General features: G+C 46.1%; 2 protein-coding genes across 3 annotated transcripts; one reads left to right on the top strand and one right to left on the bottom strand.

Moving 5' to 3' along the window:
• Positions 1-49137: 49137 nt before the first annotated feature.
• Positions 49138-57708, bottom strand: NPC2 (NPC intracellular cholesterol transporter 2). Its single transcript, XM_057733707.1, has 4 exons — positions 57364-57708; positions 53868-53975; positions 51933-52105; positions 49138-49983 (listed from the first exon to the last, which is right to left on the bottom strand). Exons 1-4 carry the CDS (start codon positions 57536-57538, stop codon positions 49897-49899), a joined length of 543 nt encoding a protein of 180 aa, XP_057589690.1. The 5' UTR covers positions 57539-57708; the 3' UTR covers positions 49138-49896.
• Positions 57709-57881: 173 nt separating this feature from the next.
• Positions 57882-59498, top strand: ISCA2 (iron-sulfur cluster assembly 2). Of its 2 annotated transcripts, none has more exons than XM_057733158.1 (4): positions 57882-57963; positions 58157-58262; positions 58403-58518; positions 58962-59498. In XM_057733158.1, exons 1-4 carry the CDS (start codon positions 57893-57895, stop codon positions 59134-59136), a joined length of 468 nt encoding a protein of 155 aa, XP_057589141.1. In that variant the 5' UTR covers positions 57882-57892; the 3' UTR covers positions 59137-59498. The 2 variants fall into 2 exon arrangements, with proteins under 2 accessions (XP_057589141.1, XP_057589142.1); XM_057733159.1 differs by having other exon boundaries at positions 57884-57963; positions 58160-58262.
• Positions 59499-60948: the final 1450 nt, after the last annotated feature.

Below are 60948 nucleotides of genomic sequence, written 5' to 3' on the forward strand. Positions count from 1 at the left end.
TGTTTTTAATGCATATCCTCAGAGAGATGTAAGAGGAGGTTTCATCCATAAAACAAGAACAGGCTGCTGTGAAAAAGGAGCAGTCAAAGAACAAAAAAGTATTTTGGAAATTGAAAATAATTGTCTAATTTTTCAAAAATTCGGTGGAGAAACTGGATAACAGAATGGACACAAAGACTAAATTTTTAATGTAAAAGAAAAAGGTAATGAAATTTCTCAAGACATAGAGCAAAAAGACAAAAAGATGGAAGATATGCAAGTTAAGAGACATGGAGGAGAGTCCCAGATCAAACATCCATCTAACAGGAGTGTCAGAAAGACAGAACAGAGAGACTGGAGGAGAAAAATAATAATTAAAGAAGCAAAAGCAGAACATGTTTCCTGAGCTGAAAAAAAAAAAAGACTATTTAGATTGAAATGGGTCACCAAGTACCAAGCTGGAAAAGCAAAACACACACACACACACACACACACACAAGAGCAAAATGAGAATGAGAAGCGGAAGAATTTGGTTTTAAAGTGTCTTTGGGATGCAAGGGTAGAAAGCCCACCTGGCAACTGATGTATTGAGTTGAAGCCCTGAGTGCTGATCAGGGCTGGAGAGAGATTTGAGAATGACTGAAGCACCTATGGAGAGTGAGGGGAAGACGGCTGAGGGGGAAACGCAGGAAAGAGAGATAAACAGCTGGAACACTTCTCAGCTCCCATGGGAGGCTCCTCAGTTGCTCCTTTCCCGGGAATATCAGTCCAGCCTCTTTTTTATCCATTGCCACCATGGGCTCCCATAGGCTGGACTGGCCTCTCTTTCAGAGCAAAATCCACTTGCCTGGGGGGCTGGGTTTGTGGCTGACAAAGGTGAAAATTGCTGGGAGGAATGGGATAGTGACACCACTACTCAAATGAGTCCATTTTCAGGTGGAAATCAAATCTTTATTCTCGCTGAAACAACCTGTCTCCCCACTGAAGCAGCTCATTCCCAACCACTTAGAAGCAAATAGTGCATCTAATGGTGGAAGATAACACATCTAATGGAGAGGGAGAGCATCAGGACTTCACTCCCTGCTTGGTTTGCTTGGGGCAGGGGGTGGGGGTGAGGTTGCAAGCGGCCAGGGTGGTAGAGAAGCTGTAGGGAGGAGGAAGAGAGAACAAAAGAGGAGGCAAGAGAAGAAAGGACTTGGATACAAAGAGCAGGGATGAGATCAGTCTTTAGTGTCCCCTGGCTTGTGGGGGGGCGTTGCTCCAAGCAGGCTGTCCGCCGAGCCCCTAAGAAGGGAAGGGGGTTTGTAAAGTGCCAAAGGTTTAGAGACCTAGGATGTTTCTTCTTCCCAAAGTGAGGCCTGTTCCTTCTGCTTTTTTGTCCCTGGAGTGGTGTACTTTAGGGCTGGAAGTCCCTCTAGGATGCACAGATGAATTGGCCTTTAGAACTTGGAAGTAATTAATAATGTACAGATTTCTCCAGATATTCTCTGCCTCTGTCATTTTCTATGTGCCACCAGGGAAAGGGGCCTGCATGTGAGTATTATGTGAGTATTTCAGTTTCAGTCTCTTTCTTCACACACACACACACACACACACACACACACACACACAGAGCCATTTCTTAGTGACCATGTCACATTGATCTTTTCCTCTCCCTCAGATCTCCCCACCCCCACCCCCTCTCCACACCCAGCCCCAGATAACTGAGATCAACCAGTCATGTGCCAGGGTTGACTCTTCTTCCCTTTGAGGCTTTGTGAAGGGGGTCAGAACGGGAGCCTCAGTAGGGAGGGGGCTGGAGGGGAAGATAAGAAGTAGCTGATGGGTAGTTTTCCCTGACTGGGAGAGGAGCCAGATGTGTCTGCCTGGGTGGCCAGGCGTGCCCTGCACCCTGACAGCTCTGGGGGTGGGAAGTCTACCCAGACAGCAGCAGAAGAGGGGTGGTGCATTGTTCTAGCCCCAGCAGCAGGCCAGCACCCCCACAGACCAGTCTTGCAGAAAATAAAGCCCCTTTCTATGCTTTCTGCTGCCACTGTTGCCGTCACTTTGTTATGAGGGTTAGTGACTGTCCATTAACTCCTGAGAGCTGATTCTTGCCAGTGCTGCACCAACAGCTGGGAGCCAGAAAGTGCTGACATGGGGGAGGGGCTGACTCCCCCACCCTGGCTGGGTGCTCACAGGGTAAGTCGGGGAGGTCACTGGCATGGCTTATTCAGCTCTACCCAAGTGCCAATTAGCTAAGGTTTTTCTGAACATCGCTGGGCCTGCCACAGTTGAGGAAAATTATTGTCAGAGAAGCTCATTTTGTTTTTAAATTAAAAAACTCTCCCCAGGGATAGATTTTTCCTGACTGTCCCCTCCTCTAGTCTTTTTAGGAGGGGGACGCCAGCCAGGAAGTGTCCCTGGGAGGAAATGGCCTAGGACTGGGTCCCTGGCCCTTGGCTACTCACAGGGGTGTTTTGGGGGGAGTGCTTTTTTGGCCTCTTGGCTTGGAAGCAGGGACCCTCCAAGCTCAGCAAACTCTGTACACCCGCATGGCCTTCTCAGGGAAATAAGAAAGAGAGGGAAATCTTAAGAAAACACCAACAATATAAATGGCCTTTTCTGGTTCCTTTGCTCCTTTCTACTCCATTAATAAAATCCAATTCTTTACTGAGAGGACATAACTTACTCTCCAAACCAGGTTAATGAAGCTGGTATTCTGTGTTCAAGGAGAACTGAGGGATTTGTGGGCTCAGGACAGCCCTCAGAGGGCCCCACAGAACATCAGGACTCAGAAGCTTAAAATTCATCTAGCTCAACCCTTTTCTTTTACAGATGAGAAAATTGAAGCCCACAGAAGGAAAGGGAGCTGCTTGAGACAATCAGTGGCAGATCTGGGACCAGAACACAGGGCTCCTGACTTCCAGTCAAATGCTTTTATTCTGAGATATTTTAAAACTTCATTCTCTTATTTTACACCCAATTACTGAGTCCTTACTATCTTCCAGGTGCTATGGGGGAGGGGAGGTGTGGAGGAAAGCAAAGAGATTAAAACAACACAATCCTTGCCTTCAAGGAGCTGTTTCCCTAGATCTGTGATTCTTGGGAAAAAAAACAAAACAAAACTGTGAGTCAGACTCTCACCCTATATTGTCTTCTATAGGTGATGATGAAAGAGAAGAAGGGGAGGGAACTCTTTGGGCTCCTCAAGATTTATAAGTTGAGATTCATTGACTCTGGGGCCCCAGGAATGCCAAGGACAAAGAGAACCGTGGCTGGGCTGGGAGAAAATGGGTGACAATGATCAGGTCGCTGCCAGCAGGCCTGACTGGTGGATGGGCACAGTGACAGCAGCTCACACTTGTATGGTGGCATACAGTTGACAAGCCTTCAATCACGGGTGTTGTTTCATTGATTCCTAAGGCAGTTCCCTGAGTGAATGGAGCAGCTACCTTATCTCCACTTTAGGTATGAGGAAACTGAGGTTCAGAGAGCTCAGGTAACTGGCCTAAAGCTGGTAAATGCCAGAGCCCAGCTAGAAACTCCTAGCCAAATGCTCTTTCTACAACTGGCAATGGAGAAGTTGTGCTGGGTTGAGAAGATGGGGAGAAAGCAGTGGTCAGCCACAGTGATAGGCCAGTCTTCCTCTACGCAGTTTTATTTTGATCACTACATCCTGCCACTCAGAGAACTCTGTCCTGAAGAACTGGAAGCACTTTGCAGGCCTGAATGAGCTCATTCAGCATGCTCTTGCCAGAAAGAGGGAGAACTCCAAATGGAGGCTCTGTCTAGGGTCACCAGTGTTCAGTCATGTAATAGAAAATAGGACTCAGGTACCCCTGCTCTGCCCTCATGCACCAAGCAGTGTGTTGCAAAACCAGCCTCCTTCCATGAGAGTCAAGAGGGCCATGGGAAAAAAAATTGAGGTATCTTCTGGTACCTTCCTCCTTCTCTGGGGAAATGGGCCTGGCCCATCCTTTGGCCCAGGGACCATTTCCAGGGCAAAGAAGTCTTAAGGCAGGGGGACCACAGCCACTGCAGTCACCCCGATGAGCAGGCTTGGAGGAGGAGAGGGGAGCTTAGTGAAGCTGGCTCAGATTACCCTAGTGTCGCAGAGCCCTGGTGGGGACTGGGGTACCTGGAGTCCCAGAGACTCTCATCAGTTCCTTGTGAGCCGGGTGTCTCAGAGCTGCCTGAGGTCGGGGTCAGGGCCTGGTGGTGTAGGGTCAGGGTACCCAGGTGCCTGTCTGGGCCCCAGTCCCTCAGGCACCTCCCAGCATCTCCAGTCTGTAGGCGGAGGGGGAGGGATGGACTTGGCGCGATCTCGGGCTGCCAGCAGGAAGTCAGAGCTCCCATCCCTGAGAGGGGTCCCACGGCCCTCGGCTCAGTCCCGGCTAGGCGCCTAGCTCTGCGCTCCTGCTGCGCCCCCAGACGGCTCCTTACCTGTCCCGCCGAGGACAGTCCCACCTCCTCCGCGGGGCTTGGGGGGCTCGGCATGAGCCGGTGAGCGACGGCGCCCCCGCCTCGAGGCTTCGGTGAAGCTCCCAGAAGGGCGCCTCTCTCCTGGCCCCGGGTCCCTGCCGCCGCCGCCGCCGCTTCAGCACCGCGGACAGCTCCCGTCTGCCACCCGCCGCCGCCGCCGCCGCCCGCCCAGCCCGGCGCGGTCCCCGGAGCCCCGCATCCTGACCCGGCCCCGCTGCCGCCGCCGCCGCCGCCGCCGCCGCGCAGCCCTCAGCCCGGCCCGAGGCGGCTCCGCGCCGACTTGGGAGAGCAGCGAGGAGGGTCCCCCGCCTCCCCGCCTCCCGCTGCCGCCGCCGCCGCCTCCCTCTTGCCTCTGTGCTCCGTGCTCCCTTCTACGCTCCGGAATCAGCCCACCAGGCACTCCGGACCCGCTCCGGGGCGGGGCGGGGCGGGGCGGGAAGTCGGGGGAGCCCAGAGGAGGCGGCGGAGCGAGGGGCGCGCAGCTGGAATCGGCTTCTCTGGTTCCTGGAGCCGAGCCCCCCTTCCCAGCCCTTTTCCTCACCCTGCTCCCGCATTTCCCCAGGAGCGATGGGCGGTGCTCGCATTTTGGAGCCCCTAGGCTTCCAAGCCCTGAGTTTTAATATTGATCTGCTCTGGAAAGAAAAACAAGCCATCAGAAACCACTTATTGAGCATCTACTATATACCAGACACCATGCCGGGTTTTAATGTTTTTAACTAATATTATCTCATTTAATGTTCTTAACAACTCTACGAGGCAATATAATTTTTTTTTCTTTCTGTTTTACACATGAAGATGCCTGGCTCATAGAGATTAAATCTCTTGATTTAGAGTTAACAGTGCTGTGCTGGGAGTGCACAGGCTTTTGAAGACTGTGGGCCTGAGATTTGGTCCCATTGTCTCTCTGATAAACTATGGAACTTTGAGTAAGTTACCCTCTCAAAGCCTTGAGTTTCTCCTTAGCAAAATGGGGGAGCTGAATAACCTCCTAGGGGTCATACGAGGACAAAGTGAGATGGCATGTGTGACACACTGGCCCCAAATAGGCCCTCTGTGGGTGAGTGTTCCCCTCAGTTCTCACTGGGGGGACCTGATATCCTCAGCTATCAGCCAGGGTTTCCTGCTGCTTTGTCTCCGACTGTGAGGCTCTTCATGGCCCCACCCCCACCCAGTATCCTTTTTTGAAGCATGGGGGGTATCCTCATCTTGAGTATTATGAGTGGATGAAGCTATTTTTTTTACAAGGTCTTGAGTCTTACCATAGTACCAGGAGTTTGGGAGAAGAGAGGATTCTCTCTTTTTTTTTTCTTAATTAAAAAAAAATTTTTATGTTTTGGCTGCGTTGGGTCTTCGTTGCTGCGTGAGGGCTTTTCTGTAGTTGTGACAAGCGGGGGCTACTCTTTGTTGCAGTACGCAGTCTTCTCATGGCAGTGGTTTCTCTTGTGCAGCACATGTTCTAAGCGGGAGGGCTTCAGTATTTGCAGCACGCTGGCTGTTGTGGCTCGTGGGCCTAGTTGCTCCGTGACATGTGGGATTTTCCCAGACCAGGGATCAAACTCATGTCCCCTGCGTTGGCAGGTGAATTTTTAACCACTGCTCCACCAGGGAAGTCCCGGATTCTCATTTTCTGAAGGTAAATAGGCACCTGCACAGTAAACCCCAGAGCAAGCTGAAGCTGGGGCTGGGGATGGAAGGAGGCATTGAGAATCAGGATCTGGCAGCGGGAGTCCTCCCGCCTGCATCCAAGGATACCACAGCACGCTGAATGGTGGTCTCCGGGATGCCCGCACATGACATGGAGTATCTGGACCAGTTCCATTTAGCTCCTGGCATGCACTGTAGGAGCCAAGAACACTGTCGTGGAGCTTGGGTCTCTTTTTCTTCAGGGCTGGGCAGAGAACTCCCTAAGGTTTGTGGGCGGTCTCAGAGCTGGTACTGGTGTTTAACCTGTTGGATGTTAAGTACATTCTTGCTCTTCTTGCCCCTGCCCCATCAGAGTGGAAGCCTCAAGACTAGGAAGGCTCTTAGACCACTCAACCTGAGGCCCATATAGCATCTGTGTTGACATCCCTCACCTCCCACCCCCACAGAAGATACTCTCCCTTGTGTCTATTTGCCCTCTTGCAACTTTTCTCCCCTCCGGCCTCCCTGCCACAGGGGATCATGGTCCCCTACTTGGCCTTGGCCTCCCCCTGCTTCTCCCCTCCCTACCCTGGCTCTGCTCCACGTCTGGGCTGCATGCAGAATTACTAATCAAAAGGATAATAAAAAAGCCAGTGAAGCAAAAGCCGCATATAAATTCGAAATACTAATGTTGATAATTATATGCTGCCGCCTGGTGGGAAAACCAGAAGTGAGGCCATTGGTGTTGTGTCAAAGGCCCTGGTCCCTAGCCCACCAAGAGCCCTGAGTTCTAGTCTGCTCTTTGTCATGAATTGGCTGTGGGACCTTAGGCAATTGCCTAATCTTGTGGGCCTTTACTTCTTTAGGATTGCAAGCCTCTTCAGCAGCTTTGAGGAGACTGTAAGGGCAATGAGCGCCATGTGAAACTTGTGACAGAGAATGGTGGGCCAATGCAGCAGTACGAGTTTATTTTAGGGAAATTACCTTTTATCCTTCACAAGATATAAGAGGCAGCTCAGGAATGGAAGAATCTACAATGGTGCAATATTTCCATTCCATTTGCCATTCCCTTCCTTTCTTTCTCCCTTCTTTCTCCATTGAGCATTTCCTGCTATGAAATGAAAGTCAGCTCCCCCTCTAGACCCTGAAAATATAAAGTAAAAGCTAAAGTCTGGGTCCTTGGAGGAGCTTCCCTGAAGGGTGGTGGGGTAGCTAGACATGTTAACCAGCAATTCCAACACATCGAGATAAATGCTATCATAGGGTAAGTGAAAAGTACACAGAGAAGGAAATGATTAACTCTACTGGGGGAAGTCCCAGGAGGCTTCCTGGAGGAGGTGACATTTGAGCTGAGTTTTATTAAAGGATGAGACATTCATTAGGCAGGCTAGACAAAGAGGAAATTCTTGGTAGAAAGCCTGGATTGAAGAGATGAGGATGGAGGACCAGTGGGGAAGCTAGAGCAAAGTCCAGAAAAGAAATGGTGAAAACATGAATAAGGCAGAGTCAACAGGATGGGGAGCAGGGGATGGGTTTGAGACACTTCTGGGGGAGAACAGAGTGGAGAGATTGGTTGTGGGAAAGAGGGTAGGGCATCAAGGGTAATGTTGAGGCCTCCTGCTTCTGGGAAGCTGATGCTACCTGCAAGAGGGCACTGGAAGGGAAGAAAGCAAACTCTGCTTACCTTGGGTAATGCTACTGAATGTCATAAATCCCTCAGTTTCTAGGCTTTTACACTGCCTGTTTCAATTTTATTCTTTTTTTAACTCCTAGGAAATTTTCTTAACTTCCTTCTCTCCTCCCCCACCCACCCCCCCATCCCGTCTTATCTTGATTGTCTTAGTGGAAAACGGAAAGGTCCAGGCTTGAAACAGGAGAGTTCAGTGGGGCAGAGCAGCCCTGGGACCCTTCCTGGAGGAAGCAACAGATAACCTAGCTGGGACCAAAGCAAGATACACAGATAAGGGATAGAGTAGGCACTGGGTGAAAACCTTGGAAGAGATGTCTTCATGTCCTGTTCTGCTCCCACCTCTCTGATGTTCCCCAGACAGAATAACATGATGGGATCCATTTCTGTTGGAATTAGCTTTGGTTGCTAATCTCTTTCTACCTGGGAACTTTTCCTTCATAAGCTCTTTCATGCACAAACTCTTAGCTCTTTCTACAAGGAGTTGATTTGCTCACAGCATTCCCTAAGGAATGTAAATCAGCACTAAGTGTGGGGAGGTCTGTTTTGCTCGTTACATCAATAGGCCTCATATTGGAAGAGATGCTCCCCATAAGAAAGAAGGCAAACCCCACCCCCATCCCAGTGGGCTCAATCCAAGTCAAGCTCATGTTCAAGGCCACATGGCTGAGACCCACAAAGCCCTGGGTCAGGGTGGGGTGGTGGTGGGGGGACAAGCTGGCAGAGTACAGGGACAAGTAGGTCTTTGGGCTGCTCATCAGCCAAATCCTGTTCCCATGGGCATGGCTCCAAGGAACGGTTCATTTCTGGGTATAAGCATAACTCTGAACTCAGGAGAGAACATTGGAGATCTTCACTGCTTCTGAGTCAGACCCTCTGGTTAGAGGCAGACCTTCTTCCTCCTCCCTTACCAGCAACAGGGTCTGTAGTCTGTTTCTTAAATTTTTTCTTTTTTTGGGGGGGTAGTGCTTTGGAAGTTCCTTACCATGGCTGCCCACTTCTCTCCCTAGGAGATTACAAAACTGAATTGCAAAGGCTTTTTTCTTTTCTTTTTTTTTTTTTAGCAACACAGCAATTCACGCCAAAGAAAGAAGATGAGGCGAGTTCTCAGCGCTACTCCTGTGGAACTCCCTGCTCTCCTGCCAGGCACAGGCTCACTCAAGTCTGGGAAGGAGAATGGGTGAGTTACTGCACCTTTGAGAGGCAGAACCAGAGCATAACCGGGAGGCACACAGCAACTGCAGACTGCACAGCTCAGAACTGCTTCGGCATCGACTCTGGCATCTGCCTGCTGCCTCAGGGGCACGTGAGCATTGGCACATTGGCAGAGGAACCTGCACCGTTGGCACTTCCGCACTTTTCTGGAGCAGGGATGTGAGAGTGTTTATGTGTGAGGGTCTGGGGGGGTACGTGGGGGGGTGGAATTATCAGCAACAGCAGCAAGTAGACTGACTGGGTTTTTCACCTGATGCAATAATGACAATGAAAATGTGTGGAAGAATAAGCATGCTTGATATTTGTCTTGCACGCTATAGTTTCTGAAGCTCAGAAATCTGCTCACCCAATCCTCCTGCCGATACAGGGAACATGGGTTCGATCCCTGGTCCGGAAAGATCCCGCACGCCGCAGAGTACCTAAGCCCATGTGCCACAACTGCTGAGCCTGAGCGCTGCAAATACTGAAGCCCTGGAGCCTAGAGCCCGTGCTCTAGGAGAAGCCACCACAATGAGAAGCCAGCACACCGCAACAAAGAGTAGCCCCCGCTCGCCGCAAGTAGAGAAAGCCTGCGCCCAGCAGTGAAGACCCAGCACAGCCAAAACCAACCAACCAAACAAATAAATAAATAATAAATAAATCTTAAAAAAAAAAAAAATCTGCTCAGCCATTATGTCACGTGTTCCTCATAAATGTGTATCCTTCCCAGGTTACAGATGGGAAAAACGAGTTCTAGAGAAGTTAAGCAACTTCCAAATTGGAAAAAGGTGTCAGAGTTCAATAGCAGGGCAAAGGAAAGTTGTGTTGCCAATGCTCCTTCTCCCCACTCCCACCCATTCCCTCTTGGGTCCCCTTACCCAGCTGAGTCAGGCCGGGATCTTCAAAAGGAACATCAGAAAAATTAAGGAAAAACAAAAGGGAAATAACCTCCCCCCACCAGAAAAAAAAAAAATCACATGAAAATCCTTAGCCTTTAAGTTTGGCAAGTACAGGTTCCTGTCCCAGCAGAAAATGTGGGGCCTTGTGCCATTCTAATTCCACCTGAGAGGGAACTATTACCTTTTTTGCGGAGATAAACCAATTTTGTGGTCTTTCATTACGTTATACAGAAGATCTAGAAATAACAGATTTGTATAAAAGAAATAAATGAATGGTAAATAGGAGGCAACAGAAATAAGTTAAAATTGAATTATTTGCCATGATATTGGGATGAAAAGCATTTCAAAGCATGTAGGTCTGGCTTTAGAGTAGGTTTTGTCCACTGGCCAAAGCCTGTCATAAAATTAAGGTGTTCAGCACCTTCTCTGTTCTGGCTTTTGACAAAACTGAGGCATGATGTTTCCTTTCCCCTGCCCTGGAAGCTACAGTCAGCCAGGTGGGGTCTGTATGGGGAGGCCTTTTATGCCTTCACCCTGAACTGAGACAGTGTGGAGTGGGCTTCAAACTCCTGCCAGGTCCTGCCCTCAAGGAATCCTCTGAAGGGCTACATCCAGGACCTGGTACTGCTCCCATCTGCGCGCGCGCGTGTGTGTGTGTGTGTGTGTGTGTGTGTGTGTGTGTGTGTGTGTGTTACTGTGTGCTTGCCCCAGGGATGAATTTCTAAGCTGGGAAAGGAAAGACTTTTTTCCTCTGTGTATAGGAAAACACTTTCTTATGCCTCCCTGGTGCATGTGTCTGTGTGTCTAATGTGCTGATGAGAGAAATGACCCTTCAACTCCCTGCCAGATCAGGGTCTGGGAAGGCAGGGAGCTGAAAGGCGAAAGAGCTACTGATGCTAAGAAAATGTTCTTAGAGAAGCTAAGTACTTGTTACATCCTTCAGCTCACGGTGAGCAAGACAGATCCATTCTGGGTCCCTACTCTGTGTTAAATGTTTTTATCTTTTAATCCTCAGAATAATTTAAATCAAGGCTCATGGAGGTTAAGTTAATGTGCCAGATTCACACATTCAGTAAACGACAGGCAAGATAGGAAGCCAGGTCTGTCTGATGCCAAAGCTGACTCTTTTTCACTCTCTTCCCCAGCAACCCTACTCATCTCCATCACAGTCCAAGGGATTGGGATCTTTAATGAGGGAGCAGAAAAAAAAAAAAACAGCCAAGTGGAAACAACCTCAAAACATAAAAAGAGCCTCTCTGGATGCACATTCACTCTCAGGTGGGCTTGGGATGCCACGGGTCCCCACCGTCTCTGCTGGGGCAGGAACCTGTGCTTGCCAAACTCAAAGGCTAAGGATTTTCATGTGATTCGGGGGGGTTTATTTCCCTTTTGTTTTTCTTTGATTTTTCTGACACTCCTTTTGAAGATCCCGGCCTGACTCAGCTGGGCTAAGAGGACCCAAGAGGGAATGGGGGCGGAGGAAGAAGGAGCAGTGGCAACACAATACTGGGGGTGAGTAGGGTGTGCCAGCTGAGAGGAAAGTGACAAGTTCCAGAATGAAACACTCAGGCTGCTGTTTCCCTCTTCCAGAACACCCACTCCCAAGAACTCTTCTCTTCGCCTGTCTTAGAAGAGATGTGTGTATGTGTGTGTGTGTGTGTGTGTGTGTATGAAAGGGACAAGGGATAAGTCCTCAGAGATCAAGCTACTTGCCATTGTCAGCTTCTTGATTCCTGGTGCCCCATGGTCCCAGCAGCATTTGGAGCACCCACATAAGCCCTACTTCTTCGTGAGCACATATTTGGTTCCACTGCAGCCTATGTCCCGTCTCTCATCCAATCCTGATATTCGATCCTTTCCCTCTGGCTCCCAAACCTATTATTCCTGTACAAACCTTGGGCCCTGACTATACCACCACTGCAGGGTTCTGCTGTCCCAATGACATTTAACAGTGAGGGTAGTGAAGGCACACCTAGCCAGGTTGCACACTGGAGAACTAAGGAGAGCAAGGTACAATAGACAACAGAGAGATGGACAGATGGATGGATGGATAGATAGATGATAGACTTTTTTCTTTTTGCTGTGTTGGGTCTTGGTTGCTGCATGGGCTTTCTCTAGTTGTGGCGAGTGGGGACTACTCTTTGTTGCAGTGCACAGGCTCCTCATTGTGGTGGCTTCTCTTGTTGTGGTACATGGACTCAGTAGTTGCGGCATATGGGCCCTAGAGTGCAGGCTCAGTAGTTGTGGCACACAGGCTTAGTTGCTCTGCAGCATGTGGGATCTTCCTGGACCAGGGCTTGAACCCATGTCCCCTGCATTGGCAGGCGGGTTCTTAACCACTTCGCCACCAGAGAAGTCTAAATGATAGACTTCTGAGTGCCTTCCATGTGCCAGGAACTGGGCTAAGAGCTTAACGAGTATTATCTCAATGAATCATCTATTAAATCTGTGAAGTAAAAATTCCCTCTACAATATAAGTTGTGTTCATTCTTAAATAATTTAATAAATGCCAGACATTGTGCTGAATGTTTCACTTAGTCTTAACAATAATCCGTTTCTTCTGCATTAAAGAAAAATTAATATAGGAATTCCTAGCCCTTGCCTGAGGAGGTACTGAAGGGGTGTGGCAAGTAGAAAAAACAGGAACCTTGGCATCAGGCAGGCCTGAGTTCAAATCATAATAGGTTTGTCAATACAGGTGTGTTCTTTTTTGAAAAGCAATTTGGCACTATGTATCAAGGGCCAAAGTAAATCCACTCCTGGGAATCCATCCTAAGGCAACACTAATAGGTAACATTTATAACTATTCATGCCAGGCACTGTTCTAACTGCTTTAGATGAGTCATCTTATTTAATTCTTATCATCCCTATTGTAAAGATGTGAAAACTGAGACCCGTAATTCACCCAAGGTTATATGCCTTGTAAGGGTAGAGCCCAGATTCCAAACTAGGCAGCCAGGCTCCAAGGCCTCACTCTTCAGCTCTATACCACACTGACTGTATGAACTTTGCACATAAAACTGGCTATCACAGTATTGATTATTCTTATAGAAAATTTGGAACACATATAAATGTGCAAAAAATCAGGGCACAGTGTAACCACATTTAAATAATATTTTTAAAGAGTTCACAATACTGTGAGAGAAATGCTTATGTTATAATATGAATTGGGAAAAAGTAGGTTACAAAATTGTACATACAGTATAACCGCAAGTATGCAAAAAAAAAAAAAAAAAGCCCAGAAAAACACCCTAGAAGGAATTAAAGAAAAGTGCTATTAAGGGTTGTCTCTGGATGGAGGCAACCATGGTTCATTTAAATGTCCCTCATTTTTCTTTTCTGTATTTTCTAAATTCTCTGCAATGTACGTACTTTACCTTAAAATTATTTTAAAACAAATAAAAACAGATATTTACTGAATTGTATGATAGGTATGTTGGGTGCCCTTTGAAGACTCATCTCCTCTCTCAATTTCATCACTTCCAGCAGGGATAATGGGGGGATTGGGGAGGGGGTGACCTCTCCCCCTGGTCTGCTCAGTGGGAGAATTATAGTGAATGAGGTCACATTTCTAAAGGGTTATGTTCTCCTTACAGCTGGGTGAACTAAAGCCCTAGTGATTCTCACAGAAAAAAAGGAAGGCAAAGAAGAAAGCAGCAGGGAGGATGCAGAGAGTCAGCTTGGGGAGGAAAGGGGATGTGAGGAAGGAGAGCTGGAGCCCCAAGATGGGTCAGAGAGCTGCCAGGGAGAAAGTGGATGAGCAATGAGGCAAAATAAAGAGTGGGCAGAAAAGAGGACAAGAGAGAGATTTAGAAAGAGAGAGAGAGAAAGAGAGAACACAGCAACCTGTAAGAGATTTAATTCTTTTCAATGCCAAGGTTCTCGTTAAGCTGCAGTGGATTGCCCCAATGTTACAGAACCCATTTTCTGCAGTTAAATGATGCTTATATCTAGGGGAAGACTTTCCTTGGGCTTGCAACTTGAATATCTCTCCCAGCTGCCTGGCCACTCCCCAGTCCTCAAATCTCCAGCCAAAAAGACCTTTCTGGACTGTAGCCACTGCAGTTTACCAGGGACAACTAGACTTACACCTGCTGCAATTCATCCAGCCAATGCTGGGAGCCTTGATACCGAAAGACATGAGTTATGACATGAAAATGGGATTAACACCCAGCTGTCCTAAAACACAGTTTGCAAAGACTGCCTAAGGATTTTAGTTTATAGGCACTAAAAAAAATTTTTTTTAAAAATCATGGAATGATGTGAGATCTGCAAGGGTCGTTTGTAGAATCTACCACAGGGAAGGAAATGAGGTCCAGAGAGAGAAGAAGAATTAGCTAAGACCAACAGCTGGTTGTCAGCAGGGGTGTCTGGGCTTTCTAATTTCTTATGAGTGGAACAATTGTTATAATATGAGTGAGTGATGTTTTGTGTTTTCAAAGGGGTCGCTGTGAATCTAACTACCCTTCTTTTACCCTCATAATATGCCCCTGAGATAGGTAACCCAGGAAGAAGCTTGATATTTGTGGGTAGAAAAGCAGCAGCTCAGAGAGGCCATGGAATTCTCCCAGTGTCAATGGGCTGATTAATAGGGTGCTGGGGCTGAAAACGAAATCTTCTTGAGAATGAGAGGGTGGGACCACACACTTTGCTGAGGAAATTTCAGCCTCAGGAAGTCAGGAGCAGTTTCAATTTCTGCAGTTTGTTGGAGACTTCAGGTCAAACTTCCTGCTCGGGGAGGCTTATCAAGGGTTAGAGCCATAGAGTGAGCATGTCCAAGTTTCTGCTGTCACATTCTGGTTTCCACTGTGACATCATCTGCCTGGCTACAGCTCTGATATGTGTGGCCTTAAAGCCATTATCACTGATAACCATTGATAGAGCACTTGTTGTATACAGGGAATGGAACAGGTTCCAGGGATACAGGGAAATATAAGACATGGCCTTTGTCATCAGAGACAAGATGATCTTAGCTGTGGAATAAGGCCAAATACATACAAAGAGGTGACGAGTCTGAGTTCTTGAGCAGTGCCCCTCCTTTGCTTGTGCTGTTGTACTTCCCTGAAATCTTCCACTGCACATCCCTAAAACCTCAGCTCAGGTGTTTCTTCCTCAGGCATCTTTTCCCAGACTCCTCAGCCTGGGTTGGACTCCCCGCCACTGGCTGCCTGTAAGTTCCTTCATGTTCCCCTACTATAGCGCTCAGCACTCTGTACTTCTAAATCTTCCTTGTCTCTCTTTCCCACCTGATTCTGATTTCGGGGAGGAAAGTGGGGCTGTATTTTTCATCCCTGGTAACTAGACTGTGCCTGATATAACTAGACAATTAATAGATATTTATTGACTAGACAAAAGCAACCATTCTGCTTCTCTTGCCTCCAGCATAGACTCTCTGAAGACCGTTGTGGCTCTAACATGCTATGGTTCTACACTTTCCAGTTAAGGCATTGTTTTCTTTGAGGCTGGATGTGACTGCATTTAGTAGTGATGGAAACCACCTCACTGTTGCCCCTCTCTTCCTCCTCAGGGACCTAATGATAATCTGAGCATGGACAACACTGGGAACTTGTGGCCCACTTCACCTCCCCTATATTAGAGTGGCCAGAGCTGGCAGTAGTCCACTAGGAACTTCCTGTCCATGTCTAACAAGGTCTCCACCTAGTCACCTGGTTGCTGTGCAGATGAGGCTGGGAAAATCCAGTGGCTGAGCAACACAGAACACCCAGAAAAGGACACCAGCCAGAAGTATTTGCAGATTAGAAAAGCAAGGAAACTTGATGGAAACAAACATTCAAAGTACCTGCCAGGCTTTTAATAATGTCAGAGGAGAAGAGCCTGGCACCGGCTGGAGGAAAAAGATAAGAAACACACTTATTTCCTCTGCCCAGACCACATCAACTGTCCCCCACCCCCAACCCTATACCTTGTGTTTTACTGTTAGATAACAGTGGTTGCTTTTCTCTGGCATGCTGCATTGCACCAATCTCTCTCTACATGTAGGAAAACCAAGTCCAAGATGTTAGCAAATTTGTTTGGCAGCAACCATGGACTATGTTACTGTCCATGGTGCTGAGTTCCCAGTAGGGTCCTGAGGTCTCTGAGTCTTAGCCAGGTTTGTCTACCCTAACAGATGACCCAGCTGATGAATGATAGGAAGCAATTGGGCTGTGGACAAGGAAGACTTGAGAGCCTGTCTGGAAAGACAGGCCCACAATAAATTATCTGAAACCCTTAGAGCCAGATGTTTTTCAGAATTTAGAATTTTTTGTGTTTTAACAGGGTAATATGGTGGTGCATCTACTGCCTATTATGTAAAATCTTTAGTGAGGTCCGGAGCAGCACCACTTAATCAAGCACATCAATATTTCCTCAGAAAAATGTATGCCTAATCATCCCAAGTGTGATCAATAAAGATGTAAAATAGCCTCATGGCAGTTCAGGGTCTTCCTTCAGATGAGTTTCTTTGCCTTAGACTTATGAAAAAGCTTTTGGTCTTAGAGTGTTTTGAATTTCAGAATTTTGGTTAAGGGATTGCGGTCCCAGCCTTGGATCCCACCTGGGGTCAAATTGCCCTGCAAACATTCCTATGGTTGATGAAATTTTCTAAGCTTGTAAATGTCCTGACTGGGGGTTAGAGGCAGGGGGTGGGTGAGGAATGAAACTAAACCAAAGAAAAGCAGCTTGAAATATAATGTTCAAACCTCCCCACCCACAAAGATTCACTAGCAAAATTTTCTCCTGAGGACAAATGGCTAATAATTCTTAAAGTATAGCTAGAGATCCCGAAAGAACACAGATTGAAAAAACAAAAGGCCATTAGCACGTTTTCCTACCCACAAGCCTGTCTGCCCCTTGACTCTAGGCAACCTCTCATCTCCTATTACACAAGTGCGAGAATAGCTGGAATTCCTGTGATGGGGAAAGAATGCTTTGTTATCAGTGCATAATAATGGCTACCAGCCCTATTGACTGCTGACTACCTGCCAAGGTCTGTAGTTCATTATCTCTCTTATCCTTATCACTATCCTTGAGGCAGGACTGTCCCCATTTCACAGATGAGGAAACTGAGGTTCATAGAGGTTAAATAACCTACCTGAAATCATAAGCAAGTAAATGGTGGAAACAGGGATTTGAATTCTGATCAGATTCCAGTGCCTGCATTGCTTTACCATTCTTGCCTTCTTTATCTGAATGTTTGAATGTGAAAAGTGGGATACATTACAGCTAATATTAAACCACTTTAGTTTCTGGTGGGTTTTTAGTTAGGTATACTGTGCAATGATGCTTATTTTCATTTACAGTATATGTTTCAAGTTTAAAAAATTATACAAATAATAATTGCTCATGAAGTAGAGGGGTAAAAAGTAAAAGGCTGCTTCCTTATGGCCTCCCCAGGCCCACTCCTAAGAGATTAATAGTTTGCTGTGTATCCTTCCAGAAGTGTGTGTATATATATGTATACTATATATATAGTTTTTAGTATATATAGGAGACCCTACATAGTCTACCATGGCTTTTTTTTTTTTTTGCCTTAATAATGTATCTTTCCATATCTGAGGATATAGGACACCTCATGTTTGTTATTATTAAACTAGTTTTTAGAATGAAATGATAAATGTACTAGACAAACAGTAGTGAAAGGCATGAATTTTCAATTACTAGACTTTAAGACATGTATGCATGGCTGTTTGTTTTTGAAGGAGCTTAGTAAGGTGGTTAAGAGCCTAGACCTAGAACATTTGGATTCAAGTCCCCACTCTGTCCCTCAAAATCTCTGTAATTTTGGATAAAGTCTCTACAGTCGGATAAAGTCTCTGAAGTCTCTAAACTTCGATTTCTTTATCTGTGAAGTGGGCTTAATCATGGCACCTCCCTCACGGAGTTGTATACACTAGAGCAGATAATGCAGTTAATGGGTTTAGTGGTTTAGTACAGTGTCTAGGGAAGAACAAGTAATGTAGTTCATATCTGAAGCAGCCACACTGCTACTGCTGGAGCAGATGTATAGGGATCGCCCTAAATTTGCTTGTAGGATAGCCCCTAATTGACAGCACTGAGTTCTTTTATCTTGGAAAGTGAGAATAGGTGGATCCGGGAATCTCTTGCTTTCCGCTCCCCTCTCCCCCATCACAAGGTGACCACAATCAAAAAAGTTTGGAGGCCATTGCTCTTGGCAGATTGAACTTTGGACCTTGGACATTAAGCTCCTGCCCTGTGAAAAGAGGCAGGTTTGGATATACATAAGTCAGGGTGTAAAACACTGGGTTTGGCATTAGAAGTTCTAACCCTAAATCTGCCACCATCTTGCTGTGTGACTTTGAACAGATTGCATCTTCTCACCAGAGGATTTCTAAATCCCTTCCAACTCCAGGATTCTAGGATTTTGTTCTCATTTGCAGGATTCTGCTTTTGATGTCCAGGACTGTGCAGAGGAGGCTACAGGGAACTGGTGTCCTTGGAAAGCTGCTGGTTAGCCTGGTTTGGGTGCTTGGTCCACTTGGGAAAGCAGAGTGCTGCTTAAGCATTGTGTGCTCTGGAATCAGAAAGACAGGCTCAAATTTTGACTCAGCCACTTCTTAGCTTAGTAATGTACTTAAGCTATCTGAGCCTCAGTTTCTTCATTATGTAACACGAGGTTAATAATAGCGCCTATCCTGAAAACATTACCTATCTTTTTTGATCTTTCACCCTACAAATATTTGTTGAGGTCTCACTGTGAGCCAGGCACACTCTTAGGCACTGGGATATAATTATGAGAAATACCACATGGAACACAGACAATAACTAGTTAATCATTCTAACAAATACAAAATTCTTTTTTAAAAAAATATTTATTGGTGTATTTATTGGCTGCATTGAGTCTTTGTTGCTGCACACAGGCTTTCTCTATAATGGCGAGTGAGGGCTGCTCTTCATTGTAGTGCATGGGCTCCTCATTGTGGTGGCTTCTCTTGTTGCAGGGGCTCTAGGTGCGTGGGCTTCAGTAGTTGAGGCACACAGGCTCCATAGTTGTGGCATACAGGCTCTAGAGCGCAGGCTCAGTAGTTGTGGCTCACGGGCTTAGTTGCTCCGCTGCATGTGGGATCTTCCGGGGGCAGGGATCGAACCCATGTCCCCTGCATTGGCAGGCAGATTCTTAACCACTGCTCCACCTAGGAAGTCCACGAATATAAAATTCTAACTGTGAAAAGTACAGCTAAGAATGGCAACAGTTATAAGAACCCATAACTGAGGGATCTGATGTGATAAGAAATTTTGGGTAAGGTTTTCCTGGGAAGGTGATACTCGCACTGAACACTTAGAATGAGGATAGCTCACTGGGTAAGAAGGGAAACAGGATATGCAAAAGTCCTGTGGTGGCAGATAAGGAAGAAGGCCAGTGAGGCTGGAAGGAAGAGAATAAAAGGGAACTAGGTAAGGGTGAATAGAAAAGCAGGGTCTCACAATGTTTTGTTTTAATCCTAAAATCAGTGGGAGGCTATTGAGGGTTTAAGCAGGTAGCTGCTATTATCAGATTAAGAGATCTCTAAGAATACATTTGGAGGAAGGTGTTTAAATTAGTTTACGCACACCAGCTAGGAGGCCATTACTGTGGTCCAGGTGAAATAAGATGGTAGCTTAGAAAGGGGAAGGAATAAAGGGAGTTAGAGTGAAGTAAACAGATTAGAGAGCTATTTAGGAGATAAAGTAACTGGACTAGGTAATAGATTAGACAGGATGGAGTACGAGGGGGATAGTGAGGGAGAGGAATTTGTCACAGGTGATGCTCAGGTTTCTGCTTTGGATGGCTAATGGTGCTGCCAATCTCTATGAGAGGGACTCTTAAGGGAGCAGCAGGTGTTTGGGAAAGAGCCTGCGTGATTTTGGACCTGTTGGCTTGTGGCGCCCTTGAGACATTCAAGGTTAGTTGTCCACCAGGCAGCTGGATCTGTGGGCCTGAACTGGAAATACAATTTGGGAAAAATTGGCAGAGACAGCAATTGACACTGCATGTGAATGAGATGCCCCAGGAATCAAGTATAATGTAAAGAGAAGAGAGGGCCTGGGTCTCAACCTTAAAGAAACCCAACATTTATTTTTGGGTAAGAAGAATGAGCCTGAAAAGGTGACAAGGGGGTAGGGGAGGTGAAACCAAGCTTAAAAATCGCGGGTCACAGAAGTGAAGGCAAGAGTGATTCATGAAAGAAGGAGTGCTCAGCCATGTGGAAAGATGCCGAAAGATCAAGTAAAATAGGACTGAAGGATGCTCACTGCATTTAACAACACAGAAATCACTGGTGACCTTAGAGCAGTAGATGTGGAGTGATGGGGTGGCTGCCAGGGCTGCAGGGAGGGTGGGAAGTGAGGAAATGATCACGGTGAATACAGAACAGGGTTTCACAACTATGAAGAGGAGGAGAGAGACTGGATAGTAGCATGAGATTCTTGGAAGGTGTAAATTATACGATGGTTATAAAATACTTAGTACAGTGCCTCACCCAGAGTAAACTGGCAACTGAGGGTGTCTGCCTTAGAGAAAAAGATATGAGTTGTTTGAAAGACCCAGGACCCTGACTTTAATGCTTCCACGTGTCATTAGTGAAACTTGCGTTCTAGAACTACAAAGTGGACTCAGCCCTCTTGAAAGGGAGACCTGGAGGACAGCTGGGATAGGAAGAGATTAAAGCTGCTTTCTTCAGGAATCATATGGTCCCAAGGTCAGGGAGGGCAAGCAGAATCAATAACTGTGGTTAGGGGTGAGGCATGGGGAGGGACGATTTCCCTCTGAAGGTCCAAACCTCTGGAGCATCTCTCCTTCAGTGTAATTCAGTCAAAATCCACGAAGCTTTCATCAACTACTTCAACTCACTGGTGTCTCTCAACTGCTGTAGCACTGAGAACACTAAACGATTTATCAATTGTTTATATGAGGCTCTAAGAAATCAAACAGATAAAAATGATATTTATTATAAGGAACTTATTTTATAAGTTCAATATTTATTATAAGATCATAAATGAGAAAAATGAGGATGTTCTGATAATGTTAAGAAAAAAAAGAAAAAAAGAAAATTAGGATTTCTCTTGGCTTCAGAAACCAACTTGTTCCTTTGTTTTGTTTTGACTGTAAAAGAACCTTCAAATTCTGATTCATTCAGATCAGTAGTTGCAAATGATAACAGCTTTACCTAACAATGTCAGGATATTCTCTAATTAATCAAAGATGACAGAAGGGGCCTTTCTCACCTTCTGAGATGGCCCACACTCTGTCTGCAGAGTGTGTTTCTCTCTAAACTTCTTACCTATCACTTAGTCTCTCATTGATTTCTTTCTATGATGGGACATCAAGAACCTGAGCTTCATTAAGTCCTGAAACCAGGTGTGTGATCTCAGTTGGAAGATCTTGGATTTTGGCCGGGTTTGAGTCCCGGCACGTGGGTCCACGTCACAATCTGAAGTGCACTATGTCAGCTGGTGACCACGAAGTGCACAGTGATGAGCTAGACCAACTCCTGCTCATCGTCAGCACCACTGGGGGCATCTTCTGTGCCCTTTCTTTGCAACAACTTTTGGGGCACTAACACTCAGTTGGGAGACTGCCTCAGAAGGGATAGCATCTAAAATCTCGTTTGTCATTTATATCTGGAGACCTGTTACAAAAAGTGCTTCATCATCAAGGAGGTTCACAGAAAAACTATGGAAGCAGTTACAACAGTTCCACACCAAGATGATGGCTATGTGAGGATTCTAGCCCATACAGACTTAAAACAAGGAGCTGTCCTGCCCCTGGAGCCCATAGATCAGGCATCCAGAGATTTTTTACTCCTTGACGGGCAGGGTTGATGCCCCTATTCAGCCTTGAAGCAGTTACAGAAGATGGACCATCTTCTGCTTCCCATTAGAATATGGGAGTAAAATCTTTGAGGGGGGAATGAAACAGGAGGGAAGGCGGCAGGGCACAACCTTTGAAAGAATGATATAGCCTGAGCACATAACATAAACTGATTAGAACCAAATGGGTCCAAAATGGCGGACAAATTGACTTCCAGGCGCCATGACAGTTCCAAGGCTGGACCATAAGGATCAAAAAGTGGGCAGTGGCCCGATTGCTGGAAGTCCCCACTCCTTCCTGAAATAGCTGGAATACTCCACCCACTCATTAGCCCATGAAATTACACACCCTTGCAAAAACTGACCACCCCCATACCCTGGTGCCTTTCTCACCTTCTGAGATGGCCCACCCTCTGTCTGCAGAGTGTGTTTCTCTCTAAATAAACTTCTTACCAAAAAAAAAAAAAAAAAGATGACAGAAGATATTTATTCTAAGGTTTGCACAAAAATGAGCTGGTCCAGAGAACAAGAAGCTTCCAATGTTTAAAAAATACTTATGTATACATACACACATACATGTTATATACATATAAACTTGACAAATTACTTTTTGAATACTGTATCAGCTGCTTTATTATATTTTTTATTTACTCCTCAAAACAGCCCTATAAGGTTATTATTATTATTATCCCCATCTAATGTAAGGCTCAGAGAGATTAGGCAGACTTCTATTTCTAAAAATATGGAAGTCTAGATATACTAAACAACCCTTCCACTAAAAATAACTAAACATCCTGGATAAAATATTTTTAATGCTTCAATGATGTGGCATTAAGAGAGGAAGTAAGGAATCTACAGACTGAAAGAAGGAATCCCTAAGGATGTCTTCTCAACCTTAGTAAACTTAGGCTTGACATTTTATAGACTCCCAGGACTCAGAAGACAGAGCCTACGTGTTCGAAATTCTTGCAATGTTTGAGAACAGGGTTAAAATAATAATTTACTTTAGATTTCAATAATTTAAGCATGTAGACTTTTTCTAAGATAATCACCAAAAGAATAATATCTTTCAAACTAGTACCAGAAACAGAGTGACAAAAATTCAATTAATGCAGAAAGAAATCGGGGGGGGGGGGGGGGGAAGGAATATGAAAGGATAAAACAAATGAAATGTACAAAATACAGTGTACAAATTAATCCAAATATTGTTTTTTGCAATTAAAATAGATACACATGGGTTAAATGCTACTGTAAAAAATTCTCAAACTAGATTAAAAAACAAAATTCAGCTATATTCTATTTAAAAGGGACACATCCAAAACATAAAAATACAAAAACAAATGGCTAATGATATACTAGGAAAACATTCACTTAAAAAACTCTGCTGTAGTTCTATTAGTAACAGTCAAAATAAAATTTAAGGCAAAAAGAAAAAGCATAATCATAAAGGGTTAATCATAATAATTAAAAGTTTACTAGTCAAACAATAGAAAAAATTCCAAACTTATACGTTCCTAATAACATATCCTCAAAGAAAGAAAAAAATTTCAGAGAAAAACTAGACAAATCCACTCTCACAGTGGGAGATTTTAACACTTTTTTTCAATAGTTAATAAATGAAGCAGACAAAAAGTCAGAAGAATACAGGAAATTTGAAAAACGCAAGTAACCAGCTTGGTCTAATGGTAAATACAGACAATTTTATCCAAAAGTGGAGAATAAAACCATAATAAAAATATATTGTGCAATTTATAACATATGTATAAGTAAAATGTATGATAATAATAGTATAAAGGCTAGGAGTTGGGAAGTACAAGTATATATATATATACTACATACTGTAAGGTTCTTATAGTCTATGTGAAGTGGTAAAATATCACTTGGAGGTAGACTAGGATAAGTTTAAAATGTAAAGTATAAACCCTAGAACAAGCAGTAAAGTAACAAAAGAAATACTTATAAGGACTTCCTGGTGGTCCAGTGGTTGAGAATCCGCCTTCCAATGTGGGAGAAGTGGGTTTGATTCCTGGCTGGTGAGCTAGGATCCCATATGCCACAGGGCAACTGGGCCCATGCAAGTTGTGGGCAACTGAGAGCATGAACCACAACTACAGAGCCCACGTGCTGCAACTACTGAAGCCCGCGCACCTAGAGCCCATGCTCCGCAACAAGAGAAGCCACCGCCATGGAAGACTGTGCACCAAAACGACGAGTAGCTCGCTACAACTAGGGAAAGCCCGTGTGCAGCAATGAAGACCCAACACAGCCAAGAAAAAAAAAATGATAAACTTCTAATGAGACTGATCAGGATAAAAAGAGAGAAGACACAAATGACTAACATTGGGAATGAAAGAGGTGACATCACTACAAAGTCTACACGTATTAAAAAGATAGCTAGGAAATATTATGAATAATGTTGTGTCAATAATTTTGACAACTTAGATGAAATGGACAATTTCCTTAAAAGATACAGCTACCAAAGCTCACATGAGAAGAAATAGATAAAATGAATATCCTTATATCTATTAGAGAAATTGAATTTGTAGTTAAAAAATCTTCCTCCAAAGAAAATTCCAGATCCAGAAGTCTTCACTGGTGAGGTTTTTCAAATATTTAATGAAGAAACAATACTGATTCTACACAAACAAACTCTTCCAGAACATGAAAGAGGAGGAAACACTTACCTATTCATTTTATGAAGCCAATACTACCCTGATACCAAAACCAGACAAAGATATCATAAGAAAAGAAAACTAAAGGTCAACGTCCTACATGAATACAGATGCAAAAATTCTAAATAAGCCAAGACACGGAAGCAATCTAAATGTCCATTGACAGAGTAATGGATAAAGAAGATGTGCTACATATATACAATGGAATATCACTTAGCCAAAAAAAAGAACGAAAAAATGCCATTTGTAGCAACATGGATGGACCTAGAGATTATCCTACTAAGTGAAGTAAATCAGACAAAGACAAATACTATATGATATCATGGATATGTGGAATCTAATTTCAAAAAATGATAAAAATGAACTTATTTACAAAACAGAAACAGACTCACAGATTTCAAAAACAAACTTATGGTTACCAAAGGGGAAACATGGGGCAGGGGGAGGGATAAATTAGGAGCTTGGGATTAACATACACACGCTACTATATACAAAATAGATAAGCAACAAGGACCTACTGTAGAGCACAGGGAACTCTATCCAATATTCTGTAATAACCTATATGGGTAAAGAATATGAAAATGAATGAATATATGTATATGTATAACTGAATCACTTTGCTATGCACCTGAAAATAACACAACATTGTAAATCAGCTCTACTCCAATAAAATTTTTTAAAAAAGAAAAGGCCAGTAACATACCAAAAAATTCTAAATAAATTTTAGCAAATCAAGTCCAACAATATATAAACAGCGTAGCACATCACAACCAAGTAGAGTTTATCCTAAAAATACAAAATGTGTTTAACTTTCAAAAATCAACCAATGCAATCCATCATATTAATAATGTAAAAAAGAAAAACCATAAGATATTCTTAATAAATGCAGAAAAATATTTAACAAAACCCAACACCCATTTCTGATAAAAACTCTCAGCAAACTAGAAATAGAAGGGAACTCCCTCAACTGGGGAAAAAAAAAAAGCACCTATGGAAAACCTATGGCAGTATCAACCTTAGAGAATGAACGATTTTCCCCAAAGATCAGGAGTAAGAGGAAAATGTCTGCTCTTACCACTTCTATTCAGCATTGCATAAGCTTCTAGCCAGTGAAATATAGCAAGAAAAAAAGATATAAAAAACATTTACTTATATTGGAAAAGAAGCAATAAAACTATCTTTATTTACAGACAACATGACTGTGTAAAAAATCTGATGGAATCCACAAAAATGTACAAGTGGTCTTAGAAAGAGTATAAGATACAAGATACAAAAAGCAATGGTATTTTTATTACCACCAATGAAAATTAGAAACTGAAATTTTAAAAATCTTTACCATTTATAATAGCACTAAAAAAAAAAATGAAGTTCTTAGGGGTAAATCTGACTAAAACTGTGCAAGACCTGTACACCAGAAACTATAAAATGTTACTTAGGGAAGTTAAAGAAAACCTAAATAAATGGGAAGTTATTCCTTGTTCATGGGTCAGAAGACTGTTTAGATGTCAATTCTTTGCAAAACAATCTGTAGATTCATTGGCTTTCCAATGAAAACCCCTGCCTGTTTCCCCCACTTTTGGTGGAAATCAACATATGATCTAGAGACTCTAATTCCAGGTATTTACCCATGAGAAAAGAAAGCATAAGCCCACACAAAGACTTGTACATTAATGTTCAAAGCAACTTTATTTGTAATAGCCCCAAACCAGAAATGACCCCAAATCCATCATCTGATGAATGGATGAATGAAATGTGATATACCCATATGATGGTGCACTACCCAGCAATAAGATGGAATGAAGTATAGATACACATGGATGAATTTCAAAATAATTATGCTAAGTGAAAGAACCAGATGAAAAAAAGAGTATATACTGTATTACTCCACTTACATAAAATGTTACAGGATGCAAACCATAGTGACAGGGAGCAGATCAGTTGTTGCCTGGGTGGAGAGGGAAGGGTGGGGAAAAACAGAAAGAAAGGTTTACAAAGGAATAGGAGGTAACTTTTAGTAGTGATTGGTGTGTACATTATTTTGAATATGGTGATCAAGAAAATGTCAAATTGTACATTTTAAATATACGCAGTTTATTGTATGTCAATTATATCTCAATAAAACCCTTTTTTAAAAGAAGAAAGAGAACTTAAAAAACACAAAGAAGGAAATAACAAATAATTTAGTGAAATAAATAACTTGGATCCAAGGTCACACAGTTAGAGGAACTGGTCCAGACTCAGATTTGTCTAACTCCAAAACCTGTGTTCTTTTTGGCTGCACCACGTGGCTTGCAGGATCTTAGTTCCCCGACCAGGAATTGGACCAGGAATTGCAGTGAAAGTGCTGAGTTCTAACCACTGGACCACCAGGGAATTCCCAAAAACCTGTGTCCTTTTTTTTTTTTAACTGTTGAATTCTAACTTTATTTTTAATAAATTTATTTATTTTTGGCTGTGTTGGGTCTTTGTTGCTGTGCGCGTGGGCTTTCTCTATTTGCAGAGAGCAGGGGCTACTCTTCGTTGTGGTGCGAGGGCTTTTCATTGCTGTGGCTTCTCTTGTTGCAGAGCACGGGCTCTAGGCACACGCACTTCAGTAGTTGTGGCTCCAGAGCTTATTTGCTCCGCAGCATGTGGGATCTTCCTGGACCAGGGCTTGAACCTGTGTCCCCTGCATTGACAGGTGGATTCTTAACCACTGTGCCACCAGGGAAGTCCCAAATCCAGGGTTCTTAACATGAGTAAAACAGCATCATTGTTTTCCCAATTTGGGTCATGAGGTATCACTGTCAAGATTTTTGTCAAGTACCACCTACTATGGTTAACTTAGTATTTTTCTTTAAATTGACTCACTTTTTAAACTTAGCCTAATTCTGGGCAATAATAGCTGTGAAATCAAGGTTTTCATAAGCAGTTGTTATTTTCCTCATACACATTAGAATAAATACATATCAATTCAAAGGAAAAAAATTCATCCATTGTGATGGTTGGTTTTAAGTGTCCACATGGCTAGGCTATAGAATCTAGTTACTCAATCAAATACTAACCTATGGGGACTTCCCTGGTGGCCCAGTGGTTAAATTTAGCTGTGAATCTTCTCTGTGCTCCAATCAGGGATCCTGGAGATGTCTACAGTGACACTCCACCCACTCTTGTGGTCCCTGTGGGAGGCCACATCAGGGACCGACAGATACAAAGGACCCATCTGTCCCTCACATCCTCTCTCAGCTCTGGCTGCATATTAGAATCCTCTGGGGAGTTTTTAAGAAATTCTAGTATCTGAGGTCTACCCCAAACCACTCCCATCAGGATCTCTGGGGGACGAGCTTGAGCATCAGTACTTTTTGAAAGTGCCCCTAAGGTGATTCTCATGTGCAGTTGGGCTGAGAGCTGCTGGTCTTGACAGAGCCCAGGGATCACCCAACTGCTGTATTTCACTTCCCATTTTTCAGCTCACATTATACTCCCCCGCATCCCTACTTGCGGGCTGTCCACTCTCATTATTTTTTGTGCTCTGCCTGGGAGGGGAGAACCAGGGAGAAGGCTGGCCCGGCTGAGAACACACTCTCTGTCCCTGCACTGCCCTGGAGTCTGGCACACCTCACCCTGCTCAGTGCTGTCCCATCCGGAGCTGTTGCCCCACCAAAGCAGAAAATGCTAGTGTCCCTCCCTCTTCCCCAATCCTACGGGACCTCTGAGACTTCCTGCTTTCTCTTCAGCCTCTCCCCTCTTCAGACCTCCAAACCCCCTCTTCCTTTCTCAGCCCTTCTTTACCAGAAGCTCTGAGCCGCCTTCCTGTCTACCATCCCCCCCAACCCTGCTGTTCTCCCTCCAGTGTCAGTGGCTGATCTGAGTCCCTGTGTGGTGCCTTTCTCCGGGAGAGGGTGCGCCTCCCTTCAGCAGATGCCCTGGCTGCCCCAACGACACGTCTGCAGGGGATGCCTCACTGATGCCCATTGTGGCCGTGCCGTTGACTTCAGACTGCAAGCAGGACTGCATCTGCCTCATGCCCTGTAACTGCAGCAAGAGCTGCCCAGACAGACAAAGGACTGCTTTGCCGTGTTTTCCCAGTATTGCAGAATCTTCTCTTGAGGCCTTACTATGTGCCAGACACCAGGATTACAAAGCATGAATAAAGCAGTCCTTTTCCTCAAGGAATTTATAATTAACTAAAAGGTAGAATTTCTTACAGAACAGGGGAGAAAGGAGGGCAGGAGAGGGATGTGGGGAAAAATGAATATTAGTACCTGTTATGTGCTGGGAAATATGCCTTCTTCTCATGTGATCACCAAACTCCATTTAAAAGGTACTGTTTCCCCCATGATTTAGATGAGGGTACTGAGGCAAATAAGGTTAAATAACTTACCAAGAGTTATGTAGCTATTAAGGGACAAGGTCAGAGTTTGGACCCAGGTCTTTGGACTAGTGTTCCAGCACTTTCTAGAAGTCTGATGGTTATTCCATATCCAACCCAGTGCTCTTCAACAGACTGAGCCATGGGGAGAGCAGAAGCCCTGGAGCTGCAGGTCTAGCTTCTTGTCCTGGCTTTACTGCTAACTAGCTGTGTGACACTGGGCAGTCACCTCCCCTCTCTGGGCCTTGTTTTCTTTTTTTACATATAAAGTGAGGGAGATAGAGTAGGCAATTTTAAAGATGCTTTTCAACTCTGTGATTTTCTTGATTGTATTTCCTTTTCCAGTCAGTCATATATTCGCTTCATTTCCATCTTAAAAGAAGGGTCACTGGAGCTTGGGGGAGGGGAGGGTCACGCAGTCACTCCTGCTGAGTCGGAGCTGGCACCCACAGTCCAGCAGCCTGGCACACTGCAGTGGCCATCAGTCAGGGCTGGATGCGTGCAATTAGACTTCCCAGGGAGGCACTGAGAGTGCCCACGAGGGTTTCAGGAGTCTCGGCCGTGCCCCTGCAAAGCCACCGAGAGACACCACTCAGTCCATGGAATCAGGCCGAGGGGGAGGAGAGGACAGCCCAGAACCAGTCACTGTGAAGCCTCCCCAGGCATTTCACGCTTTTGAAAATGGCCCTGAGAGAGATGCTATCAGGAGGCGTATTTAATGGGTTTTGGAAATTGGCTAATTTTGTCGCAATCGTCTGCATGTTGTCTGATGCATGCTAAGCATCTAGGACCAGTGTGGGCTTGTGAGTGGGGCCACAGTGTCCAAGGGAGAGATGTGGCATGGGGAGGGCAGGGCAGAGTGGCTGGTTGTTTGTAGTTGCCCAAAAAACCCTGCTGACCTCAGGTCACCAAGCTGGGTGTTGCGTCAAGGCCCTCTCTTGCTCCACAAGGAGTCAGCCCCGCCCACCTCCTCCACCCCTCCCTCTTGCACATGGGTCCTCCCTCTCCTCTCACCCTGGGCCTCATTTCCCCACCTCCCCCAGCCAGCCCCGAGCAGAGTTCTTCCTGAAACCATCCTTCTCCCATGCCTCAGGTCAATAAGTCATCAACATCCTGTGCTGAGAAGGGACACACAGCCCCTTGCACGCCTGATTCACCAAGAACTGCTCTTGTAGTCCCTCCTGGGGCCTCTGGCACGCTCCCTCCATCCTCTGGGCCCTGCTTCTCCTCCTCCAGGGACATTGCTATCCATCAGCTCTCTGCCTCACTGGTCACAGTTACTTTCGCTGGCTGTCTTTAGCTTGGTTGTTTATTTTCTCCCTCTCCCCTCCTCCTACTCCCTCTTCCTCCACTTGTTCCTGGATGTGGGTTTGCTGTGGGTTGCTTCTCAGGGCTGTCCTGAAGAGGGAGGCAGAAAAGATGCCCAAAGCAGTGCACTCATGTCCCCTTCCGGGTGATTCTCCCCTCCAAAGTTTCAGATCTTTGAGGAAAGAGGGCTGCAGGCTTCCGCAGAGGCAGGCACGCAGAGGCTTGACGTTTAAAGGGCCCAAGGTTTGGAATCAGAGGACTGATTCCAACTAATTCTGAGAGAACTCCGGGTAGGTTCGTTAACCTCTCTAAGCCTCAGTTTTCTCATTTATAAAATGGAGCTGTGATGACTGAGCGAGAAAATCACAGCTATCATTTATTGAGTAAATTCTGTATGTCAGGCTCCATGCTAGGCACTTTTGAATAGGATTGCCTTTAAGCATGTTTGTGAAAGTGCTTTGTAAATTAGAAAGTGCTGTGCAAATTATAGAGAAACTGAAAGCTACCGTTGACATCTACACAGCTCTCCTTTGTACCCAGAAAATAATTCAATGGGCACTTTTGACTAGTCTGTTCATGCAAAATTTCATACATACATCATCTCATTGACTTTCCCATGGCTGCTCTGAAGTAAGTAACCAAGTACGATCAGCTCTACCCTATGGATAAGGAGGCCAAGACCCAGAAAATGGAGTCTGGGGAATTCTGCCTGTTTTCCTCACCTCCCCCTGCGCCCTCCTGACCTCCCTGCCCTCCATCACCCTGCAGTGTGCTGGGATGTATACCTGTTCCATCTTATCTGATGGAATGCAGGGCTGGGGGTCTGTGGGGCAATGAGTGTCTGTGGCATAGGCAGCATCTAGAAAGATAGAGAGAAGTTATTTGGAACAGTCAGGGTGGAGCTCTGAGAGCAGCAGAGTGCCCTAGCTGGCCAGGATGGCACAAGCGGCACTGTCTCCAGAGGGAAGGGGCATGGTGGGGCCAGAAACCAGCAGGAAATGGGGCTGCCTAAGAGAAGGTATGGTGTGTCATGTGGTGTCATGTGACTAAGAGTCTGAACACGGGGCTCTGAGCCCAAGAGTCTAGCAAGGATTTGTTCTTATTCTCTGCTAACTTTGGGCCAGTCAGATCACCTCCCAAACGATACCTGGTACCCCACATCCTCAGGCCACGGGGCCAGACTCTGGTCCAGGAGCTTGTGACTGAAACTGGAGGCCCTTCCAGGCAGCCAATGTAATTATCCAGGCCTTGGCTACCTCTTACCTCCAGCCACCAGAGGCCACGGCTCCTTCCCACACAAGCTGAGTCATGGTACCAGCCTGCGCATGCGGACCAGGGCTCCCTCAGAGCCTTGAAGAGTAATCGGGGAGGCTGCTGACTCCTTCAGAGAGGCTCCAGTTCTCCCAGCCCCAATAACTCACTGCCTGGGCAGATTCCTTAAAAACTGCAGCCAGTTAAAGACATCAGGCCTGAGGATGCAGCCCCTTCTGCCAGCTAGACTCTTCCTTACACTCACCCACTCATTCTTTGAGCTGCCCTTTCTCACCTCCCATGGGCCCCTCTCCTCCAAAATTCTCCTTGGGCCTCTGGGCTCTCCCTCCCCCACCTCTCCATGGACCCATGTGCTGTGGCTCTCCCCTAAGAGCACGGTTTCCCTTTGGGCCATCTCAGGTGGAAGCTGCCCTTCTTTCTCAGACCTTGGGCTCAGGAGGTAGGATGGTGACTCTGATTCAACCCTCAAGCCCTGCCCTCCATGGCGACAACCGGCCCCAGTGTGTTCCTGCTGCCTGCTTTGCACTCCTCTCTTCCTTGGTGCTGTCAGGGGGCCGCCACTTTCTTCTAGGACAACTTTACCAGCTGCAAGCCTAAATGTCACCGTCATGTGGGATGATGTCAAATCTGCATGGGCTACTCCCCCAAAAGCTTCGTCTCTCAGATGCAGCTCCCTACTCCACAGCCGCCCCCTGGACCTCGTTGTCTTGGAACTAGCCCACCTCTGGAGTGTTAAGTGCAAACGTCCTGCAGGCAGACCGTAACCCCACACCCTTTGTGCTCTCCACAACCTTTCTTCCTGCTGATCTGTGATGTCATTTGTCCTTCTATTCCTTGGCTTTTAATTTTCTTGCTGTATCAGCTCCTCCTGTTTTCCCTTCCATCCTGAGCCAGCCTGGGGTCCGTATCCCTTTTTTCTTAAAATCACTCTTACGTTCATTGTCCCCTTGTCTTTTTTTTTTTCTTTCTTTTTTTTTTTTTTTTTGGCTGCGCCAGGTCTTAGTTGCGGCATGTGGGATCTTTACTTGTGGCATGCAGAATCTTAACTGTGGCATGTGGGATCTAGTTCCCTGACCAGGGATCGAACCTGGGCTCCCCTGCACTGGGAGCAAGGAATCTTAGCCACTGGACCACCAGGGACGTCCCCCCTGGTCTTTTCATGACACCTCTTTGGCAAAGCCCCGGCCCAAAGTTAATTCAATTATTGTACTTCTCCACCGCTAACTAGGATACTGGGTGCTGTGGGAGAAAAGTCACACAGCTGCAGAGTGAGGGGACTTCACAACCACAGCCTGCATCACAACCAGGCCTTCAATGTGGCCCAGAATCTTCTTTCTTTTCCTTAGTCAGTTCTCTCTAGAGCTCATGATCCGCTGTGTCAGACCTTCTCCACTCTCTTCAAGACACCACCTTTCCCAGCATCTCCCTCCACATCTTCAGCAGATAAGCTTCAGAGAAAGTAAGAGTCATTTGGCAGAAATTTCATCAACCTCCTACCGTCAAACAGACTTTATTCTTTCCTTCTTTGCTCTCTGGTCACAATGGACGAGGTAGGGGTCCAGATATCCCGCCTAAGAATTTAGGCTAATCCCTTCAAATGCCTAAATTGGACCCTCTCCAGTTCCACTCCCTTTTGAAATCTCCTTTGGTTGGTTTTCCATGCACTTCTCTCTCATCTTGTGTTTCTTCCTCTCTACCGGCCTCTTCTTAGCATTTAAACCTGTTTGAGATCCCCTGTTAAAACAAAACAAAACAAAACAAAACAAAACAAATCCTCTCCCTTAAACCCACCTTCTTATCTCAATACCCGTGTTAATTATTGCGTGTGTAACAATTTCACCCCAATATTTTGAAGCCTTAAAACAACAACACAAAACAATAAACATTTACTACCCCATTCAGTTTCGGAGGGTCTGGAACCTGGATTCAGCTCAGCAAGAGAGCGTGCACGTCTCCTGAGGTTGCAGTCAAGATGAGGCACCAATTATGTGAAAGTTAGACCAAGGCTGGAGGACCTGCTCCCATATGGCTCAAATATGGCTGTTGGCCGGTGGCCTCTGTTTCTCATCACGTTGGCCTCGTGATGTGGGAGCTATCTTCGCACAGAGCGCGTGGTCCGAGAGAAAGTGGCTAAAATGGAAGTTGCAATATCTCTTGTGAAAGGAAAATCAAAATGGCGTTGGTATTGCTCACAGAGCTCTCGAAAACGGAGCCGGGAGGCCAGTGAGGAAGTGTGACTCATGCACATCTGAGCCTGGAAGGAATCTGAACTTTTGACCACTGTCTTAACAAAAACGTGCAGGACATCTGCCAGAAACTCAAGATACTTACCGGATTCTTACTTAAAAACACCTCATGGCAATCGGTCTACTTATCGGACCCTTACCGTAAAACCACTCATGAGAAGCCTGTCCCTTAAGGAAAAATAATTCTCTTCTTACATCAGAGTACAGCTTTTGCCTTTCTATGAGCCCCTGACTCATTCTTTTCCCTGGAACATGCTTTTGGTTTTACCTGAATCTGTATCTCCTAAATTGTAATTCTTAAGACCCCCCCCCAAACAAAACAAAGCTCTTTGTTCTTTGCAGCCTCGAATTGATTATTGTTCGACACTTTTGAAATGTCGACATTCATCACTTCTGCTATATTCCTTTGGCCACACAGGACAACCCTGATATGATGTGGGAGGTGAGAATCCCAGGAGGCGGGGATCATTGGGGGCCATCGCGGAGGCTGGCTACCACACCCCACATCGTAGCGAGACCAATTCAAAGAGGGGTGCACCTCGGCGGTCTCCAGATCTTGCTCTTCACTCAGACTGTTCTCACTGAGTCCCCAGTGACTTCCTTATTTTGAAATCTAAATGCTACTTCTCAGTCCTTATCTCAGGTGGCTTCTCTGCAGCATTCCATCCTGTTGAGTCCTCCTTTACAAGCACTTCACCCTTTTTTTTTTTTTTTAACCCTTCCTTCTTCGGTGCCTGTGATAGCACAGGCTCATGGACTTCCTTTACCTTTCTGCCCTTCCTTGGTTTCAGTCGCAAGCTTCTTTCCTCTCATCTCTCTGTCTCTTAGGGCTGCTGCTCCTCTGGGTTCCGATCTCAGGGTTCCCTTCTGTGAACATCATCTGGCCTCTGCTAACCTGACCTCCTGGCGCTCCCTGCACCCCTGCAGACTGTCCCGTGCCTCTTCCCATTGCCCTCAGCTCAGATCAGCACCTTGGGGCCACTCTTTGTCCAGTGGTGAATTCCTCAACCAGAGGAGGAGGGAAGAGGCCTAAAGGAAGTAAGGATAAAGGCGTAAATTAATGCAGGGAGTAACTGAAACTCATCAACCTCAGATGGAGAAGCCTGCGGGGTGGTTTGATTATTGTTTTCAAGTCTACAGAGGCCCCTTGCTTTGAGAAATATGACCGATTGCCCTGTCTCTTCCAAAAACCAAACAGGGAAAGGTAAAGTTTTAGTAATGACAGAAGTGATAGAGCCGGGTTACAATGGAGAAGCTTTAAATGTCAGGAATTAGCTAGAGCAATGTGGAGTCCGATCAGCAGATTTTTGAAAGTAGGTTAGGTTTTTGCACGTCTAAGATAATTCCTGGGTAGACTGAGCTAAGGGTGGCCAGGTGGATGGAGTAACTCTTCACACCTTCCATGGCTGCGTGAGGGGAGGTCCAGGATGACACTGAGCTCAGAAGACAATCTCTTGTCCATTTCCAGCTGTGGAGTGTGACCGTGGCAATGCCTCAGCTGCAGAATGGGTTCATTCTGGTCTGCAGGGTCAGGGCAGTCTAGCCACTCTGCTTGGCTGCATCAGTCCTGAAACTGGCCAGAGCCTGGGGTTATAGGTAGGGAGGAGTGGTGTGACGACAAGTATGAATTGGTATTGATAAGAGGAGCACAGAGAGAATAACCTTGGCTAAGGAGCTCGTTGGTGCCATCACCTCCTCCAGGAAGCCCTCTCTGATACCAGATAGGCTTAGAGCTTCACCTCTGTGCTCTCACACACCCTGTGATACCTTGGTCCTCAAATGGACCCTGTGGCACTGAGAAGGTCTAAGGGTTTTTTTCTCTACTCATCAAGCCGTGAGCTCCTTGATGGCAAGAACCGTGTACTGTTGATGGCTGTCTCTGGGATCTGGCACAGGGTGTAGACTATGCGAAGCACTGGGTAAATCAGTCTTAACTAATTGACCTAGGGGACAAAGGCCTTGGAGGACTTTGTATCACATCCACCCCAGAGGTAAATTCAGTATAGCCCAACAGAAAGCCCTGGTTTTTTGGAAACACATTCCAATGGGACAGTTGAAGAGATGACCCAAGGAAATCTGGGTTCTGGTCTCTGCTCCTCCACTTGTTAGCAGAATGATCTGGTTAGCACATGGCAATCCCTTCCCCGTGCCTCAGTTTCCTCATCTATGAAATGGGGGTGATGACCCTACAGATTCACAGAGTTGCCTTGAAAATCAAATGAGATAATGGGTGTGCAGGCGGTGAAAACATCTAGAGAAAGGTCTTTAAGGCTTATACAGAGGTAAGAAGATATTAATAGCCTTATTAATATTCTTACCCAGAATGCCCATGGAGAAGCAGTATGTGGCAGCCCCAGCCCCCGCACCCCACCCTTCCATACTATTTCTGTCCCTGGAAAGCAGGGAATGGTAGTCCCCGTTCTGCCACTGTGGGGGAGGGGTGAACGTCGAGCAGAGATGCCCCCTCCAGCTCTCCAGCCTGGCCTTCCCTGGGGGCTCTCAGCAAGCCCTTTGATTCAGAAAGCACGGCCGACACCAGCACATCGGCCACCTGGAGGATGGCCGATGGCATCATGTCTCTGTCACTTCATCTGATGCTGATGTGCTGAGGTGTCTCCCCAGTCAGGCCCAGGTACAAGAGGAAGAAGCCTTCCCTCCTCTCCTGCTTTTCTGGGGAGGCGTGAGCTGCTCCAGGTGGCTGGCCCTTCCTCTCTTCCTGCTTTTCTTCCAGGGCTCCTCAGCTGCCCGGAGCCCACCTTGCCTGCAGAGCAGAGCGCTGTGGCTGGCGGGGGTGGGGGGGGGGGGGGGGGGGGAACAAATCCAGGATTTCCCCTCCCCCGCGCTACTCACTTCTCTACCCGGTGAGTGGGACACTTGCCGGCATCAGCCGGCCCATCGCTAGGGAGCAGCAAAGAGAAGCAGGCGGCCTGAAGACAGGAAGAGGAAATCCAGACGGGTGGGGTCTGGTGGTGACCTCATCCTCCAGAAAGTTCTGGAGATGACATCCAGGTTCTGCCAGCCAGCAGAATCCCCCAGGAGGTAAGCTCTGCAGGCTCCCGGCAGAGCGCCTGGCCTCCCCAGCCCTGGGCCTCATCGCCCAGTTTCCTCCTGATCACACCCTAACCTGTGAACATCAGCGTGACGGCAGAGCAGATCTGTAGAAGCGGGATCCACACTGGCTTTGCGAATGATCAAAGCCCAGGGTCAGCAAAACAGTGGGTACAGAAGAGAGAAAGCCAGGAGAATATATCTGAGGTCCAGGGAAGGCTGGCATCTGGAGTGAGGGGTCAGTCGGAGGCTCTGCCAGCCCCGCCCAGGGCTCTGTCCACAGGGGGAAGAAGACCTGCAGTGGTTGTTGCCAGTCTCGTGGGAATGGGCGACTACTAGAAGTGCAGCCGGCTGCTCAGAGGAGGTCTCCTGACTTGGCCTAGCTTCCCCTCTCCACCGGGCCAGCCAGGTCTGCCGCTGCTGGTTTAAAACGCTGCCCTCAATTCTATCTTTAGCTCTGGCTGCTGGGAGCCTGAGTGACAGGCAGGGTGGGGGCTTGTGCTAGGGTGGGAAAAATTTGCAGCTACCTGGTTTGCTAAGGTGGCACGATTGCAAGGAGCAGGGCCCGTGTGGTGTTCATTGCTACATTTGTGGCCGGTGCGGTGATAGGCACAGAGCTCCACCATTACTGGTTGAATGGATGGGTGGACGCAACCACGCACGGATGGAGCAGAGGCCCCCAGAGGAGAAGATGAGAGCAGGGCCAACTGGTCCATAGACCAAGTCACGGGCCTGGAAGGAACTCTGCATGGTCTTGGGCAAGCGACATCCCCTCCTGGCCTCAGTTTCTTTATTTGTAAAAGAGGACTAGAAAAGCAGATTTCAGACTACCTCCATGGACCATCGCCACTGCATCCACCTCTACCTCTCATCCCCCACCCCACCCCCATAAACAAGGCACTGCTGCTGGGCGCTTGAGTTGGAAGGAAGGGAAATGATGGATTGACAGGGCTGTCCTACCTCTTCCATCACAATTGAGTCACTTGTATCAGTTCTGGATATGGAGCTTCCTGGAAAGAATTCTTTTAGACAAAGGGCAGCCCAGTTCCCCCAGCACACCCAGACTTGAGGAAGCAGAATGAAATCGCCTCTTGCAGCAGGTGGCAAGATAGCCCCACCACTGTCTCTCATCAGGACTGATATGAAAACCCCTTATCTTAGCAATAAAACACTGGCAAGCTCCCATCCAGCCAATTATCTTTTCCAATAAGAGAAAGTGAAGTCCCCAAGAAAGGTTGAGGAGGGGCCGAGGAGAGACCCTTGCAGGGCAGTAGAAGGGTGGATAGGAAGGGGCTGATCAGGGGTTGATCCAAAGCTGCAGCTGGACCTGGAGGAGAAGCAAGCTGGCAGGGAGACTTGAGGCAGCAAGCGTTCTGAGGAGAGGGCCAGGAGAGGGACGTGGAGTCGGGACCCAGCCTCCCCCGACTGTGCTGAGGTGGGAAGCCTTGGCAGGCCTTTGAGGTCCCAGGGGGGATCCAGCGGCATGGTGTCCTGGGACCTGGATGCCAGCTTGGGGTGCTGACTCCGTGGAGCCCAGGGAACAAGGTTACTGGCAAGGCAAGAAGACTCCCAAGGAAGGGGAAGCCTGGCCCAGGGAACTCCTTGCCCTTCCTCTTGGCCTGCCTTTGAAAGGAATGAGGTGTGACCAGGATGATGGGCAAGTTATATTAATTATATGTGCCTCCATTTCTTACCTTGTTGTAGGGAGATGACCTCTGACCCTAACTACATCACAGAGATATTCTGATCAAAACAGATTATAGATGTGAAAGTCTTTCTTAATATCGAAACTGCTTTACAGGTATTACTCAATGGGCAGAAGGCTGGGGTCTAGTCGAGAGGACTCTGCTTCTTCCAGGCTCTTCTTCCTCCTGTTCTTATAAACTTGCTCCAGTGAAACCCAGGGCCTACTTCTCTTTCTCTTTTGAACTTCCTTCTGCTTTCCTTCTTAAAGGCATTCTCCTGCCATCCCCTTTCTTTCCCCACCTTTACACTGGTCCAGCCTCTGGTGCTCAGTTCCCAATAAGGCAAAGTTCCTGTTTGGACCCCTTGCTCCAACCTCTGGCTCCAGCTCATCTCACATACTCGGGCTGGCTTCATTATCCCCCCCACAACCCCCCCGCTTGGAAACCTGCTGTGTGTTCAGATGTGCAACCCACATCGAGCCCTAGTTATTCATCAAGCAAGTCACCTGGGCCACTCACGTCTTACTGACCCGACCCCCCAGCCCAGACACCACCTGACATGGCCCCCTCCAGACAATCAGCTTTCTACTTCCTCCTGCCTCCAGACCATCCCCTCACCCACCACCTGAAAGGCCCTTCCCCTTTTCTCTCCTAAATCAAGAAGAAAATACCTCGTGAATAAGTGGTAGAATATCTCCTCCCCTCCAGGAAACCTTTCCCAAATAACCTCACTGAAGTCTTGCCTTCCCTTCACTTTATTATTTTTTCTAATTAAAAAAAATTTTTTTAAAGTTTTTATTTTATCTTTTTGGCCCCGCAGTGTGGCATGTGGGATCTTATTTCCCCCGACCAGGGACTGAACCCAAGCCCACCGCAGTGGAAGTGCGGAGCCTCAACCACTGGACTGCCAGGGAGGTCCCTTCCCTTCACTTGAATACTTTCTAGACTAGAACAGGATCGTACATGTGAGGTCTGTGTCTGTGGGTTCTGGTAAGTCCTGTGACAGTCATCATTCCCAAAGGCACCACGCCCACTGTTCCCCACGATGGGATTAGTACAGACGGCCGACCAACTGGCAGACTCAACGCCCAGGAAGATGAGCAGGTCAGGTCTGGTGTTGGGGAGCATGGCAGGACAGCCTCACATGCAGAGGCCGCAGTGACCTTTATGACACTGAGACTTCCCAGAGCCTTTTCACTAAGACGTGGCCACAGGATGCCCTTCTCTCATGCCACTCTGAAGCACTCATCACCTGTGGCGGGGATTGTAGATGAGGCGCAGACATTGTCCCCTGTCCCCAGGATGGCAGGGTGCCTGTACATTGCTAAGGGGTGAAGCCTCCAGGGCTACTTGTGGGCACACATCAGGCTCAGCACACAGTCCTGGCCTAGTTTGTGGTTTTAAATCCAGAGATGCCAAGGACAGTACATGTTTGCTGCTTGGGCTGGTGATTTAACCCAGGGTACCCTTTTGGTGCTTTCCAACCCTGCAGTATCTTTTTGTATCGTTTGGGTTGGAAAATTAAAAGCCCCCTCTGCCAGCAATTAATTTACCAAAATAAACAAGCGTTCTGCTTTTTGTGACAAAGACAGTCCCTGAATGCCAATCTGAGGGCTGCCAGATTGCAATTTCAAGTGGGTGCAGCTAGCACGGTTACAATTTACAGGTAACTTACCGCGGAGATTACGAGAAAAGGAGAAAACGCAGTCAGGAAGCAGAGGAGAAATGTGTCGCCCAGCTCTTGTCCTCACCCTCAACTTCTCTGGCAACAAGTCTCATGTCCTTGACTCTAGCTTCCCTTTTTTTTTCTTAACCGCAGATCATTCTTTCCATTCTATTCTATTTGGCTAATTTCCAACCCTTTCCTGACAAGGGTGCAGCCTGGCCCCCTGCTTCCAAACCACATCACTGGCTGCTGGTACCTCCCATGCATTCGCCATCTAGGACCCTTGGCTCGCTACATTTTACCGGAGGGTCTGGTCCCTTCATCAGAAAGCTGCTTCTGAGTTGATTTGATATGCTCTAGAAACAGTATCCGGACTGCAGAGATGCTAACTCCTTCCCCTTCCCTGATCGCTGAATGAATAGAGACTGGGATGCGATGCATTGGAAAGGGAGGTGGCAGACATGGATGTGAGATACAGAGTTGCTGAGAAGCTGGGAAGAATTTGCTCAGGTAGGCAGAGTACGGAGGTAGGGGGGTGGGTCTGGGGGCGGAGGCTCAGTGTGGCACCAGCCAGGGACCGTTAGAGATTCTGTTGGGGGAATTAAAAGCAATGATTAAGTCTGAGAATATTGTCTCCTTCCTCTCAGCCCCTGCTGAGAATCAGTCCCAGGAATCACCACTCCCATCCCCACTGCTGCCCTCCGAGGCCCAGCTCACTCGTAAGGACCCACCAGGTTTCCTCACACATCTACTCTACCAACTTCCTGCTTCCTACCACCTACCACTGAGAACATTGCTCTTCGTGGCTTTGCAATCTGGGTGGTTATCTTTGCCAAGATTCTATGGACTCTGATCCTGGAGATTCCCTGGGCCGGATTGTGGACACGTATTCGTTACTCATAGTTTCCAGGTGCTTTGTGTGTAAAACAGACACAGCCTTGACTTTAAAAAGCTCAGTTTCTCCTGGAGTCAAGGTAAACACAGAAAACAATGGAAACATGCAGAGAGCTAGAGACTACTTTCCTTATAGGCACTTTTCTGCTTGCAAGAGATCACTCTTGTTGCCTCTCCATTGTGTCCCCCACAGTTCCATCCTGGAAGAGCTTGGACACAACATTGCACGGAGCCTCTCTATTTAGCTCCTCTCCGGAGAGACACAGAAGTGGCCCCGGCTCTCTCTGGATGAGCGGGTCGGCAGAGCAATCTTGATAATAAATTCCAGTGAACAATTGACAGACCAGACTAAGAGTGAGTGGTTTGCATGGATTCAGTTCAACACTTCATGCACAACTACTGTTGTATTAGATCTTCGAGGGAGGGGTGAGCGGTACAAAAATGAACAAGAAAAATCTTGCCTCAAAAGAGCATGTTCTTCATGCATGTCTAATATTATTTGATTTATAAAACTGTAACCATATGGAATCCTTTGGAATATAGTACTTCGAGGTATTAATGCTTTTCAGACTCTTTCACTGAACTACCACTGAAGTCATAGCGTTCATGTCTTTAAAATCTTGTGAGTTTTTAATAATCGTATGAAATTTACATTCCGCTCTATATCAGTATGGGTTTTAATATAAAATGATCTTGTCCCCCCTTAATCCCACACTCCTCAAAGTCTAGTTATAACTGAAGCAGTAGGAAAGTGGGACACTTATCCTGTCTTTTGTACCCCAGCATATTAACTTACTCCTGAGGAGCGCAGGTACCCTATGAGATTCAGGGTAATAGCTCAATACCTACCTATTGATTCTCCCTCCTTCCCAACCCACCTCCTAGGTCTGACTTTGCCAGGGGGCTCCAGACTCGTCATTTTTCCTGCCTTGGCCCCCCACTCCTACAAGCCCGGGGCCTCCTAGTTCTGGGACAGGCTCATCTTCTTTGCGTGCCTCTCTTAGAGGAGGCTCCCTATTCAGTTCTGGTCCTTGTTTTTAGGTTTGGTGTTGTTTTTGATTTTGGACACACAGCCATTTAGGCCCAAGGCAAATAGTAGCAAAAAAGTCATGACTCATTCCATTAATTAATACTTTCAAAAAATATTTATTGGGCACTTGCTCCTCAGACTAACAGCTATGCTAGACACTGTGAATATGGTGATACGCAAAACAGAAATATTTTCTACCCTGATGACGGTTACAAGTTATTGGGAGAGATGACATTAATCAAATAATCCTATCAGCATGTAATTTTGAACTGTGCCAGGAAGGGAGGAAATAGGGGGCTCTGAGAATGTAGAGCAAAGTACGGACTTGATCTGACCTTGGGGAGCTGGTCGAGGAAGGCTTCCTTGAGGAAGAGAGATTTCAGCAGAAATGTGGAGGATGAGTAAGAGTTAACTGAATGAATGTTAACTAAGTTGGGGGCGCATCCCAGGCAGAGGGAACAGCATGTGTCATAGTCCCATGGCTGGGGGAGGGGAGCACAGCCAACTTGAGGAAATGAAAGGAGACCCGTGTGGCTGGAGCAAAGACAGGGAAAGGAGAAGTGGGTCAGATGGGGGCCAGAAGTCTAAAATCAAAACTGATCATTTTATCTGGAGATACATATGTATATACTGGGTACATAGGACATAACTAAATACGCTTACTTAGTTCCAGAGTAAAGAGAGGAGGAGGAACTTTAAGCGAAAACAAATTAACCAAGACCAGAAGTTCAGGAGAAGGTAAATGCACGACAACAAACATTCCAAAAAAAACAAAAACAAAACCAAACCCAGAAGACAAAGAGCAGGGACATGTTTGTTGAATGAAGGAAAGAAGAATAAGTGATGGATGAATAAAGATCCAGTACCGTATTAGACATCGCCATTTGCAGCCATGCTCCTAGCAGAAGCCTGACCTGGCTCCTGCCTCTTGCAGGCCAAATCGCCCTCAATGCTCTTTCCTCTGGATGCCATGGTGTTCTGTACCTGTGACTGTCATGGCATCGGCCCACTGTATTTCCGTGATGCTTTGCCGCTTGCCTCTACCACTAGACTCTGAGCTCCTGGAAGGCAGGGACCTTGCTCTACTCATTTTTCCATCTCCAGAGTCCAGCAGAGCGCCTGACACGCACTAGGTGCTCAGTAAGTGTTGGTTGAAGAAACGCGCAGTGTCCTGCTCATATAAATTCTGCAAGGGAGTGAGGATGACAGAAGTGAGCAGTTGCCTTAACCGCATATACCCTCAGGACTAACAGCAAACATTTCAGAAAAGCCAGCTGCCTTAGACATCTGTTTTATTTTTAAACTAACTCTTAGAGGGATCAAATCCAGGACTTTGTTTTTCTTGTGGGTTTTTCTGTGGATATGTCCAGTTCATCAAGTCAACAGGAACTAAGGAGGAAAATCCACAGGATGAATTGCCAGTCCTCACCATGAGCCTATGAAATTAATATTCTGAGTAGGAGTAGCCTTTGTATTTCCAAGCTACGTGTATGTACCCATTGTTTCCTTTTGTCCATACAACACCTCTGTGAAGTAAACTAAAAGAGGTTGATTTGTCCAAAGGTCCTGCAGCAAATTGGCCCTAGAGTCTTTTCTCTTACATCCATTCCTCTGCCTTACTCCCTACCCCAGCGCTTTCCTTTACCCACCTTGAAAGGGGATGGTTCTCAGCAGTCACTGTCCAGGAGATGTTCCGGATAGCTCTGTGGGCCTTGTTCCCGTCTCCGAGCAGAGCGCTGGCAAGCTCTGGAGGGGAGCCGAGGGGGTGCAGAGATTCAGGTACCAGAGAGGCGAGAGAGTTGGATGAGCCAGACCCACTTTCTCTCGTACTCTCAGAGGCAACCTGATACAACATGCAGCTACAGAGCCAGCGTTGTGACCCAGGCCGGGAGGCTGGGGGAACAGAACTGAAGACAGACAGCTGCCAGGAGGGGAGGGGGAACCATTTCCTCCTGAGCTCAAGGCCAGGGAGCCTGCAGGCTGGAGACAAGCTAGTGTTGTCAATGAGCCCTGGACACAGATGCCAGTGGCTTCTGTAAGGTGGGAGCCTGAGTCCTGCTCTCTAGAGCTACCCACCCGGGATAGGGCACTATCAGACCCTTCTTCCAGAGAATGAAACCAAATCAACTGTTACTCTCCAGCCATTTGGAGACCAAGGCTACTGTAGGGTTAAATGGTCAGCTGCAAAACCGAAAGAATCATGACATTTTTTTCCCTGCATTAAAAAAATTTGCTAAATGGGAACTTCCTGGCAGTCCAGTGGTTTGGACTTGGTGCTTTTACTGCAGTGACCTGGGTTCAGTCCCTGATCGGGGAACTAAGATCCCACAAGCTGCATGGCACACTAAATAAATAAATAAATAAGTAAATAAAATAAACATAAACATAAACATTTTTTTAAAAATCGCTAAATAATTGCTGAGTGCTAAGTTTTAGGCATTTACTTAAAGAGGAAAGGACAATCTCTATTCGCAAGATGTTTACAGTCTAGCAGGAAGGTAAGCTGACACAAAAAATTACACGTGAAAAAGAATGTGTTTAAGTGTCATAAAGAGAGGATCAGAATCTGCCTTCATGAAGCCGAACCACAGGGGGCCATCAGGAGGCCACCGGTCTTGCATGGCACCTGAATTGAAGTCTGGAAGACAAATCCACGGCAAATGCCTGCGATTCTAGGCCACTGAGCAGTTTCCATGGATGCAACCTTCTTTTCTTATCTAGGAGGATAATAATAATCAGGTAGTTATACGAGTCAGGCACGGCGCTGTGTGCTTTGCATACGCCACCTCGGGTCATCCTGAGAACCACCCCCAGGTGGACACTCTTATCTTCCTATTTTACAGCTGAGGACATTGAGGCCTCAAGCGTACGTTAAATAACTCATCCAAAGGCAGTCAGCTGGGAAAAGAGTTGGAGCTGGGATAGAAACCCAGTACGTATTTAAAACTTTAACCAGCACAGAAATCTATAAACAACTACTGTGTTCGAAAAGTGAAAACCCCCCCCAACAGATCCTGGGGAAACGCTCGGTGGTCCTGTGGAGCAGTTCAGATTGCGGTGGCATCTCTCTCTGGTGCAGGCTCCTCTGGTGCTAAAGTTCCCCAGGAGGGGCCGAGGCAGGAGAAGGCAAGATGAGGAGCGATCAAGACCACAGGTCTCAGAACTCAGGAGAATCCAGGGACAGTCCCCTGGGCCAAACCTATCTGAGGTGGTCTCTAAATCAAATATCTTGGCCTTAGTCTCTGTCCTAAGCCCCTCTGGACTCCAGGAAGTGTCCTCCCTCTCACAACTGTGACCAGTCTGCATCCGCGTGCCCATGGCGCTTGAACGTCCCTTCAGTGTCTCAGTGAACCATAAGCAGTCAATTCTGACAGAGACATGAGAGATTATCCTGCCCAATCCCTTCCATTTTTATATGACACACTGACAGTAATTAATGGCAGAGCCACCAGGATGTTTTGTCTTTGTTTCAGTAAAAGGTCAGCTTACCACTTAAACACTGATGTAAGCTATTTCCCTTGATGGCAAAATCCAGAAAAGAATCTCATGACTGTTGTGCACATCCACTGAGAATCTCTGTGAAACCCCATTTTTAATATTTTGCTCCACCTGCAGTACCCCTTTCGTGGTAGACGCCTGTGGGTGGGTAGGGGAGTAGAGAGCAGAATGATACATTTCTCTAACGCTGAGAACAGAAGCCCTTCTGCTTCCTCACCCGGAATCCCAGGCATCTCTGCCATGTTCAAGGCCAGCAGCCATCCATCTTGTCTGCCAGGCTCCTTATCGGCTTGACCCACTGGCAGGCGGAACTAAGCTCACCCTTTCACCTGCTGGCTGCATACCTGGCACACGTGATGTGCGGAGAACAGCCCGCCAGGCAGAGAGGAGCCGAGACCTTTCCTCTCAGAGCCGCAGCAGATGGGGGGAGCAGTGCTGAAAGGCTAGGTCCGCCCCAGGGTCTCATGCCTCTACTCTCCGTTTGGGACAGCAAACACCTGCACTCTCTGGCCCATGGGGCAAGGAGCAGAGAACAGGCGGGGAATACCTGCAGCAAGTGGGAGACGCCACTGCTCCTCTTCCACCCTGGTCACAGGGAGCTAGCCATGCACGCTCACTACTTCGCTCACCTCCTCCGAGGACCCTCAAGCCACCTCTGCAGCCCATCTCCTGGACTCCACCCTCCACCCTCTCCTCCACTCCTTTTTACGAACCAAACCCCTGGTTTGGAGAGCATGGTAGGTTCCCATAGCAATGGGCCGCTTAGCTGTTTCTATGGCAACCAACACCCAGACCATTTAGTTGCGAGTCAACTGACAGCTGTAAGTGAATAGGATTCAGTTTAGAATCAGAGGGATAGGCCAGGGGATGCTCTTCATAGAAGAAAACACAACCACCCAAAATGACTCAACTCTTCTAAAGATGTTTTTAGGCAACATCTGTGGAGATCCAGTGCCACTTTCTACCGCAGGTCACACAAGACAGCCTCTCCCATTCCCAACACACACAGACACACACACACACACACACACACACACACACACCCTCCTCAACCGAGTACCTCAGGCCTTTAAATCCCCCAAGTTCTATTCCCTATTCCGTCTCCTTGGAAAACACTTGTTCAAGGTAACTGTCACCTTGATGACATTTTTCACACATAACCCCTTCCTCTGTATCAATGCTCTTCTTATGTACCATGACCCTGTCCTCACACCAACCCAGTCCTTTAAGCAATATTTCCTTTTGGAGTATCTGATGTGAATGGCCAATCCCAGATCACCTTCCCTTAGCCCGGACCTCACCTATGTCAAGCCACTTTCCTATGTCTGTGGGTGTTCTTAGAGAACAGATTGTTTTGTCAACTGCATAGTTAAGATCAATCTGTTTCTTTTAAAAAGTCAACTAAAATTTCAAAACCAAACATAGGGCATTAGAAATTACACCATGCTTATTGCTTTTCATTAGCCTGAAGATGTGACTAAATGCCCGGCCTCCCAGCTAATACTCTCCCACACTGGGGATACTAGGTATTGGATTCCCTTTACTCTGTAAGCAGGGGTCCCCATCATGTTTTGTTTTTTTTTTTATAAATTTATTTATTTGTTTTATTGGTTGTATTGGGTCTTTTCTGCTGTGCGGGCTTTCTTTTTAGGTGTGGTGAGTGGGGGCTACTCTTCCTTGTGGTGCGCGGGCTCCCCATTGCCTTGGCTTCTTTTGTTGCGGAGCACAGGCTCTAGGCGCATGGGCTTCAGTAGTTGCAGCACATGGGCTCAATAGTTGTGGCTCACGAGCTCTAAACCGCAGGCTCAATAGTTGTGGTGCATGGGCTTAGTTGCTCCGCGGCATGTGGGATCTTCCTGGAGCAGGGATGGAACCCGTGTCCCCTGCATTGGCAGGCAGATTCTCAACCACTGCGCAGCCTAGGAAGCCCCCCATCATGTTTTTTTAACCATTGGGTCTGGGGTTTCTCTACCCTGGAATTCATGCACGAGAGGAGCTGTCTAAGCCTCTGTGACTTGCTCAGTGGACTCGAAAAGTGTGAGAATGTCACTGGAAAGAGCATGACCTTTTTGATTGGGGCGCCTGCGAATCCTCTGTACAGAAGACGACCTTTCAAACTAATCCCCCCACGGGAGTCCTACCCGGCTCACTGCTGCCGGCTCCATGTAGCCTCACAATGGCAGGTAAACAGTTCTAAGCTGTCGTGTGACCCCTCTGCTCTGACCCAAGGATATACACTAGTGGAACTGCTTTTCTTTTGTCTTCTTTCGACACATGAGAGCAGGAGTGTAATATGCAGCGCAGGCACTTGTTAGCCTCAAAGGAGCTCAGTGACATGAGAGTCTTCTGGGATTAGGGAAGCGCAGACACAGATGAGAACAGCGTTTCCAGGCACATGAGAAAGTTCCTATGCACGGAGGATTGCCTCATTTTTAAAAAAAATATTTATTTGGTTGCGCCAGGTCTTAGTTGAGGCTATCGGGGTCCTTATTTGCGGCTCACCAGCTCTTTAGCTGCAGCACACAGGCTCATTAGTTGTGGCATGTACATGCGACCCAGTTCCCTGACAGGGATCAAACCTGGGCCCCCTGCACGGGGAGCGTGGAGTCTTATCCACTGCACCACCAGAGAAGTCCCAGGATTGCTTCATTTTTGAGGTGATGTATCATCACACATCAGGTTGAACCTTCTGATTTTCCTATACCTAGATGAGGGACAGTGTCTGTCTCTTGGAATAACAGCTGACTGTTTACTGATTGTGTGCTATGTGCCAGGGGTCATTCTAAGTGCTTTACATGCATCATCTCATTTAATCCTCACAGCTCTACTGTTATTATCGCTAGTTAACAGATAAGGAAGCTGAAGCACAGAAAGCTTAAGGGATTTAAAGATCATCCTGGTTATCCTACTGATGGTGAAGCCAGGATCCAACCATGGGCAGTTTGAAGCCAGAAACCACAGGAGTTAACTACCTTTGGAATCCATATAAGCCAGATATACCCAGGGTCCAGCACGGGGAGACAGAGTGGGCTGTCCCTCCAGACACAATGTGATAGGATACACAAAATATCTTAGCTAGAGTACAGTGGTCGAATGGCTCCAGGAATTAGCTAGGAAATCTTGGCCATGGATAACTTTATTCCCAATCTATGGCTGTCCCCTGGTGGTTTTCCTGGGAAACTCACAAGCCAAAGAAATTCAAGAAATCTAGTGCAATTAGCAAGATGAAGAGAACTAGACCAAATGACTTATTTGCTGCATAAGCACCCCAACCTAAAAAAGATGACCTTCCAATGTCCACGTTATCCAACTCCTTTGTGAATAGGGTTGTAATCCCTGTGATGGCTAAAAGCTGATTGATAGTATGTTGATTCAGAACAGCAGAATATATACCCCATGATTATACTTGTACTTCAAGAGCAGAACACTCCAAGATTTAAATAATTCAGCCATTACTTGCTGCAACTTCACATTTCACCTTTAAGTTTCTGGGCTTTCTTCATGGCAGAAGGTTCCCAAAGATTGCTATGCTTATGCCAACTGGTAACTTCTTACTTTCTGCCCCAGCCCCAAATTCAGTTCCCTTGACCTTGGTGATGTTTGCTTTCACTGTTTCTTTCAAGCACGCTTGGTGGTATGACTATGCAAAGTGGTGCAAACAAGGTCACTCTGTGTAAGAGAAGTGAGGCCAAACTGTGCGAAAGGGAGAAATGGCAGTTTCTGAAAGTCACGTCTTTACTCATGTCCCAGGACTGCACTCTGGGACCATGGGAACATACTGTGTGAAAGAAGCAGGTGTCCACAGCCCAAACGCAGAAGAAGAGATTGCCGAGTTTTTATTTTTTCAAAGGGACATTTCCCAGTGCATAAAGAGGCCACAAGTTAGTCTCATTAAAAAAAAAAAAAAATCAAACATCTGCTAATCAAATGATGCATTTAATAAAACCACCTAAGACAGAAAAAGAGACACGAGCTGACGGCAGAGAATTTCTGTCGTAGAACACCTCCCCTCCACTGCCATGCTGGACACCACCATAGAGCAAGTCATGGCTGGTGAAGCAGTGGGGGTAGAGGTGAGGAATCTCATTGGCCAGATGCACTGAACTCAATGAGGCATGTGGAGATGAGGAACATGCAGATATAATATCCAAGCTAGATGGTTGTAGTTTGGAATCTTTCCTTTGCTGCAAGGGGCGCTAACCCTAGGGCAGGTTATCCAATATCCCCCAAGCAGCCTCCTTTGGATCCTGTCTGGTTAGACCCTCTTTATTCCAAAAGCAAAAAACAAAACAAAACAAATCCAAAAACCCCCTGAAGACAATTAAATCAATCCCTACAGTCTCACTTTCTCTTCTTCCTTGCAACCCTTTTACAAAGGCTAATACAAGGGTAACAGTTCTGGGCTCTCAGGAAGTAGGGTCTTGGATGCTTTCGGAGGTTGAGAGGCATAAAACGGCAGTCTAGAAATTCCTTTCACCTTATGGCACTGATTTAGTTTAGACTTGATTTCTCCTCCCCTCCCTCCACCCATGCTCTCACACCCCCAGATGGACATATTGGCATCGAGTAGCTCTAGCCTGCAATCTGTACTGGGATTTGCCAGCAGAAGAGACGTTGGTCTTTGTCATCCTTAAGTTCCCACTCCACCACCAGTTTTATCTGGAGAAAGAGAAAAAGAATTGGGAAAAAATGAAACTAGGACCTCACCTCAATCCAGAATGGGTTTAATTATGAATCCTAGATGTAAATTGTAACATATTGCCTAATTCCTCATACGTCTTCTTAAATCATGCCATCACGAAGGCTGCTTGGGATGTGGGCACAGCCTGTGTCCTTAAGCTTAGAAGGGCAAACCAAGTTACACCCAGGATTTGGTGTTAGTAGCACCACATCCTATAGTCTAGTTAGCTTCTCAAATACAATTTCTAAAGCATTCTTTTCCCTCTTAGATCAATGGTATATAAATGAAGCCATCTAGGAAAAATAATTTTACATTTAAACAATATCACACGCATTGTCACAACCTGATTCAGCTTTTTCCAACTTCAATTATGAAGAGCGAGGAGTAAAAAGTTAGATTCCTAGGTCTCAGGAAACTTACTTGTTAGCTGGAAAAGGAAATGTCAAAGCACAAAGGATGTCCAAAGAAGTTTAGGGTTGTATGAATCCTTTCAGGGACAATGAACTTTGTGGTAATATAGTTTTGATTGATACCCTTAAACTGTTTTTTTTGTTGTTGTTGTTAATATACCCCCTTAGAGATCTCTGCCTTGACTTGTTACACTCATACTATGAGTGTCTCTTATAATTCTTAATAAATCACTGACACTTTGCCAGTCCTTTCTTAAGCTTACTTGCTTTTAGTTACAACCTCTCTTTTGTACTCAAAATATTTCTTCAGAAAGCAATATTTGAATAACAGTCACACCCAGCTTCTCGAAACTTGTTTGATAAGTTTTTTGAGACTAGTACGCGTTAACTACTGTCTCACTTAGTGCACACATTAACATAGTTTAATCTGGTTTTCAAATGAGATGTCACTTAAGCTGTGCGGCATGGCAAAACAGACACAAAAGCAGAGAACAAATGAAATGTCACTTAACAATAACTACCATATATTAAGTGCCTACTTAATGTGTGGTATCTGACCCTAACCAGACACTCTGTTTAAGTTATGGAGGCTCAGATATGCCCACAGTTCCATGGCTGCTCTGCAAATTAATCTACAAACCTGTTGCTGATCTTTAGGGTCTCTGATAGCTCTTAAGCATAGATTCCCTATATTTGAGTATCTTTTTAGAATGTTCTTTAATTACTCGCTGTTTCCAGGAAATAAATGTCCAGATTGCTCCTGGTTCTACTTGATCTCCTTTTAAGAAATGCAGCTCTTTTTCTTCATGGAAAAAAATAATCCCTTTACTTCCTCCATTCTTATCAAGATTCCTTAACACAGGCTCATTCCAGCAGGCTCTATCTCACAAGCGTTTGGTAGAAAAAGAAGTAGGTATAGCAGGGCGAGTCACAGGTGAAGGTGGGGGGAGGCGGGGTGGAAGAGAGAAAGCAGAGATGAAAAAGCTACCACTCTGCTATGGCCCTAACAGACTACTGCTTTCTTGTTAAGAGATTAATGGAGAAACCAGGTTTTTCTGATGACAATGCTATGACTACTTGAAATCTTGAATTATTTGATACCTAGCTAATATCTTGTAACATTGCACAGGTTTTGGAATCACAAGACCTGGCTCTAAATCTAGGCTGTAATTCTTGGCAGAATGGACTCTGTTCATATTGCATAGCATTGGAGGCTAAAATCTCTTCATCTGTAAAATGGGGATAATAACACCTCCATGTAGGTGGTCACAAGAATCCAGTGAAATACTGTATATAAAAAGGGCATCGGTAGGCCCAGGCTAACCATTAGGCAAAAGACAAAGAACAAAGGGACACAGTGAAAACTCTCTGCCCCATCTCACGACTCCTACACTCCTTTCTCCCAGGCGTCTGATTCTTCCTCGTAGAGAAGGATTCCTATTCTAATCTTTTCTTCCTGCCCCCTCTCCTCAGATTTCCAATCCAGTCACAGGACCTTCGACTGCAATGTCACTTACAGATGGGTATTCACTCTTCACGGGCAGTTTATTTAGGTAGCTGTAGGTCTTGTCTTTTTCGATGGGGCAGCTGATTCCACTCTTACAACCATCAGGCTCAGGAATGGGAAAGGGAATTGAGACACCCATCACGATGCCATGCACCACGGCTTTGCTACCTTGAGACTGAGTATCTAAGAGAAAAAAAAAGAGAATCAGACAGTGAAGGAAACAGCCTGTTTCCAAACTCTAAATAAAAAAGTCAGACATATTCTCAAGCAACGGCATTGCTGTGATAGCAAATCAAAGTCTGTAGCTCTTAATTCCTAGGGTCCATTTCTCTCTGCAGTTATACTTACTACCTCCATGAATGCCATACAGCAAGCATTCACTCTGAAACTTGAAAAATTACTGAATTATACAAAAATAAAAATTTTTTAAAAAGCAATCAGTGGGGGCTGTTTTCTTTGCTCTTAACCCCACTCTGCTCTTCACTGCCTTTCATGGTTTCTCAGGAGAATCAGAGCTACCTGAATAAATAACCTTATTGAACAAGCTAACTGATTTTTTTTTTTTCATTTTTATTTATTTATTTATTTTTTGGCACACGGGCTTAGTTGCTCTGCGGCATGTGGGATCTTCCTGGAGCTGGGATCGAACCCGTGACCTCTGCATTGGCAGGCAGATTCCCAACCACTGCGTCACCTAGGAAGCCCCAAGCTAACTGATTTTTGGCAGTAAACTTTGTTTCCTATTTACATCAGATTCTGTCAAAGTGTATTGCGTTTATCTTAAAGAGTTTGGGGAAACTGATCTCTGAATTCTCAAATACCCCGTCCAAAGGATTTCAATAGAAATTAAAAATAAAATGGAGAGACAATATGGAAAGAGAGAGTAGGATTCGCTGTAGAAACGCCACAGGCTGTAACAGTAGTGAAAGCGGTAACCCTTTAGAAACTGGGTAAGAGAAAGAGGTACAGTTGTTGCTAACCTCTACCCTCCGTATCACAAGATGGGCAGGAGGAATAAATATAATACAATTAGGGCGCCAGAATTATGAGCCATTAGGTTCTTCTGGAGATCCAGAGTACTGGCTCTGTTTCTGTCTGGGTTGGGAATTACTTTTGTTTAGAAGGTCCTTTTTTGGTTTGGAACAATAGACGGGACAGGGTACTGTCCAAGAGAGATAACTCTCTGACTTAGAGCTGTCTTTAGGCTTATGAACAAGAGATGATAGGAACTTTGAGATTTCTAATTAATCTGTCTAGTCTAGTTCCATAGGATAGACAATATGAGGGAAAGACTCAACATAGACACCCTTTCTAGAAACAGAGATTTTACATTTGTCTAGATTCCTGGGAATCTGAAGGAGATGAATGTGGGACCAGAAAGAAACAAGTTCCAATAACATTTCTTCAAGTTGAAGAAGAAAGCTCAGACTTCTTGATTGTTTCTTGGGTCACCAGTTGAGTTCCCCAAACCTAACAGAGGCTAAATATTAATTGTTCCAATATTTTCGGACAGAATAGAGACTTAATAGCTGGAAGATATATTGCTTGAAATAACATTTTGGAGGCATTCCAGAGTCTACAGAGTTGGGGTTTGTACTAACACTCTGCAGTCTGTAGCTAAACAGAGTTGACATTCCCAAGAAATCTGCTGTGCAATATGGACCAAAATAGGGCATAGAGAAGCCAAGCTGTCTTCTCTGACCTGTGAACACGTGGAAATCCCCCTTTGCTCAAACGGAGCATGGCAACGATGGACTCTGAGAAACAGGCATATGGGAACCCAGTATGAGAAGGGTGTGTGAGAGCATAGCTTTGCCCATTGAGAGGGAGGTCACAGAAATCCTGACTGCAATTCCCCTCCCTCACATTCCCACGCTCATGCCAATACTTGAGATTGATGTTATGCTTTAAGATGAATGTGAAGGTAAGAGACACTTTTACTCACTACTGGTGAACGTGACATTGACACTGTAAGACTGTCCTTTGTGCAGCTGGCAGGGCTGGGTGGAACATGGGTTCACATTTACTTCCTTTATAACTCCGACCCCAGAACCTGCAAGAGAAGAAAAATTTATTGCAATGGGAGAGAAAACAAACCACCTAAGCTGTCTCCTACCTAATGGGAAGGCGCTCTGCCTTCCCAATGAGCATGAGCCCTTTCTCCTCCGACCATCAGTGGTCTCCAGGAAACTGTTCATATTTGAAGGTGAAAGGGAATTAAGGAAATTTCTCAGTATACATAGCCAGCTCCCCTGCTCTATATCCTGGGAGGGCTACACCAGGGAAAATCATCCCCACCCTTCCTTCCACCCTGACACAGGATTTTAAAGCAGCACACACGGCATAAGTGACGGCTCAAGTCGCATGGCTACTGTTTCCATTTGGAATCTTGAGACTGGCTGCTCCCTAACCGCCCTTCCCTACACCCTTTCAATCCTGTCCTGGTAGCTCTCCAAATCAGTGGTCTCTGAGCTTTGTATACCCCTATCGATGAGGACAATTTTAAGCACGCATCTGTAATACACAGTTATACACTCTACTCTGGAACCTGTGTTCTTCAAAATAAGTGTCTTTGAGGCAGGGTATGTGTGTGTGTGTGTGTGTGTGTGTGTGTGTTTTTTCCCAGTCTAAATAAGGACAAAAATATCCTGGCCAAAAAGGGTTAAGTACAAAACTTTAAGAATCTCCTTACTTCATTCAGGCCCCTGAAACCAGACAGCAGAATGGGAGAGAATGCAAGTAAACAACCGGGTAAGCTTCAGCTGCACCACTCATATACCATTGCTGAGAGCTAGACTCTGGGATCCAACATCTGGCTTTGAAACCTCACTGGCTCCATTACTTACTGTGGAACCTGAAGGTGAGATACTTAGCCTCTCTGGGGCTAATAATAGTACCTACCTCCTAGGGTAGGTGAGCTAATACACATATAGCTCTTACATAAGTGCTTGGAACATAGCAATGCTATACAGAGATTCTCTATTACTATTAACATATAGGGATTTAGTCCACGAATTCAATCTAGAGTAGCTGCTCCTGGATGGGTTAGCAAGTTTCCCTTTGACACAAAAGGTGAGCCTCTCACCTCAAATTTACTTTGTGGGTAGAAATTATGGATCTAGACAATAGATTGGACTCTGTCTCAAAAGTGCAACACATGAAGACAGAAAGGAAATGGCAGGTTGAGAGCACACTATCTGCCTGCTCTTGGGTGGAACAGTTTCATCGCGTTGACCAACACTGCTCCAGCTAGGTCTGTAAACCGTACTTTGCAGTCCCCTATCCTCAACTTGCTTCTCCATCGTGGCAAAGTTCTCCAGCAATAAATACAAGATTCTCTTCTCTAAGCACTCTCTTCCACTTGGTCCTATCTTCTACGGCCAGGAAAAAAATATCCGGAGCTTTAGTCAACAACTTATTGAAAATCAGTGCTTATGCTGAAGCTTTCAACTTCTAGTTTCTTTCAAGGCTGGGTCACATGATCTAGTAGGAACTGAGTAGAGGGTAGTACTTGTAGCTGTTTCATCCAGTTTTTTTTTGCCAACAAGAGGTTCCTGGATTTCGAGTGTCAACAGAGCAAACTTCTCAGTCCTAACCTGCCAAAACTGCAAAACTAGTTTGCTTGGCCCCATTTCTTACTTGAGGAAATACCACTTCAGGGGAAAGGGGGCACAGAGTGAGACTCAAAAAACCTTTTGATGTGGGCACTGAAGTTTTTATACTGTATTTCCCAATTCAAAAGTAAACTGAAAGGCTGTAACTGAAACTCTCCTTCCTTTAAGAAGTTCTTGCCATAGGTGTACACCTGTTTTTTTTTCACATGAGCAGAACAATGTCAGGATTTAGGTTCCTTAGTTTGGGGGGTGGGGGTGGGGGTGTTCCTTAATTTAAAAAAATTTTTTGACTGTGCTGTGTGGCTTGCCAGACTTTAGTTTTCTGACCAGGGATGGTACCTGTGCCCTCTGCAGTGGAAGTGCAGAGTCCTAACCACTGGACTGCCAGGGAAGCCCCCCTCCCCCTTTTTTTTTTTTTTTTTTTTTTTTTTTTTTAGGCGCACGGGCTTAGTTGCTCCATGGCATGTGGAATCTTCCCAGGGCAGGGCTCAAACCCGTGTCCCCTGCATTGGCAGGCAGATTCTTTACCACTGCGCCACCTAGGAAGTCCCCCCCTCCCCCTTTTTTAATGTTAATGTTGAAACCCAGAGTGACTCACAAACACCCGACTAGTTTCCTACTGCTCACTAGCTGTAAGAACTTGGGCAAGTTATTTTATGTGCCTGTTTCCTCATCTGTAAAACAGATTGTGAGAGTTGAATGAATGAATAAAGTTAACAGTGTCTTCATCCAAATGTTGGCCACTAAGTTTAATGGAGGGAAAAGCAGTAATTTGAGGTGATAATAGCATCTTTCAAATGCCAGACTCTTAGTTCAGTGGAACAGCATCTGTTAAGTATTCACAGGCCAGCAATTTTTATCCCTTAATCACTCATGTCTCCTAGCCCCCAACTTTGCTTTTGCTTCAATATGAATTTTGGAGATACAGTGGAAAGGGTACTTATTCCCTCATTTACTTTTCCAACAAATATTTATTGAGCAGTTACTATTACCTGGGCACTGGATATAAAGGAGAAAATTTACTCTGGTTGCCATTCTGCTGTGTGACTGCGTAAGTAACCGAACATCTCTGGAATTCAAGGACTGACTGTAAGATCTTCAAGTTTCCTTCCGGTTCACAAATTTTATAAAATCAGTTTATGCCTCTTTCGTTTCTCATTACACCTCTTCACTTCAGAAAAGTTCTGCTCAATTTGAGAGCCTTAACAGAGGCACTCACAATTTCTAACCCCTGTTGTGGTTTCTCAACAAAGATTCCGACCGCAGCTGCACGAGAGGGTTATGCATCACAAGTTGTGACCAGAAACATGAGTTTTATAAAAAGGAGGGGAAAACTGTTAAGAACCACAAAATTCCATAGCCCAAAGGAAGCCCTAATGGAATAACTCATGAAAAGAAGGATTGATTTTTGACTTGTCAGCAAGAGAAATTTTAAAGAAAAGCAAAAGGAGTGGGGAGGGAGAGGTCATCCGAGACACGAGGCATAAAGTTTTGAGCCTCACCCCTTACGTCCCACGCTGCATATGCACCTTCGGTTGCTTGCCCTACAAACTTTAGGAAACTTCAGCAAAAGGCCCACCTCCAGGAATGTGCTGGGACCCCAAACACGCGTTCCAAGGGAAGAGAAAAGTTGTGAGTGGTCGGGTTTCATCCAGGCTAGCACCCTGTCCCCTACCCAAACCCACTCCGGCCCACTCCACGAGGGGTCCGAGGCTGAGCCTGGCCGCCCGCGGGATCCGCCCAACCTAGCCCGGAGGTCTTAGCACCGGGTTCTGTCAGGGGGCTCCGCAGAGGGCGCGGGAACCTCAGGCTGGCCCCGGGGCTCACCGCAGTCCTTGAAATGCACTGGCTCGGCGAGGGCGGAGGCGCTGAGTGCCAGGAACAGGAACGCGGCGGCCAAGAAATGCATCGTTGATAAGGGTCCAAACTCAAGGAAGGAAGAACCAGCTGCGGCGGTCACAAGATAAACCTTCAGGGGCGGGCGGGGGAGGAGCCCAGTCATGCGACCGGTCACCAGCAAGCCGTGCCGAGGCCTGCCTGCGCCCCGCCCCCGGCTCCAGGGAGCCAGACACGGGGTCCCAGACACTCGCAAACTCCGCCCATCCGGTCCGCTCGGGAGGCAGTGCAGGCCGGATCCATCTCCATCCCGCCTGGCTCCTCTCTCCAGCGCTCCGCCTGGGCTTTGTGGGTGCGTCCCCGCTTCCGCAACGGGAACACTGCTAGCCAATCATATCCCTCCTCCTCCCGCACCACCCAATAGGTGTGGCTCAGAGGCGGGGTCTCTGTGGATCTCGCCTCCCGAGGCCCAGGCGCGGAAGGGGATTGGGGCAACGGGAGGGGCGGAGCTTCGAAGAAAATGGCGGCCGTCCGAAGGTTATCCCTAACCGCTGCGGTCCTGCGGGCGGCCACTCCCTGGCAAGGGGGCAGGTACCAAGCTTAGAAAAGCACCCGGGAAAGGTGTTCGGTTCTCTGCCTCCAGGATTAAGGGGAAACTAAGGCTCGCGGGGGAGGTGAAGGTTCGGCTGTCCAGGTGGAGGGCTTCAGGCTTGGCGTAAGGTTGTCCAGGTGGAGGGCGCCAGGTGCCTCTCTGCTCCCAGGCTCACCCTCCTCCCTTGCGCAGCAGGCTTCTCGCGGCCTCCCGTGTACCTCGGGCGCTTAGGGAAGTGTCGTCCACCAGCCCCGAAGCTGGCGAAGGGCAGATCCACCTCACCGACAGCTGCGTCCAGGTAAAAGGCCGGACGCGGGGCAGCGGTGGAGGGCGAGGGCCTCCGGGCGTGGTGGGACCTCCTCTTGGCCCACCTCTCTCTCTCTCGCCTTGCCTGGCATTCTTGACCACCCCCCACCCCGCCTCTTTCCTGCATTTCAGAGGCTTCTGGAAATCACCGAAGGATCAGAGTTCCTCAGGCTGGAGGTGGAGGGAGGTGGATGCTCCGGATTCCAATACAAATTTTCACTGGATACAGTTATCAACCCCGACGACAGGCAAGCAGAAAGGGGTGGGTCCCCAGAGGATGTGCAGAGGGATAAAAGTGTCTCCAGTTGAAGGTGCACTTTTATATCACGTTTAAAGCGTTTGCTAAGGATAGCTAACACCACCCTTCTCACACAGTGGGGGTACAATAAAGATTTGTTGACTCAATTCAAAATGACTAAGTCATAGGAGGAAAACTGGCCTGTCGAGGTGCATAGGGTAGTTGGTAGAGAGGCTGGACTAGAAAGTTTCCAGGCCTAAATCTCTAAACGTTTCCTAGTATTCATTCCATTGAATCTTTTTGCCTCAAAGAAAATCAGCACCTGTTAGAGGTAATGAGGGACGCTTCCTCTGTATTTCAGAAAACAGAGGATGTGCACCTCTGGGCTCAGAGGATGTTATTTATGTTTTGGGTGTTTATGGTATTCATTGATGCCTTCCTCCTGTCTTTTAGGATATTTGAACAGGGTGGGGCAAGAGTGGTGGTTGACTCTGATAGCTTGGCCTTCGTGAAAGGGGCCCATGTGGACTTCAGCCAAGAACTGATCCGAAGCTCATTTCAAGTGTTGAACAATCCTCAAGCACAGCAAGGCTGCTCCTGTGGGTCATCCTTCTCTGTGAAACTTTGATGTGATGACAGATGACCCAGAGATTGCTGTCATCTGTACCAATTCAAGGAACCTGGGATTAGAAGAATTCTAATCCTTCCAATCATGTCCCTCTCTCACTTTGATTTCCCACAATTTAGGAATGCTGTGTTCTGCCACTATTTATTTTCAGAATGTGAAGCTTTTACCCTTGAGTTAGTTTCTCCCACACAGGCTTGTAAGGCCAAGCCTGTAGGTGCTGTTAGCTAAGATTTAGTAACTGGTTGAAACCAGTATCATCTGTGGAGCCTCCAGGGTTCCAGAATTTGGAGTTACTTCTCTGGCCTTCAAAGATGCTTGTACATATGTGTATAGCTATGTATAAAAGCTTCATTTTAAAGAAAGTCCTTAATTACTTATGTTGTGGATAAGGGTCACAGATTGGGTAGCTTGAAACACTGGTTACTAGGCCAGAGAGGATGAGAAGGGCAAATTAAATGTTATCTTTTCATCTCACCCTTCCTGAATGTGCTAGTTGACTTACCCTTATTTTCTGTGCAGCCCATTCTCCAGTTTCCATTTGTCACAGCAAATACATTTTCCTCTCATACTCGAATCTGCTAGATTCACAAAACCAGTAGCCCATCACGCAGAAAACTTGGACCTAAACCTCACTAATACTTGAGTCGTTTGAAAAATAGCCTCCATATTCCACATTCCCACAGACATTTCAAGATTCTTTGATCATTTAGTGACTGAATCTTTTCAGAATATGTTGCTTCACTTACCTTATGGTGTAAAATGGTCTTATTGCATAGCAGGAAGTGATCCCTTTGTTGATATAGGTAATAGATACTTGGGAATTTTTTTTTTTTAAGTTTGGGCTACCAGATAAAATGCAGGATGCCCATTTAAATTTGAATTCCAGATAAATAGCAAATAATTTTTAGCGTGCGTCTAAGTGAATACTAAAAATTATTTGTTGTTTATCTGAAATTCAAATTTAATTGGCTGTCCTATATTTTTATTTGTTAAACTTGGTAACCTTACTTCAGAGTCACTGAAAAAAGAGCTTTTAGCCACAAAATCCAATGAATTTTAAAGTACTTGTTTGGGTATAGCACTTAAATAGGCTAAGGAGCTAGAAATAATTGTGGTGTGTGTGACGGTGCTGGGGCAGCCAGAACTGCGTGGACAGACAACTAAAAAAAGATAAAAGCACCACCACCACAACAAATGATTAATGAATGCTAATGTTGGGGAAACCACAACCACGTTGATTCTGTAAGGATTATTGGTTAAACCCATCTTTTCCTCGAGAGCCTGAAAGTTCATGTCATCACATCTTTCATTTTTGGACTGGATTGAAGCTTTTCTAGACTGGATTGGAATTAAGGTCATTCAATAAAAGAATTTACCATTAGAAAAACAGAAATACAGAATTTAGAGACAAAGTATCTGAGACAGAAACTTAGATACTTACATTTTCAATATGAGAAAACCTTAGCACAAGCATAATAGCTTTAGTTGTTCAACAGACAAATTTCAATTGTCAGGCAGGAACAGGGTCTCTTTGATTGACTGTGTAAATACCTCCTATTAATGGAATAATTGGAATTTTGTGTTTAGAAAGGGTGGGTTTGGGAGGAATCACCTTACTTTATCATGGTTTGTACACTCACATCACATGTGTGCAGTGTGTACAAAGACGAAAGAAGGGGACACTCAGAAACCTGAGCATTTTTTTTTAAAGCAGATTTCCATGGAAGGAGGCAGAAAGCAGCATACCCAGGAAAAGTCTATGTAACTTTACTAAGCCATTGAAAGTTGCTGCCAATACCTCAGCCTAATAAG

The sequence above is a fragment of the Hippopotamus amphibius genome, chromosome 4 (genome assembly GCF_030028045.1).
Source record: "Hippopotamus amphibius kiboko isolate mHipAmp2 chromosome 4, mHipAmp2.hap2, whole genome shotgun sequence".
Taxonomy (NCBI): Eukaryota; Metazoa; Chordata; class Mammalia; order Artiodactyla; family Hippopotamidae; genus Hippopotamus; species Hippopotamus amphibius.

Excerpts from the sequence above, each read along its gene's own strand:
- NPC2 (XM_057733707.1), bottom strand. The coding sequence starts at position 57,538 with ATGACTGGGCTCCTCCCCCGCCCGCCCCTGAAGGTTTATCTTGTGACC. Across the intron at positions 53,976-57,363 it reads AGTGCATTTCAAGGACTGCG|GTTCTGGGGTCGGAGTTATA; the intron begins GTGAGCCCCGGG and ends CTTCTCTTGCAG. Across the intron at positions 49,984-51,932 it reads TGAAGAGTGAATACCCATCT|ATAAAACTGGTGGTGGAGTG; the intron begins GTAAGTGACATT and ends CTCTTTCTCCAG.
- ISCA2 (XM_057733158.1), top strand. The coding sequence starts at position 57,893 with ATGGCGGCCGTCCGAAGGTTATCCCTAACCGCTGCGGTCCTGCGGGCG. Across the intron at positions 57,964-58,156 it reads ACTCCCTGGCAAGGGGGCAG|CAGGCTTCTCGCGGCCTCCC; the intron begins GTACCAAGCTTA and ends TCCCTTGCGCAG. Across the intron at positions 58,263-58,402 it reads TCACCGACAGCTGCGTCCAG|AGGCTTCTGGAAATCACCGA; the intron begins GTAAAAGGCCGG and ends CCTGCATTTCAG.